The sequence below is a fragment of the Eschrichtius robustus genome, chromosome 17, assembly GCF_028021215.1.
Source record: "Eschrichtius robustus isolate mEscRob2 chromosome 17, mEscRob2.pri, whole genome shotgun sequence".
NCBI classification, from domain to species: Eukaryota; Metazoa; Chordata; class Mammalia; order Artiodactyla; family Eschrichtiidae; genus Eschrichtius; species Eschrichtius robustus.
The window spans coordinates 45,589,202-45,661,290 of NC_090840.1; the positions used below are offsets into that span (position 1 = coordinate 45,589,202).

General features: G+C 42.1%; 1 protein-coding gene and 1 non-coding gene across 2 annotated transcripts; both read right to left on the bottom strand.

Annotated features, from left to right (window-relative positions):
• Positions 1 to 23,343: 23,343 nt before the first annotated feature.
• CFAP418 (cilia and flagella associated protein 418) lies at positions 23,344 to 45,872 on the bottom strand. The gene is made up of 6 exons (XM_068525814.1): positions 45,652 to 45,872; positions 40,866 to 40,953; positions 37,424 to 37,488; positions 36,827 to 36,892; positions 29,032 to 29,127; positions 23,344 to 25,302 (listed from the first exon to the last, which is right to left on the bottom strand). Exons 1-6 carry the CDS (start codon positions 45,810 to 45,812, stop codon positions 25,149 to 25,151), a joined length of 630 nt encoding a protein of 209 aa, XP_068381915.1. The 5' UTR covers positions 45,813 to 45,872; the 3' UTR covers positions 23,344 to 25,148.
• A 425-nt stretch (positions 45,873 to 46,297) lies between these two features.
• Positions 46,298 to 46,379, bottom strand: TRNAS-AGA (transfer RNA serine (anticodon AGA)). The gene has a single exon. It is a non-coding gene; the product is annotated as a tRNA-Ser (tRNA).
• Between the last annotated feature and the right edge of the window lie 25,710 nt (positions 46,380 to 72,089).

The window sequence follows — 72,089 nt, forward strand, 5'->3', positions numbered from 1 at the left end:
ACGTTCAGGATTAGTTTCTCTGCTGACAGAAAGCCTAAAATAACAGTGTCTCAAACACAAGATTTTATTAAGTCAAAGAAGTCTCAGAGGTAGGTGGTCCAGGGCAGGTAAGTTGGCTTCATGGTCTCAGGACCCAGGCTTACTCTCTTCTACTGCTCTGCCTTTCTTAGGATGGGACCCTCGTCCTCATGGCCCAGTGTGCAGTGCAAGCTTCAGTCAACACGCCAGGTCGGCTTCCAGAAGTACCCCAGAGTGGTCACATGGCCACTCCAAGCTGCCAACCGGGCTGGGCAATGTGATTCTTAAAAGTCTGGGTGACGATGGTTCCAGCTAAAAAGCCCAACCCCTTTTGCTGAGGAGCAAGGGGCGAATGGATACTGGGAGGCAACTCTCGGTCGCTCCCCGGCCGTCCACTGCCAGGGTCTCCCCCACAAGCTCTGAGGACTTTGGTGCTGGTTTCCCTCTGACTTGACCATCATCGTGGGAGACCTGAGCATCCGTGTCAATGAGACCCTCTCCATGCCGACAATCCGTGCAGCCTCCCCTCCCTACGGCCACAGCACGGACCTCGTCGTCCTACCTCTAAAGTGTCGCCTGAGCCCAACCTCTCATCCTCCCCGGGCTCTCCTCCCTCCCACCCGTCTATTCTGGGCCCTCGCTAGGATCTTGAGTTCCTAGCCTCTTCACACTTACCGTGCTCAGTTTCCTGCCCTGGTGCCGCAGTTCTCTCCCCGCACTCCCAGCCCCGTCCCAGGCCTGGGACCCGGGCCCGCCTCTATCGCCTCTGTCGCAGAGCCGAGGAGCCCCGATGCAGCTGCTCTCAGCCTCTTACGTGGACTTGGTCCCTCCTTCTCCCACTTGCCTTCGCTGGTTCAACCCTAACACTTTCCTCAGGCTCTCCCCGCCCCCAGGAATGACTCCGCTTTCTAATTTTTTAGAAAAGGGGTCCTCAGGTGTGGCCTCCTCCACTTCCTGTCCCCACTCCCCAAGCTTCTGGGACCAGCCTTTTCCTTCTGCCCCATCTCCTCGCGGAGCTACAGGCTGCAGGCAGTTATGCTTCTCCTCTTCCCGCCTCCTCAGGACTGTCACGCCTTTGTGTGTCCCCTGGATTTCCTGTACCTTCAGCCTCATCTTCATTGCCTTCCTCCTCTCTGGACATAAACATGAGGATCTCGCCCTCGCGTACCTCTGCCCATTGGTCTATGGAGGTCCTCTCGCAGTCGAGCGTGCTGGAAAGTCTCCTTGCTCCCTCTCTCCACCTCCTCACTCCCACTGGTACTATTTCCCCGACACCCGCCCAGGTGCCCACTGACATGGTCTTTTCAGCTCTCACCTGGTGACTCTTGGGGGCAGGACTCGCTATCAGCCAGCCCCCTTTCTACCCTCTCACAATTTCTGTTCCCTTAGCTTTCCAGGCACCCCTCATTCTTCAGTCACTCCTTCTCTGCGCCGCCCCCCAACCCCCAGCTGCTTTCCTCTCCGTGTGGATAAAGGTAATTCGTATTTCCCACAAAATGGGGGCCACCCTGGTGGCCAGGCCCACATCACAGATCTAACAAACCCAAGTCAGCCAGCACTTGCAGGACACACCTCACTATCAAGGAAACCTAACGCACCAGTCATGATCCTCTAACTCCGCTTTAGCTTACCTTGCCCTAGAAAATAGGACCTGCTGGCCTTGCAAGGACATCCTGACTTCCTAGCCAACCATGCCTGTTTCCCGTCGTCACTTCTAAGCTCTATAAATTCGCTCTTGCCAAATCCCTGAGGAGGAGGGCTCCTCTGCTTGTGAAGCACTGTACTCCCCACACCCCTGGATTGTTTCCCCTTGAATAAGGATATCACACGTGGGCTTCCCTGGTGGCGCAGTGGTTGAGAATCCGCCTGCCAATGCAGGGGACACGGGTTTGAGCCGTGGCCCGGGAAGATCCCACATGCCGCGCGGAGCAACTAAGCCCGTGCACCACAACTACTAGCCTGAGCTCTAGAGCCTGCGAGCCACAACTACTGAAAGCCCACTTGCCTAGAGCCCGTGCTCTGCAACAAGAGGAGCCCCCGCAATGAGAAGCTGGTGCACCGCAACGAAGAGTAGCCCCCGCTCGCTGCAACTAGAGAAAGCCCGCGCACAGCAACAAAGACCCAATGCAGCTATAAATAAATAAATAAATTTATTTATTTATTTTTAAAAAAAGGACATCACACGTGTTACCAAATTGTTTTATTGTTGTCATTCCACAGTGTCTTGGGCATGCCGAGTTCTCCAGCCTTCCTCCCAGGCCCCCAGCTCTCTCAGGGGCCATATTCCCCAGCGAGCTCTCTCACACCTAGGGGTTCAGCCACTCCCTGCATCCCAGCAGGGCTTCCTGGTTTGAAGGAAGCTAAGGTTGCCCAGTTCTCAGGCATGTTTGGGCCTGTCTGGGAGCCCAGTGGACAAACTCGCCCAGGTCTATTTGTAAGGGAACTAGGGATCTCCTGGGAAGAACCCAGCTACTGTTTCATTCCCTCTATCACAATCAACCAACAGATTTACCTCAACACACATTTGTGAGCACTCTTCTAGGCACTGGGGGATCAGAGGGAACAAAACAGACAAGATTTTGGTCTTCATGGAAATACACATAAACAAGATCAATAAGTAAGCTATGCTGTGAGAAATGCTAAGAAGAAAAACCAAGCAGGTGAGGAGGTAAGAAGTGTGTGTGTGTGTGTGTGTGTGTGGACGGGTGCTGACATTTGAGATAGTGTAATCACTGAGAGGCAAGCAACGACTAAAGGGGGGTGTGTGGCCACATGCAGGGAGAATGTTCCAGTCTGAAGGAAGAGCAAGTGCAAAGGGCCTGAGAGGACAGCAAAGGTCCTTTGCCTGAGGACTGGAGGAGCAGCCCAGAGTCAAGGTCAGAGCATCATGGGGGGCGTGTGTGGGGTGGTGGTTGTGTTAAGGCTGAGACCACAGGGTTTGTAAGGATTTGGGTTTTACTCTGAAGTGGGAAGACAGGGAGGGTTTGAGCACAGCATGTTCTGATGGATGTTTTACTCAGGCTACTGTGTTAAGAATGGGCTGAAGGGGGACTTCCTGGTGGTCCAGTGGTTAAGACTCTGTGCTTCCAATGCAGGGGGTGTGGGTTCGATCCCTGGTCAGGGAACTAAGATCCCACATGCCTCGTGGCATGGCCAAAAATTTAAAAAAAAAAAAAGAATAAGCTGAAGGGCAGAAACAGGAAGACTAGTTGGGAGGCTGTTTCAATAATCCAGGCAAAGGATAGCAGTGGCTGGGTCTGGGCTGGGAACAATGGAGGTGATGAGAAGTGGCTAAAATGTGCATGGGTTTTGAGGGTAGCGCCAATAGAATGATAATGCTGGGCCCACAGACTGGATGATCCAGACTCTGGGTACTGATCCTTGTCTACTTGGACCATGCCTTCAGGTTGCACAGTCAGGGTGGGCTAGGGATTTTTTTCACCCTGAAGCAAATTGATATTCTCAGAGTCAGTCATTATGGAAAGATGCTAATCCTGGGGAAGGAATGGAGGCAGGCTCGGACTGGGGCTAGGGTGTCCATGGGGCTTGGATCCCCAGGTGTGGAGATGCTGGGGACATTCCTGATGATGGTGATGGTGGTGCTGTTGGTAGTGGTGGCTTTGGAGGGGGTGGCAGTGGCGGCTGCTTGAGTTAGCCCTGCCCTAGATGGGGCCTGGCCTGTTGAGGGACTAGGGTGCAGTGGGTTTTGTTAGTTTTCAGAGAAGCCACTTCTAATAGTGGTCAAACTTCACCTGCTTGTTGAACATCTGTTCTTTCAATGCAGACATCAGTGCCCTTGCTGGTGGGCCCTGGCGCCAGTGGGTCAGAGCTGGAGCCATGGCTCCTGGGTAGGCATCGGGACACAGGCATGGCTCTGAGTCTGGGGGGTCCACAGGGGGCAGGAGCAGGGAGGGGGGAACAATGGATGCCACATGGCCGCAGAGGTCTAGTTCAAGAAGTAAGTTCATGTAAGTAAGTAAGCTCAAGAGTTCCCTGGGATTGTGTTTGAGATGAGTCGGAGTTCCCTGGGAGCGGGGAGAGGCGGAGACAGAGAAAGCTGGTCCTGGTGACTCACTGTCACGTTCCTTTTCACTCCAAGCTCCTGTTGCCTGGGAAGCGTGCCTTCTCGTCAGCTGACTCCTGATCTCTCTCCAGGCCAGCCTTCTCTCCCAGTAACCGCACCTCTGCGCACCTTGGCTTCTGATAGCCAAGCTCTCAAACACAGCATGTCCCCTAACGAGCGCTTCCTCCCCTGACACCCTCTCTCCCTCCTGCTCTCAGTCTCCAGAGCGAGGCCCCCTTACCCTCCAGCCAGCTGCCCGGCCAGAGCCTGGAGTGCAGCTTGACCCCCTCTCTCTTCTTGTCTGTCACAGCCAATTAATCCTCTGACTCTGTGTGTCACCTCCTAAACATCTCTCCACTCCCTCAACTTTTTCCCACCCTCGCAGCTCTGGCCAGAGTTCTGAGGTGGCCCCGGACAGGTTAATCTCCCAATCATTCCGTCCTCCTCTCCCTGGCGTGCGTCCCGGGGTGCTGGCTCCATCCTGCTCTCCCTTCATCGCCCTGGGGCGCCCAGCTCTCCCACTGCAGGGCATACAGGGCTTGGCTACTTGTCCAGCCTTCGGCCCTGCAGCACTTCCCGGGCCGCCTCTCTGAACACGTGGTGGGTGGGAGGGTGGCGGCTCTGCCCAGTATCTTCTGTTTGCGTAGACCAGGAGGAATACTCGCCAAGGGAAGGCGTGGAACAAGCAGCCCTTCCCGCTGCCCTGTTCTCCTGGACTGCGGCTGGGCTCTCTGGGACTTGGGAGGAGGAACCCAGCCCCCTCGGCGGGGTTATCTCCCCGTTTGTCCCGCAGAAACGTTCATTGGGTGCCGGTGCGGTGCCGTTTGCCAGTGTTCATTGACTGGGCTGGGCTTTGCTTGGGGAAGGGGGAGGACTGAGGTTTTGGGTGGGAGGAATCCAGTTTAGAGGGCTATTTATTATTCTGCTAAAACCCCAGCCAAGCCAGGCTCTCTCAAACCTCCATGCTTCAGCCTCTGCTCTTCCCTCCCTGAAATGGCCCATCCTTCTTGTGGCAAATTCCTCTCTTGTCTCCAGCCTCCCTCAGGCTCTGCATCAGCCACGGTGTCTCCCCAACCCCTTCCGCGCTGCAGTGTTCCTTCCCCAGGCGTCCCCCCACACTTGGTGCCTTCTTCCATTCTCACCAGTACCTAATGCTACTGAAGTGTTTGTGTGTCTAAGGCAGATTGTCCCCCTACCCCCTTACTTCCTTCTCATTTTTGTATCCCTTGCTCCTAGCACAGGGTCCGGCACACAGTATTTGGCTTGATAAAAGTTTGCCGAATAATTCAGTTCAACATAGTCTATGCCACATATATTATGTTCTAGGCATTGTAAGGTAAGCATTGGGATACAAGATGAGTAGATGGGGACCCTTGGAATTGTACAGTCTACTGGAAAAGTGCACACACTTGCAATTAAGTCCTTATCAAGTAATATGATAAGTCCTACAATAAATCTATGAAGAATGCAGCTCTTGGGTAAAGAAGTATTGGATCTGGAGTTAAGACTGGGTTTAAATCTGCCAACTGAAAATTGGCAATTGCCATCGTCTGCCTCTACAAAGATTGTCACTAACCACTGCAGTCTCTGACCTTCAACACACCGTAAAAAGAGTTCAGGGTGGAGATCAGGAATGAGGCACTCTCTGCTCTGGGAAAAACTGGCAGAACAGGCCTTCAGATAGTTAGATATTTTCAGAAGATTTTATGAGCCCAAATTCTTGCATCTTCTCATATCTAGAAAAGCACTAAAATAATTAACAGAGGTGTCTGCTCCTCGCGACTAGCAGCAAGCTTCTGCCAAAATGTGTGCTTGATTGCATGTATCCCCCTTCACCAAAATCACATATATACTGACCTCACCCCTACCTCTTTGGAGCAGTTCCTCAGAGCTACCTGAGAAGCTGTCTCCAGGGCTATGGTCCTCATTTTGCCCCAAATAAAACTTAACTCACAAATCTCATGTCGTGCATTTTTTTTTCAGTCGACAAACCCTAGCTCCATAACCTACTAGCCTTTGTTTTCATAACTGTACAATGGGAACAATAGTACCTATCTCAATAGGTTAAAGATAAAATGAGATGTAGTATGTAAAAGCATCCTGCATAGTTACTGGGCACATAATATATGCCCAATCAACATTTGCAGAATTGTCCCTGCTGTTAGAGCCTTTGATTTTGCCTGGGGCAGTTGTACAGACTTCGCAGAGGAGTGATACTGGCACTAGATTTGGGGAGGGCAGCTGTAAATTGCATTTCTGGACAGAGGTCTCGGAGCTGTGGGCTGTAACCTGGGGAAGCTGAGGCAAATCATCTTCCAGAGGACAGGAGCAAGGGGATCTGTGGTAATGTGCCCGACCTGCCCCACAGCTGCTGAGTCAGGCCCAGGCCCAAAGGGCTCTGTTTTGTCTGAGGGAGCGGGAGCTTGCTGCTGCAGGACAGGCCTGGACAGGCCCTGGGTGTTGGGACTTGTGCCCAGCTGTTTCATGGGAGCAGCTCACAGCCCTGCCCGGCCCCTCCTGTTCCTCCCATCCCTGCAGGGGGGCCCCAGGGAACCTCAGCCCAGATTCCTAGAGTGACTGCCAGCTGGGATTTAGAGTGGGCATGCTTTTTCCTTGGGGCTTTAAAGTGCCGCCCCCAAAGCAAAGAATTCCTGCCCCAAGTGGCAGAGTTAAAGGTCAAGCGGCCCTGGATGAAATCCTAGCTCTTTGAGTTTATAACCTTGGGCGTGTAGTCTGATCTCTTTAAGACTAGTTCCTTCATCTGTAAAATGGGGATAACAATTCCAACCTCCCAGGGCTGCTACCAGAATTAAATAAGGAAAGCTGTGCTTTCTTACTTTGCACTATGAAGACCTTTGTACCTGGCATTTATTATTCACAGTAGCTGTAGGGGAAAGTTAAAGAAAGGACCTAGAGACTCACTCTGATCTAATCAATCATGGAGTCCACAGAGTCCAGTGCTTCTCAAACTTTCCAGTTCATATCACCCAGGGTTCTATGAAATGCAAATTCGGATCCAGTGGGCCTGGGGCAGGAGCTGTGAGTCTGCATTTCTAACAAGCTGCCCGCCGGGACCACGTGCGAGCAGCATGGCTGTAGGTGCATCTCCTCACCTCCGCAGGGCCCTGCCCCGTTCTCCTGACTGGCCTGGCTCCTCCAGCCTTCCCCAGCTCCATGCAGGCTGCTTACTCTTGTCAGATGAATCTTCCTAAAGTGGAGGAGAAAATTTCTGATGTACAGCCAAGAATGATTGCAGGAGCTGCTGCTTTTGTGGGAGAGGGGAGGGAGGGCATAGTTGTCTCAAGAGTGGATGGCCTTTAAGCTAGCAAAATGCCTCAGACTCTGTGGTGTGGGAGGTGAGTCACCCAGGGCTTGTTTTTAAGAAGACTTTAAGTGCCATGAGGCTTAGCAAGAAAGGTGGCTGTTTCAGGCATGACCTCCCTCTGGGTGGGGGATGCTTGCTGTTAGGCTCTTTGCTGGACTCAGTTTCTCTGTTGGGAAAGGGCTCAGCAGGTGCCTGGAAGCCCTGGCTGATGGCAGTGAGGAGCACCTGCTCGGGAAGGAGGCCAGATGAAGGACCCAGAGCCGTCCTCTGTGCCCCATCTCCGCGCAGCTCCAGTGTCTGCGGGGAGGAGGAGGGAGAAACAGTGGCCACACAGACATTCAGACAGATCAAGCCCTGCTTTGAAGAGCTGGCAGCCATCGCCATAATGTGCCTGGAGATGCTCTGGATAAAAGAGGAAAATGGGCAGAGGCACTGAGGCATAGGGCTGGTGAGGGGCTCACAGCATTGTGGGGGGCTGAATCCCGCAGGAGCCTTCCCTCAGGTGGGAGGACTTCTGATAGTCACAGTATCAGCCAACAAGAAGCTTTGAGCTGGCTTCACATAGTTCTAATGTCAAGAAATATAAAGTTGAGATTTACTATTAATTAATTGCATGAAACTGAAGAAGGAGCCGTGCGCTGGCAGGGTCTGGAGTTGCGGCAGAGATTCAGCCGCCAGGGGTTGCGCTGGTGGAGCCCTAAGCGCGGATGCTAAGAGTAGGTCTGGAGGAGTGTAATTTTCGAGCCGATGAATGAGAAAATGCAGATGGCAATTACTGCACATAAACCACATTCAAGAGGACATTGGGGCCCCTGTGAGGCTTCATCAACTTTTTTGTTTTTGCATAAAAGAGATGACTGGCATGAGCCTGGCTGCTCTGTTAGCTAAACACAGATGTGCATTTGCAGCTGTGGTTACACTTGTCGGGCTGTCAGGAGGAAACTGTATATTGAGTATTAATGAACAACTGATTGAATAGAGGAAGCTGACTGTCCACCAGTTGTGGCTCTGATTCCACTTTGACAGCATAGACGTGAGATAAGGAAATGCTTCAAAACACGGGAGGGCCTGGAGTAGATCTATAGCAAATCATTTTACACCTATGGTGGCTCCGTGGGATTAAAAAAAACAACCCACTCTCATAATATTCTTCTTTCATTTATTTATTAATCTACTTCCAGAAAGTGATGGAAGCGACTTACAATTAAAAACACCTATGTAACATGAAATATCTAAAAATCTTATATGTTCTGGTATAATGTTATAAGTCATAATTCTAGTTATTACTTTAAAATGTATATCTCAGAAATAACTAAATTTCCTTGTCAATTGCATTATTATGAACTTTCACCAAATCTTTAACCATGGTCATTTTTAAGTCTTTTGTCATTTACAGACAGTTCTGGGTGTACTCTGATGCTTTTGCAAAAATGTTCCTATAAAAGGGTTTCATCTTCAAGGAATTCATGGGAAAGACTCTGACAAGTACAGGTTTCTGGTAACTGACTATACTGCTGAACTGAATGAATAAGCATTTTCAGAAATCTAATGGAAAACTCATGAATTCATAAAAGTGCTAACAAAAGATCAAGATGAAAAAAAAAATTTACATGGGACTGAGTGAACTGATGAGGCTGATTATAATTTTTGTGACTTTCTGTTTGAATAATAAAAAAAAAAAATCCCACAAGGACTCAGAGGCAAAAAATATACAAATCAATTTTCACTGCAAAGTAAAGGAGCTGTTACAGTGGAGGATTACTTGACTGAATGTCAATATTATGACATAGTATGTGTGTGTTTCGTGTTTGGTAATTGCAATCATTGTTGCTTTTGTTGTGGTCATCCATTTACAATGCTTGGTGTCAGTCTATTTATCTCTTGTAAAAATAAAATACAGTGTGTGTGTGTGAAAAAAAAAAAAAAAAGAGCTAGGGCAGAGTTTCTCAAAAAAAACCAAAATCTACAAACAGTAAATGCTGGAGAAGGTGTGGAGAAAAGGGAGCCCTCTTGCACTGTTGGTGGGATTGTAAACTGATACAGCCACTATGGAGAACAGTATGGAGGTTCCTTAAAAAACTAAAAATAGAACTACCATATGGCCCAGCAATCCCACTACTGGGCATATACCCTGAGAAAACCATAAATCAAAAAGAGTCATGTACCACAATGTTCATTGCAGCACTATTTACAATAGCCAGGACATGGAAGCAACCCAAGTGTCCATCGACAGATGAATGGATAAAGAAGATGTGGCACATATATACAATGGAATGTTACTCAGCCATAAAAAGAAATGAAACTGAGTTATTTGTACTGAGGTGGATGGACCTAGAGTCTGTCATACAGAGTGAAGTCAGAAAGAGAAAAATAAATACCGTATGCTAACATATACATGGAATCTAAAAAAAATGGTTCTGATGAACCTAGGGGCAGGACAGGACTAAAGATGCAGACGTGGAGAATGGACTTGAGGACACAGGGAGGGGGAAAGGTAAGCTGGGACAAAGCGAGAGAGTGGCATGGACATATATACACTACCAAATGTAAAATAGATAGCTAGTGGGAAGCAGCCTCATAGCACAGGGAGATCAGCTCGGTGCTTTGTGACCACCTAGAGGGGTGGGATAGGGAGGGTAGGAGGGAGACGCAAGAGGGAGGGGATACGGGGATATATGTTTATGTATAGCTGATTCACTTTTTTATACAGCAGAAACAACACAACATTGTAAAGCAATTATACTCCAATAAAGATGTTAGAAAAAACAAAAAACAAGTGCGACAGGCAGAACGGGATGGGCTCAGTGGCAGAGGCTGGGCTTTCAGGCCAAGGAGAGCTGGTCCTCCTGCCCTACCAGACTGTCCATCACACCAGCACCTGCTCCATTGGAACCTGAGTCATGGACTCAGACAGCAGCTTCCTGCCTGGATTCTGGACACTTCTGTGTCCTCCTGGCACTGTGCACTGAATCCTGTCTCTCATCATTTTCTTCTTATCCACCATTTTAATTTGTTCTGTGGTCAAGTGGCCCTTTTTTTTTGTAGCTGATTTACTCCCTTTGATGTATATACTAAAGAATTTTTTATCTCTATACAAATACCATGATTAAGAATAAGAAAGTATTAGGAAAAGTATTGAAGGACTGTATAAATGAAAAGAATATAATTATTATTGCTTTTAAGTGGGGAATATTAAATAAAAGTGCTTTGAAGAAAAAAAAGATATGTAAACTGGGCAGCTTAAATATAAGTCAGAAAGAGCAGAAACTAGAGAGGAAGTGGAGAGAAAATTCTGCCCAGAACCCAAGGTAAGAGGTACTAGGCATTATAGGTCCGACGCTCTCTTGTCTTGCTTTCTTCACCTTCCTATACATAAGACTCCAAAGAAGTTGCATTTCCTGTGGCTTCCATCAAAGAAGTTATGAAACATTTCCCCAGGAGCTCAAAGCTGGATTCTGGATCAGCTTTCAGCAGCTTTCTGAGCCCAGAGAGCACTCAGGACCATCTTTTTGGTCCTGTGGCCCCCTACTCTGCTTCCCTCTCCGCACCCTGGAAGATTACTGCTAACTGCCCATGCTTGTTCCGGACCCCAGGCCCTGAGACAGCCGCTGTCTGGGCCTCAGTTTGCAGGGTGGGTGTCCAGTGGAAAGGCAGCCTCGGTGAGTACAGTGAGGCCAGGTCCTGAGGACAGGCTCTCAGCTGGTGTGCCCACCTGGCTGGATTCCCCTCCGAATAGCCTTCTGAATTGGGGCCGGGGGACCAACAGCGCAGGGAGAAGTCAAGAGTGGGAGAGACAGGAGGCTGGAGAGTGGGCGCGGCCTTGAAGGCGTGTTGAACCTGGAACTCTGTGTTTTAAAGCAGGGAAGTGACCTGCCCAGAGTTGATCATCACACTCACGCAGCACTGGGTCTCCAGCTACTGTGCTGGGCGCCAGGACTGAACACAGGGAATCTGTCAGGTGTGGAGCTTGGCAGTGGACCATGGCTTGGGTTAAAGGTGGCAGGTCCATCCTGTGGGCTCCTTTCCCATCTGGTGTCGGTCACTCCCCATTCCTGCTCTCTCGGATCCAGTCATATCGTAGATCTTTAAGTTCCGGGAAAGGGCTTCATCCTCTCCCGTATCTGGGCCTTTCCAAGATAGTTTTCTCTCCCATGAATATAAACCCACGACCTTCACTGGCTGATACCCTCTCCTTCTTTCGGGAGAATGTCCCTGACGCCTCACCTTCCACAGCACCCTGCAGTTCTCCTTTGAAATAGTCACTGTGCTTGTAATTACATGGATGGAGTGGACATTCCCTATTTTTGTGGACCAGCAACCTATTTTGTATGTATGGCTATAGTACCCTTGTCTTATTTGGGGGTACCACCCCTCCTTCACTCTGGACCTATGTGCTTTGGGTAAAGTTGACCCCCGCCCCTGGGCGCTGAGAGTAGAACATGTGACCTAGGCTAGACCAATCAGTATAGTCCATCCCTGTGGGCTTCAGTGATTGGTCCAGGAATGGGCAGGTGATCCAATTAAGCCAATCAGGGCTAAGGACACTCAGCCCCTGGATATTTGGGTTTGGGGGAATCACTGACTCCCACAGACCTGAGGCTGTGATGATGTGAACCTGAGTTTTCCTGGACCACCGTGACTGAGATTGAACCAACCCAGAGGAAACAGAGCCAAGAGATATCTCCTAGTGACATCGCTGAAGCTCTGAACCAAGCTGTACCTAAAGCCAGCTCTATCTTTGCACGTTTCAGTTATGGGAGCTAATCAATTCCCTTATAATACATAGACCTGTTTGAGGTGGATTTTCTGTCATTTGCAATTGAAATAATCTAAATGATAGCATTGGTCTATGTTGTCCTCCTTTTGCCGTGAGCACAGGGACTATATCTGTGTCTCCGGGCCTGGCTTAGTGCCTGGTCCATAGGAATGTTCAACAAATGAATCAACCAATGAAGAGAGGGGTCTCAGAGCTTCCCCAGTCTCACCCTTTCTTCCTTTCAGACCCGGAAATGAGGCAGTGGCTTGTGGTTCTTTCTGGGTGATGATTTTGTTACAGAGTCCCACTGGAACCAGTTTTCTTTAGAGCTGGGAACTTCAGCTACAAGAAAGCAGCCACTTACAAGTCGTGACAAAAGGGGCTCTGGGAAAGACCTGTTGCTCAATGAGATTTTCAGAGTGTCTAAAGTTCTACTGTTGGTAGGATTCCTTTGGTTTACAGTTCTGAGATCTTTTAGGAATTCTCTGTAAATACATATCTGTATTTGCTTATATGAGTATATAGAAACTCTGAAAAGATACATAAGAAACTAATGAAAATGGTTATCTGCAGAGAGTTGGGATGGGAATTGGCTCAATGGAAGACAGGTGGGTGTAGGAATGAGAATTTTTATACTGTTTAAGTTTTGAGCCCTATGAATGTATTACCTTTTCAAAAATTAAGAAAGAGAATATCCATGAGAGTGCAGAACCACTAGAAGCCATTATCAGCTCTTAACAACTGGGGTGGGGGGCATTTATTTATCAGCTTGTTTTTCAACTGGGGCAGCTGGTTTTATTGCGGGAGGCCATGATAGACTGGGCAGGAGTTGTTTGTCCTTGTTGAGGAAGGGGAGTCAGAAAGAGGGATGAAGGATTCAGGGGACCACTTGGAGAGATTTGGCCTGGGCAGATCACATACCTGACAAGGTGAGAGGGAGAAGAATTAGGCAGGTTGAAGGGAGGGGTAGGGCATCAAGGATCCTCTTTCCCAGGGGCCCACCTGTCCCTGGCTGGACTTGATAATTTCCAAGACTCCTCTTATCTAAAAAAGTTCCTGACACCCCCATCTGTGTATCTGTAGGCACATCCTTTCAACTTTCCAAGCCTGTTGACTCATCTATAAAACAAAGGGGCTGGATTAATGATCTAGTCCCAAGTCCTTTCCAGCTCTGATGATCTTATGCTAAGATGCTGTCTTCTCTCCCTGCGACCCCTGTGATAAAACCCCACCCCTGTTCAGAAAAGACACAAGTTATAATCAGGGAATAACACATGTACCTTCAGGACATGCCAAGCTTAAACCCTGAAGAGAGCTTGCCTGTCAGAGCACCTAGCAAGAACATTCACGGCTCCTTCCTATGTTTAAATGTTGCTCACTGAACTGAAGTTAAGTGAACGAGCAGGTGGTGAATCAGCTGACAGTGCAGTTGATGTGCTTCCTGCCCCGCTCGCCCTGCATCCTGGGGACTCCCTTGCAGGCCCTCTAACGCCCTCCTGCTGCAGCACGCTCCCCCACCGGCCAGTGGCCTTCTGCAGAGCTGAAAGCCTGTGCTGGTGACTGTGACCCTTGAAAGGCTGCTGCCCCTCACCTCTTGAGAGAACCCCCGTGAGAACGGGGAAGGCCCTCACCTTAGGAGCGCAGTGGTGGCAGTTGCTATGGTTGTCAGTGGTCAGAGTAGCAAGGTGGGTGATAGGCGGCATTTGGTGATGGCTGGAAGGACACTGACCTGGTGTGGGGTGATGGTGGAGCACCCAGGCTGGTCCGTGGGGCTGGAGGATGGGTGCCCCTCAGGCACAGGCTCTGTTGAGGGGCAGGAAGACAGGTGGTCCGGTGGGAACATTCACAAGGGCTCAGCTTTAGATTTCGGTATGACAGCAAATGAGACAATAAATTCAGGGACAGAGGTAGAGTGACAGGACTGAAAGTTGTTTGTCGCATCACTGAAAACGGGCAGCTCCTGGCATCCAGACCTTATGGCAGGGCAAGAACAATAGCATCTGCTCACAGAGGGGCGGAGAGAGTGGGGGGCAAAGGTACCACTCAAGCCCCATAGACCCTACTGCCTATAATGCACTGTAAAAGAAAAAGATATACAGTTTATATATTACATATATGTCATTAAATTCTGTAATTATTATATGGCTTGTGCTTTTGTGTTAATACAGTAATTTGCTCAATGTAATAATTTAAATGATATCAGTATTTCGGTGACTCTGCTCTGGGCCCTCATTTCCTAACTGACTGGGAGTCACAGTATGTGGAGGTGAACCAGGCTCTTCTTTCCCGGAGGCTCCGTGGGGACCCCTCCGCTGAGGGTGGTGGGCTCACGGTTGCCCAGGCAGCCCACAGGGAATTGGAACAGCAGCTGAAGAGCTGACACAGCTGTCTTCTGGCGTCCTGAGCACAGGGCTTTGCCCTCCGTCTCTTTACCTAGATCACCTGCCCCAGGTGAGGAGCATACCACTGGATGTCAGGTGCCTTCCTGTGCCAGGGGCTTCTGCACTGGGAGCTCCAAGTTCCTATCTCCAGGCGGCTGGGATGGATGGCCCGAACTCTCTGCCCAGGCGGTCATAAGTTACACGCCGATTGCTTTTAGGAATATGACTTTGGTTGGCGCCTCCTACTTGGCATTTCTCAAAGATTTTTCATTTCCCTATTTCTCCCTGACCTCCTCCCATTCTTAATCCTACCAACAGGAACCTCCTAACAACCTCATGTTCTCACTCCCTCCCAGCCTCATGTCCTGTCCCCCTTTCCCCATGAAGCCCTTTGCTGATTTTGAGATTATGGCTTACATCTTGTCAGCAGCCTCTGGTGGTGCCAAAGCAAAGGGAGTGGGGAGGAGAGGGCCAGAGGACCAGCCAAATGTTTGTTCTTTTCCTTTTTAGTTCTGTGGTCTCCAGAAGCTAAGGTGAGCTTGGGATGGGACGGGAATTGAGGGCTATGACAGTATGACCCAAAGTTTGAAACTTCCACTACTATTTATCTAAATACAATTTGAGTTACACTGTATGCGAAGGGAAGCCGGTAAATGAGATGAGTTTGGGCTTTGAAGTTAACCAAATTTGGGTTGAAATCTCAATTTAACAATTTAGCTGAAGTGGACAATTTTCTGGAGAAAAATAATTATTAAATTTGACGCAAGAAGTGATAAAAATATGTATGAACCACTAATTTATCCTATTCTCTGTACTTTCCGGTATGTTTGAAATATTTCATAATTCAATATATTTTAAAATGCTAATAATGATCAACAAATATAGACTCTTCATCCCATTCCTTTAGGGAAGAAACTAGTCACCCTCATCCATAGTTCATACTGACATACAAATTGAAGCCATCTTGTGAAAGAGTAATTTGACAATATCATCTAAACTAAAAATGTGCTAATTTGATCAAGCAATTTTTATTTTTTTATTTTTCTTAAAACCACCACCATTTAATCTCACAATTTTGTGGACCATGAATTCAGACGAGGCTTGCCTTGGCAATTCTTTTGCTCCACATTAACTGTGGTCACTTGCTAGTACTGTATTTAGATGGCAAAGGGGCTGATTTGGATGGTCTAAGACAACTTCACTGAGTAGGAAAGGCTGGGCTCCACTGGCACCATCAACCAGAGGGTCTATACATGGCCTCTTTGGCGTGTGGATATATCTCAGATTAGTTGGACTTGTTATTTGATGGACTACTTACATGACCCGGCTGCTCGAAATTTGGTCCATAGACCAGCACTATAGGCATCACCTGAAAGCTTGGAAATGCAGAATCTGACCAGAAATCCCATTTTTAATAATCTGTAGGAAATACTAGTAAGTGTACAGATATCTCTACAAAGATATTCCCTGAAGCATTGTTTTTTACAGAAAAATATTGAAACAGAAATCTCCATAAATAGAAAAATAGTTAAATAAATCTGGGAACATCCATCCCATGGAATACCATGAAGCCATTATAAATGAGATAAATCTATGTATACTGGTCTGGAAAGATGTCCATGATATACTATTTGGTAAAAAACAAACAAACAAATAGCAAGATAATATATCTGTATCTATCAGGACTCCATTTTTGTTCAGAAAAAGATTTCAGGAAATATCTCTATCATCCATCCATCCATCTATCCATCCATCCAAAAGTTCAGAAGGATGGGCATCAAATGAATAATATTTACCTTTTGGGATAGTGGAGAGATTTTCACATTTTTCTATATTGTATTTTAATGCACAAAAAAGTGAGAGTAGGAAATAATTTTTTATTTTCTGTTTTGCTTTATGTTTAAATGAAAAAACAAGCCTTAAAATAAAACCAAATCACTGTAGTTTGGGAACATTTGTGCTGAACAATCATGCTTAAAGGTCATGAGATATGGTTTCCCGGTCTCAGAAAGCCTGTCAGCACAAACTCGCTCACCCTTGCAGTTTCCTCAATTGCTTTTGACAAGCCCGTCACCTTGATTTCCCATCTTTTGTTGTGAGGAGTCATTTCATTGCTCCTCTTTAACTTTAGATCCTATTATATTCCTTGAAGTGCTCAAGGAGTTGATTTTCGAAGTGAATCCGTTAAAATGTTCCACTTTTCTTCCTCACCTGGGTTCACAGCTCAAGACGACAAGTGCTTCCATGTAGAAAGGGCTGTGAAATATTCTCGGTAAGACTGATCTAGTGTTTGGTGCCTACCCTTTTCTCCGAAGAACAAAGACAGGTGGTTTAGACTAGGGAGGATTTCTATTTTCAGCCTGAGAAAAACATTTAACTCCACCACTACAAGATATCTTTAACAAGAGCAGGCAGATTTTGATGAAAAACCGGAGCGCATGATATTTGGGAGTGTTCTTCTGGGTGCTTTTCCCAGAGACCAAAGCCCAACAAAGAAATGAGATCCGGTCCTCAGTGCAGGTCTGCCCCCTATGGGCTAGATTCTCAATTTATTAGTTTCACTAAGTCAGCCTTACTCAGAAGAAGGGTCTTTTTAAATCACCAAGTTAAGTCCCTGGAACAAAATTGGTCCCTTTCTTGTCCACTGTGTTGAGCTGCTGCCGTGAAGGCTTCTCCAGGACTTCCTTCCTTTTCTGGTCCTTCAGGCCTCAGGGATGGCTGGTGCTGGGCTCAGAATGTGGGTTGATGACTAGACAGCTGACCTGAAGTTGCAGCAGGAATTTTAGACTATGAAAGGGGAAGTTTAATGAAGTGCTTTCCTTTCTCCTTCCCTGGGGGCAGTGTATGTTTCTAGCACAAGCATTGACACATGGGTTATCAGTTTCCACTTTGGTTACATTAGAATCAATGATGAGCAAACAGGGGGATGTCCAGCCGTGAATTTCACTTGGTTGTGCAATCACCTCCCTGCACCAGCTCTGACTGTAGATGTCGACACTTTGATGTTTGGTACTGACCAGAGTCAAAGACACCTAACACAAAAGACCAGTTAGGAAATGACCCATGTGTTACCAACTCTACTCCTGTCTGAAAACGATCACCTCTGGGCCCCTGCTGCCACAAACCCGGCACAGTGCAGGCAGGCACTTTCGGTGAAACGTGCCTGTGCTTTGAAGCTCCCTTTAAATGGGTGGCTTTGGGTCTCCTGCTATAAGACAAAACTCGGTGGTACTAAAACATGCTTAAGGCGAAATGGAGAACGCTGAAGGAGAAGACCTATCTAGAACCATGGCAGAAAGTTATCTTTAAGGTGTGCATTTTTATATTGACAGAGATCTTAGCAAAGAATTCACACGTACTAAGCACTTACTAAGTGCCAGGTAACACATTAACTGTTTCACATGGGTTATCTCACTCACTTCCTCCCAGCAATTCTGTGAGGTCAGCATTCTTACCGTCTGTGTTGCACAGGTTGGGGAGAAGGGGCTCGGGATGGATAAGTGACCTGCAGAACACCATGTCCCCTGCATGCTGCACAGCCAGGATTCCAATCCAGGCCATCTGCTTCCAGGTCGGTCTGCGCTCCTCACCTCACCCACTCCAGCAGCTTATGTAGGGCACTAAATACTGATTAACTGGGTAAAGGCAAGGAGGCGCAAGGAGCCCCTTTGCTGAGGACACAGTGCTGAGCCACGTGTGTGCCTGCATAATCTATGCCTTTACAGGTGGAGCCATGTAAATCCTTTCCTTCTCATTTCCTGGGTTTATTATTGGACCGGGTATATTTCAGAATAAATGTGCTGGCAATTAAATTAAATATATAAACGTCTTCCATAGAAGCTGAGTGGAAAGAAGCCCGAGTGGTCTTTTGTGCATAGTCAGCTGTGGGGAGAAACCAAGAGAAGGGACTTGGAAGGCCCTTGCTGGGTCCTTCCGGGCTCCAGATGCTGAGGCTGAAGAGACATATAATAGGCTATACCTCAATCCACTGGGAAAAATCTTGTTTAATCCCCTATCCCTTAAGAAAAATGTAAAGGTAAAACATTATACTCTTTGAGAGCAAATCTTTCATAATCTCCCCAACACATCTTGTGGATGTCAATTTTAAAAGAAAAATCTTGAATACAAGATACAAGCCAATACATTGGCTTCTAAGTTTCTCTACTGACTTAAAATTGTCCTTCATCTATTTTCTAGAGTCCTGTTTTCTACCTAATATTATTAGTGAGTGCTGCTGTTTGCAGTGGAAGATGGTGCCAGTGACTCACTTTCTGGAGGGCACATCTCTGAGGTGCCTCTTCTAGTGGGCAAGGATTTGCACTGTCCACATTTGGAGGTTGCTATTCTTATCCACGTAAGGTGAATGAGTCATTATGGAACTCAAACCTCAAACTCAGCATTGACCCCACGCTGCTTCTAGGTACTAAGAGAAACACTGATGACAATGTACCCTGAACCCTATATGAAATAATTACTTTAAAATGCTTACATCATGAGAAGAGATTCATGAAAATTTAATCCTGGGACATTAAAAATCACTTAGTACAACCTCATATTTTTATATTGGCAGTAAGAGCTCTTAGCAAATAATTTTTTTTTTTTTAAAGCAGGTGAAGATACTAAAGCCCAAAGAGCAATGTGACATGCTCAAGATCTTATCACTGCTAGTAGATTATCAACCCTGGCTGCGCACTGAAATAAGTGGGCGAGTTTTTAAAAAATACTGATACTTGGGCCTCACTGAAGACAAGAGTTTCTGGGCCTAGGGTCTGGTTACTGACACTTTTTAAAGCTCTCCAGGCAACTCAACTTAAGCCAAAGTTGAGAACCGCTGAGGCTAGACAAGAACCCAGGCCCTAATATTCTCCCAGGGTTATCAAAATTGGGGCAGGCTCTCAGTCCTCATTCCTGAGCACATGGAAGACTTGACTAATGAATTCTGGAACTCCTTCCTGCTGCGTCTAACCTGGCCTCCTTCTCATTGGAAGCTACCACCTGTACTTCAGTGTTGGGAGACAACCTGAAGCCTAGCTCCACCTGGGCACTCTATATTGCTTCCTCTAAACAAAGTCATGGAAAATATCTGAAAGTATTATTCTGGAAAAGCTGGGATTGTGTATTCTCACAGTCCAGTGTATTCATCAGTTAGTCGACCAGGGCTCTGCTGGGGAATACCAGGGTGAAAGCCCTGGGTTACTCAGCTGAGGTTCTGCTGTAGCTCATCTTGCAGAAAGCAACTTCTCCTTTCCCTTTACACACAGATGTAGAGTCAAGTGGATCTAGGTTTGAATCCTACTCTGCTATTTACAACCTATGTGAATTTGGGCAAGTTCTTTGTGTCTCAGTTTCTTCATGTGTAAATAAGAATAATGATAAAACTATCTCCTGAGTCCAGCCTTCTTGCCTCTCCTCTGGTATTGATCTCTAGCAAAACTGAAGCCTGGGCCGGCCGGGTCTTCTTTATCTGTCTGAATCTCAATCCTCTCAGGCCCCTGATAACAACTTGTTTTGATGAACAAAACCTTGAGAAGAAAGGCCTTACTCACTAGTATTCAGAGTTCCTATAAATGGCCTTCTGAAGACAATGACTACATTACAAAACATCTTTTCTTGGGTACTTTGTACTCTTCTAGCCAGAGATGAGCTCTGTAGTCTCCTAACAATTTGGATTTTATCAGAATCAATTCTATTGAAACCTGAGAGTAAAGGGTAGACGGCTGACCGGATGCAAGACACAGCAGTCCAGCAGCCTGGGTCATCACTCAGGGACATGAGCCTATGTCATGCACAGAAACCATCTTGCTTCTAGTTGGAACCAGAGTTTGGTTACATCTGTGAGGCCAGCCAACCCCCCAGGTCTCTCTCCCTGTTGCTTTTTGGCTAAAATGTAAGTTCCTTCAGGCTCTCATCTCAACACTGCTCAACATCTCTAGCCATCCCCTGCTCCCTCACCTCCCCACAGTGTGGACCCTGGGCAACTTCATTCCCCACACCTTCCGGAATGCCCTTTTGTAGTGAACTCCACATGCCCTTACACTGCCTTAACAAGGCTTTCTGGGAATGGCTCCCTGAGGTCCTTTCATTCTCCAAGTTTGAGATGTCTTTCTTCTCCCCCCGAGTTCAGATGAGGACATGCAGTCCTCTTGGAAGGAAGGGGAAGATCAATTGTGAACAAAAGTTCCACACAAATAGTATGCGTCACTCGGAAAAAGTGTTCGTCATGTTTCTCCCTCGACTGCATCTTCCAATTAGTTCCGTTTCCATCTCATGGGACTACATGGGACAGGTTCTTAATCCAATCCTACCTCTCCAGTGCAGCCTCTTATCTAACCACACCACTCTGCCATATTTACGGTATAAATCAAGCCAAAGAAATTTACTTGCAGCTCTTTAAAAACAACTTAAGAATCATTACCTACAAGAAAGAAGAGCCTCCTTCCCTCCCACTTGGATTTCAATGCCTATGCTCTGTAAGGACCCTGTTTACTTCTCTCAGAGAGTATTCATGGTCTCAGCAGTCAGTGGTTCACTTCTTTCTGCCACTGACTGAAAGCTCCAAGAGGATGCAGATCATGTGTTTTGGAAACCCACACCTCTCTGACCCCAGAATCTGGGCTCTTCCTCACAACACGAATGCCGTCTCCCAACGTATGGCTAGCACAACAATGGACCCACAAGGTATTATAAGAGGAACAGTATTCAAGTATCTCAAGCTGGAAGGAAACTCATATGTCATTAAATTCAACTCCCATTTGGAATTTGAAGCCCAGGACACAGTGGCTTACCCACGGTGCCCCAGGAAGTTAGTGGCACACGGTCCCAGATAGTTTCCCCTGTACCACTAGGAGATCATTCAAGACTATAAAGAGATTGCAATCTAATCTCCGAGATGAATATACAATAAGCACACAGATAATTATAATACAAGGCATTATATGAGAAACAGAAAGTTTGAGAGCAGATGGGAGGGGGAGAAATCACACCTTTAGGCTGGGGTGAGGTAATCAAGAATGTGCAACAGTCCTCAACCTTTCTGGTCACAGGACCCTTTTACTGTCTTAAAAATTACTGCAAACCCCAAAGAGCTTGGTTTTCGTGATTATATCTATTGATATTTATCATATTAGAAATTAAAACTGAAAACATGAAAAACTATTTAATTAACTTAAACCCGCTGCATATCACTTGTTCGAATCACTACTAGACTCATCAGTAAAGTCTCATGCTCAGATTGGTAGATACGAGTTTTCCAAAATTCTAATTTTTGCTTGAAGACTTACATTTTATCATTGGCAACAAATACTAATCAGTAATTTTCCTGAAGGTGACTCACTTTGTTAATTTTTGAGAAAATGTATGCTAAGTAAGTCTGAATAACCAGTTTGTCAGTTGTTCTTTCAAGCAAAAGTGGATTCCATGAAAAAAGTGGTTTGTTCAGCTCACAGATTGCACAAGTGCTTTTTGTGTACTCCCCATTTAGTCACACAGAGTATTTAAAAGATATGCTTTATTAATCTTACTGCCTTTATGAAGGACATTCTTAAGTGAAACTGACTTTTTCTATTGCAAGTGCACGGTGCCACTGCTTTGAATCATAAGGTGCCAGCAGTTTTACCTATTATTTGCACCACGAGTATAAACGTCAACAAAGTGAAAACGTGAAAAAGCACTAACGTCTTAGTGTTATGAAAATAAGTTGACCATGTGCACCCCCTGAAAGACTCCTGGGGACTCCTCTGAGAGTGGACAACACTCTGAGAACCACTAGTGTACAAGACACAGGCTTTGAAAAAATGAGTCAGATTTTGATAGAATAAGATGAGGGAGGGCAGGAACATTCAGGCAGTAAAATGTGAAGTATATCTAAGGAACAGTGGGTGGGCTGTAGGTCTAGTTGGAAGAGGAGGGAAGAAGAGGCAGAAGAAGCCAAAAAGATACTGTGAAAAGCCTGGAAGGCCTTCATGAAGATCAACTAGGTTTAAACCAGACAGGAAGAAGAGGCTAGGGTGAGCAGGTGTTTTGTTTTTTGTTTTTGAAAGTTATTTCAACTTATGTAAAAATAAAGCTAGACATGTTTACATTTACTAGTTATAAAATAAAAGTGACAGCAGGGCTACCTTTCTCATATGGAATATTTAGGGAATGAATAAACAAAAAAATACACCTAAATACAGAGTAAAGCTACTTATTATTTATTCATTTCTAGGCAAGATAAGGGTCTGAGAGTACAATGCAGTTCAAATAAAGTAGCTACCTGGCTTGATAATAAAATAAATTCTCATTAAAGGTAGAAAATTATTATGAGTATTGAAAACAAATATGCAAGACATCTTGAAAGTTTTACAGACTTTGCACTTAAAAATTATAGTTGATTAGAAACTATACTGTTCTTCTACATTGAACTAAAATAGCTGCATTTTGGCTTAAATTACAACTGGTAATAATCTATCCATTTGTATATAAACATAATATTCTTTCTACATTTTCGATTAAAAATTATACAATATTAAAAAGCTTATAAATTGCCAACAAAAATGTGAACTCATTTATACATTTCTGACATTAGGGAACTAATTATTATAAATATTATGTTATGGAATGCCAAACATGGGCAACATATCTAAGTTATAGAATAGTTATGATGAAATAATAAAAGAGGAAAAAAATTTCAAATCCATAATTTAGTAAATTTGCTCATTTAAATTAAAAAAAAAATCACCATTATGATTAAATGCGCCAAATTCCATGAGGTTCTGAATGTGTGGATCTTGTTGCTCTGCTATTTTTTGAAATAAGTGACTTCAATCCAAATCCCCGTTTCCTTTTTTTTTCTTTAAAAGGATCAATTTTTTTAAAAAAAATGTATGTATGTATGTATTTATTTATTTGGCTGCATTGGGTCTTCGTTGCTGCACGTGGGCTTTTTCTAGTTGCGGGGAGCAGGGGCTACTCTTCATTGAGGTGTGCAGGCTTCTCATTGTGGTGGCTTCTCTTGTTGCAGAGCACAGGTTCTAGGCATGCGGGCTTCAGTAGTTGTGGCTCGCCGGCTCTAGAACGCAGGCTCAGTAGTTGTGGGACACAGGCTTAGTTGCTCCGTGGCATGTGGGATCTTCCCGGACCAGGGCTCAAACCCATGTCCCCTGCATTGGCAGGCGGATTCTTAACCACTGCGCCACCAGGGAAGTCCCCCACTATGTTTCCGATACAATTACACTGAGATAAAATTTTAGGGGGTAAAAAATTTTTATTGAAAGATAAGATTGGTAAACATATTCTTAATACAAAAATGTGAGCCTCTGCCACAATGAGATTTATCCTGTTGGAATACTAGACTTACTGGAACAACTGATACACATATGCAAATGTGTCACAGTTAGGAGAAGGGGTTTAATGACCAGATCTTTCTTTGCTTGAGTAAAATGGCTGGAACAGATTCAGTATAAGACTACGCAGATCATAACTTTGCTTCAGTTCCTCCCTTTCAGCAAGTCTTGTATCACGCATTTGAACAATATATTAGACACATGCGGTAAAGAGCTTCTGGCAAATTGGAATCTCTTGATGGGGCTGCGAGCTGGTAATTTTGAGGTAGCCGCTTTTCTGAATGTGCTGCTATTGTAGGGCTCCTCAAGTCTTAGTCATATTAAGAAGGAGCCCAACAGGTTACCTGTTGGTTCAGTTATGCTTTCTTTTTTCATGTACTCACCAATAAACAGCATGTCAACCTCATCCTACCAGAAAAATCAACAGGCTGTCTGAGAAAATATCTTGCTGTTCTCTTTACTTAATGGAGTTTTAGGGCATTAAAGGCAAGAAGGTACTTGGAAAATCCAAAAATGACCTGTCTGTATTAGGATTCTTCCTTGTACTTTTGGGTGCATCAAAAAAACCCACTTTTATATAGAAATGAATACTTGCTAAAAGAGCAAACTAAATAACTTCTGATATCTAAATGAACAAAAGGAGGAGAAATCAGCTAAAACTGGTAATATATACTTACTACTGTGCATAGTATTGCTTTGAATTGGTGAAGTTAGATCAGATACAGGCAGTGTTTTCACCTACAATATACCCATACTCCCGAAAACCCTTCAATTAGCCACTGATCACATGGTTTCTAACATGTCTAAGTTATGATCTTTGCTAACAACAGATCTGACTGGAAGAGGTGACGTGTACACCCCCCAATGACCTCTCTGCAGGGCCAGCTTTATCCCCTTTAACTGCTGTAACGAGGAATGTGTATGCTAAGTATATTAGCAGTCAGTAGCACTGCAGTTGCTACTGAATGGCTATATATTTGTATGAAACTCCACAATTCAATTTCTATTTAACAGGGGACAGGCTAGCAAAGAAGTATTTGGATAACTTGTTACCTTACGTACTAAGTGAAATGTCCATATATCAAAAAGGAATAATTCCAAAATGTTAAAGCACATTATCTTCCCAAGTCCGTTTGGTCTTTGAAAATTTGTACAGCCATTAAATGAAACTTCCTGTCTTTTCCAAAGGGCATGATACTATGTACCTTTACCTAAATACTGTGACAATTAATAGAGACTGTTCTCATGGATGCGTTTGTCTGAATGCGGACAGTCTGCATTCCTAGTGTTTACCACAAACCCAGCGAAGGCGATGATCAGTCTGAAGGTCAGTCAGCTCTCCGACAGTTCTCCAGCTGCACTGGCAGGCGTATGCCCGTGTTCCTTTCTTCTTTACCAACTTTGCTTTTAATTTGTGGAATTCTGGCATATTGTTCCTATTAGTAAAACAAGAAGGTTTTAGCATAGTTGCTTTGTTCAGTGCTTAATGACTTAAAAAAAAAAAAGAAATTCTAACTGCTTTCTTTTCCTATCTTCACAACATCCAAACACTAAACTACCTGGTGTTCTTACATGAAAAACAGAAGAGACACTTTGGTGTTCTGTTTCTGAGGATTTCAATGTTTTTAAATGGCAATCCTCTAGGTCTGTTTATTAAGGCTGTTGTAGAACACAGTGACCTAAAGAGCTGAAGAATTATTGATCTGTCTTATCAGAGACTACATGACGTAAGAATAGAGTGGAAAAGATGGTGGTTCATCTTCTACCTCAAATACTCACCTGTGCCATATTTTAAAAGCCTGCAATGTGGCAAATGGAGAGCATATAAGAGGCATAAAGATAACAGGCTTCTGATGGGTTAACTATAGAAATTTTTCATTAATAGAGAAAAAGTGCTTGTTATTTCTATGTGTTGAATTCATATTATATCTCATTTGTTTCAATGATCTGCTTATTTACGTATATTACCAGAAACAAAACAAATGCCTATCCTGAAATAAATGTCAGTAATTTTAACATAATTAAATCTATGCGCACATGAAAAACGATAACCATCTGACTTGATGCTATTATAAAAAAGACTGCAGAAGTTAAATTTAATTAATAGAAAATCAATTATGATTTTCATAATCCATCTACTGAATTTATGTAAATATTCCATGACAAAAGAAAATGAAAAAATTCAAAGTGAAATGATGAAAAAATACATAGTGAAATGATGAAATACGGTATAAGTAGTTTTTAAAAAAGAAATACACCGTTAACTGTTACTTGTTGATGTCACCGCAACAGAAAGCAGGAAACAAAGTGCCCTCTGGTGGCCAATGGGCACCACATTCAGTATTGCACAAAATTCAGGCACAATTGAGGTTAGACCCTAACAAAACCTAAGAGATTTTCCAGGCCAACTGTCTGACTTCAGGAAACTAAGACTTTGACCAGCTGAACAACTTAGCTAAGGTTACAGTGAGATAGGGGAAGAACTGAATGAATAAGTTTTACTGCAAAGAAAAAAGCCGAACAAAACTAAATGTGTTTAATGAAAACTAAATGGCTAAATGAAGGACTGTCCTTTATTCAATCTGCAATATATTTTGACAAACTTAACATGTGATACTTGATTGAATACTTAGAGATTTCAGGAATAGGAATCATGAAAGCCAAGGAACTATCAATAATTAATACATTTCAAGTAGTGCATATTTTAGAAGCTGAGAGAGAAAATTTCATTATTTCCCATAAAGCAAACACAGTTTAATAGAAAAATAAGAGCATTTTATTTAGCTATTATGGCAGAATGGTCAAGTATAGCTTATACTTCTTTTTGAAAATTCTAGAACTTGTCAAAGCTAGGATACACTTATTGCCCTCAAGTGTTTCATCTCCCCTCTACTTTCAAGCAGATCACATCTTCATCCACAAAATCAGGCAGTGAGATGTGAAAAGGCCTCCATTTCCTAGCTTTCCCCTTGAACACATCAGTATATGACCTCTTTCCACCCAGGCACAGAGGTGGCCTCTTCCTATCCAAGGCCCACTTTTCCATCAGACCCCAAAGCCTCCAGGACCTTGTTACTCACATAACCTTCCCTTCTCTTGTCTTCCCCACCCCCCCACAATATAAACATCAAAGCATCTCCTATCTTTTTTTTTTTTTTTTTTAATATTTATTTATTTATTTATTTATTTTTGGCTGTGTCAGGTCTTAGCTGCAGCACGTGGGATCTTTCATTGAGGCATGCAGGCTCTTCGTTGTGGTGAGCGGGCTTCTCTCTTGTTGTGGCACACGGGCCCCAGAGCGTGTGGGCTCTGTAGTTGCGGCATGCGGGCTCTCTAATTGCAGCACGTGGGCTTAGTTGCCCTGCGGCATGTGGGATCTTAGTTCCCTGACCAGAGATCGAACCGGCGTCCCCTGCATTGCAAGACTGATTCTTAACCACTGGACCAGCAGTTAAGGGAACCACTGGACCAGGGAAGTCCCAGCATCTCCTATCTTAAATAAATGATCCCTTAACTCTGCATTCACTGACAGGCCTCCAAGTCACCTTTCTGGGTAATATCATCCAGTTTCATGGTTTCATCTACCACTTTACATTCTACATTTCTTTTTTTTAAATTTATTTATTATTTATTTTTGGCTGTGTTGGGTCTTCATTTCTGTGCGAGGGCTTTCTCTAGTTGTGGCAAGCGGGGGCCACTCTTCATCGCGATTCGCGGGCCTCTCACTATCGCGGCCTCTCTTGTTGCAGAGCACAGGCTCCAGACGCGCAGGCTCAGTCGTTGTGGCTCACGGGCCTAGTTGCTCCGTGGCATGTGGGATCTTCCCAGACCATGGCTCGAACCCGTGTCCCCTGCATTGGCAGGCAGATTCTCAACCACTGCGTCACCAGGGAAGACCCAGTCTACATTTCTTATCTGAGCTTCAGAGCCCCAAAGAGTACGGGCTCTTGACCTGGGATTTTGGGACCGCGCTAGTCTTTATTTGGGTTGGGTACTATGAAATCTCTCAAATTGTTATTTTTCTATGTATTTGCATATTTGAATTTTTCTGTGGGTATGTTGAGAGGATTCAGATTTTCAGAACAGTTCTTGATGTGAAAAGTTTAAAAACTCTTACATTAACACTAGAGGAGACTCCTAGAGATTTACATGAGAATGGATGCCAGAGAGGTGTGAAGAAAGCCTCTCACAGTTTTCTTTATGCTACTGAAGAGTGCTGTAATAATTCTGATGACTTGTATCTGAAAATATAGTCTTTGCTTAGGCACAGGTTTGGGGGGGCCAAAAATGCATGATATATGTACTTTACTAATTTTTAGCCCTTAATTTTTATTTGAAAATGTGAATGTATAGTTCAAATACATTTTTATAACTTAAAAACATTAGGTATTCACTGAGGATTTAAGGATGTACAAATTACAAAAATATGAGTAAGACACTATCCCAACCACAAGGAGGGAGGCAGACATATACCAACCTAAGATAGTTTCAGTCTTTTATTACAGTAAGTGCTATAACAGGTACAACGTGCTGTGGACACACGGGAGAGGATGAGTTTACTTCCAAGTTGAGAGAGTGGTAAAGGAATCATAGAAGATGAGCAATGAACCGTACCCTGAGGGACAGGTAGGGTTTAGGTAGATAAAATGGTGGGAAGGTAGCCCAAGAGGTGGAGAGTTTATACTAAGTCATAGGGAATGGGAGCATTGTTTTGATGTAGCTAAAATCTTGCAAAGGTGAAAAGTATACGGTGGAAAGACAAACAAAGCTGGGTGATAGATAGATGGGGACTGGATTATGGAAGGTCTTGAATGCCATGCTAAGGAATTTGGACATTATTCTGTAAGCAGAAGGGTTTTGGGCAAGAGGATGGCGTACTCAGAGTTATGCTTTAATTCTCAGCAAGTGAAGGGTGGTCTGGAAGAAGAGACTGTACACAGGAAAATCAGTGAGGAGGCTACTTCTGAACTCCTGTCCAGAAGTAACATGTCCTTAACTAGGCTGACAGCAGACAGATGGAAAGGAGGAGATGATGCGAGAAGTATCAAAGAGGTGGAGGCCACACAATCTGGCCAAGGCCACCAAGAGGCATTACTGCACGATAAGAAATATAAAGTTGTATATTAAGTACATTTTTCACAGAGTAAAGTTCTTTAGAAACATACCTGAAAAACAGATAATCACATGATTTGTCCCACCCATAGTCATCGTAGCTTACTACCCAGAAATCACAGGCTATACAACGCAGATGGTCACATGCTCTGTTCAGAGAAAAAGAACTGTACGTTAGAAATTACTGGTAAGTTAAAATATGAAAATATGCTGATTTATTCATAGACTATACCACATATTACAGATTACTGAGTAAACAACAGAAAAGTAAAGATGAATCTGATTATAAATTTTTATACTATTGGTCTGATTACTTATTTGAACTTTCAGGTCAAATTTCTGCACAAACCTACCTATTTTACTAAGATCTTGCATACTGATACATACATGCACACATGTATATTTACATATATAAAAGAAAAAAAATGGATGTGTAGATCTTTTAGTTCAATGGTTTTCAAATTTATCTGAGGGAGATCTTCACTTAAGCTACCTTCTTTACGTGTTTCCCTTCCTAATGAAAATTTCAGGATGCCTCTATCACAGAATTTGCCACATTGTATTGAAATGCTGGGACAATATCTTACGTGTGCTGGGACAATATCTTATTTGTTTCTGTTTCCCCATTACTTGGCATTAATGTATTCATTCACTCACTTAAAAAATATTTACTGAAAGCCTACTATGTGCTGGTGAGATTCTGTCCTCAAACAGCCTAGATTCTAATTCGAGAAGAAATAAGCAATACTCATAAATTATGTAGCATGTTAGAAGGTAAAAAGTGCTTTAAATGAAATAAAAAGTAGAGTCGATAAAATTGGAAGTACTGGGAGGAAGTGTGTTATAATTTTAAATACAATAGTCTGCATAGGCTTCACTGGTAAGGGGTATCTAAGCAGTTTCTTTAAGTGGAGTGGTAGTTGGTAAAGGAAGTGGGGTTAAGAGAAGGTTATATTTAAGAAGGAAAAACAGCAGGTTTGTATACTGATGGCAAAGATGCAGTGAAGGGAAAAATGCTGCTGATGAGAGAGGGTAGAACTGCTAGAACGATACTCAGCACATAACAGGTACTCAGTGACAACCTGAGGAACCGAAATGCCAAGCAAATCTCAAAATTCATATAGTACATAGTAACTTCAGGAGTAAAATGATAATATATGGTAAGAATTATGAATTGCTGCTGCAAACCATTTGACTTGTATAATAATTGTGATTTAAAGATTCTCCATTGTTTGAAGTATTTTAAAACTAGAATCAATATAGATACGTTTGATCATCTAAAAATTAAAAGGAAATAACAAGAGCTTTTAAGATACCAAAAACAAAGTGAAAAGACCAATAATAGAGTGAAAGAAAACATTTTCAACACATAGTCAAATACTTATACTGATAAAGAGTGCTTACAAATGACAACAAAGAAAAAAAACCTAAAAATATACTCTATGTCACTAACATAAGTAGCATAGATTAGTAGTTAAAGAGTGTAGACAAGATTGCCTACGTTCAAATGCTGATTCCCTAGCTGTATAACTATAGTCAAGTAACTTAACTTCTCTGTGACTCAGTTTCCCTATCTGTAAAATGGGGATAATAATGCACACCTCATAAAAGAATTATGAGGAGCTAACCAAGTTAATATTTATAAAGTGCTCATGACAGTGCCTGGCATACAGCATTTATTAAAAAGTTAAAATACTACATAAAGAATTAAAATTTCAAGCAACCATGAAATATATATTTAAACCAATTAAGTGAGCAAAAATTAGCACTCTCAGACATTTCTGGTGGGTATGTGAACTGCTATAACCTTTTGGGAAAAATCTTGGCATTATTTTAAGATTAAAATTATACCTAGCTGCTGCACTAGCAATCCTATTTTGGGGAATATATTACATATAAATAAAAGCACCAGAGTATAGGCGTGTATCTCAAGAATAATTCCTACTGCAGTGCTGTTGAACTGGCAAAAAACAGGATACCACCTGGATAGCTATCAAAGAGGGAAAAGACTGAATAACATTTATACTATGGAATATTAGGCAGTTGACAAAAGAGTTAATTAGATTTAACTACTGACACAGAGGTGCACAAGGCAAGGTACACAATAACATATATAACATGATCCTGTTTTTGTAAAAACGACCCCCCAAATTTTCCTGTATAGGTGTTTATAATAAGTTTGTAAGAACATGGAGAAAAATGTGGAAGGTAATATACCATGCAGCTATCACTGGTTGACTCAGGAGGGGTGGGAGTGGAGAGGAAGGAAGGAGAGTACTATCTTTCTCCTTATACATTTTGACTTTTAATTTTTTTCAAAAAGCATATAATACTTCTGCAATTAAAAAATAAAATAAAATCCATCACTTTATTTTTTTTCACTTATTTCCCTCTAAAATTCAGATAACTTAACTTCAAAATTGCAAATATATTTTGGCCTGAAAGTTTCTTTGAGAATAAATGCTTTATATTTCTAAAAACATTAATCACAACGATAATTAAACACTTAAAACCTTAAGATTCATAAACAATTCCATATTTCCTTTTAAACTTTTAGCAATTTATGAAGTTGAATTTGTACATATGGAAATTCAACACAATTACATTTGTACACATTTGAACTTGGATTTTGAATGTACAAGTCAGGAAATGCAAAATGATGGTTCCCAAAGATGCTGTAACTTGCTTTCTTATGCATATGTATTTATTACATGATTGCACAGAGTGTTAACTTTAATGCCTTAATACATATGTGCAATTTGGCTGAATTACTGCTGTTGCGGGAACTATAATTTAGAATTTCCTGACATTTTGTATGTGTAAAATTTCAACCATAATGTTAAATACAGTTTTTTAATTTAAAATTTAGTAGTTTATTCAAATCTATTCACACTAACACATTTTCCTACAAACACTGTCCTTTGAGAAAAATAAAACTAACTTGCAGCTAAGAAATCATTCTGCTGCTACGACTCACTCTATTAGACCATTATTATACCAGTCTATGGAATAATCCAGGCTTGCAAGTAGTTTAAAAAATAATGAGGAGAGTAAAATTCAATTTGGCTTGAAAATAACACCTTGGTTTTATCTGTACCTTATTAATGCCACCACGCTTTGCTACTGCTCTTTCTCCTTTACACCAAGTGGGTAAAAGATTCAAATCTTTACACTCTAAAATCATTCGAGATTATTCTCAAACCAGAGCTTTATCCAAAAATCAAACAAACATAACACAAGAAAAATAGGCAGAACAGACTCGATTTCCTTTATGCCCTAGGCATATAAATCAGTGCTTATTTTCAGGGCTTAAATATATTTTTCTTTTATAACTATATATAAAAGAATATCTAACATAAAGTCATGGTTCCAATGAAAGATCAATTGTCAGGTCTTTCCTCTAAAATGTGAGTAAATACAAACATGGAAGTGTCACCAACAGCTTTGTCCTTTTATCAGGCTATTAAGTAAAATCTTTACTATTTTAAAGATGTTAGTGGTGGGAATGTCCCAAATGTAGCCCAATATAGTCTTCTGCACAGACTCTGGTTCTCAGTCAAATCCTGTCAGATCTACACAGTGGACTGGGGAGTCTTGCTGTTTGGGCAGCTGGAAAACAACAGCTGCAAGAGCAAAAGGCGGCTTCCCTCTTACATAAATTATACAAGCTTCTGCAAATTGGTATACTAGAAAGCAAAATGGACTAGGTAACAAGTTACACGTCTGAGTCCTTGCCTTGGGCAAGGCACAGGGCTTGGGAGTCACTCTTGACAACTTTCTCTGTTGCCTCCAACAGCCATTTAATCACTGAATTCTGTCAATTCTATGTTCTAAATATCTCAAGTGTGACCCGTTTTCCCTACAGCCACTGCCACCACTTAGGTCACAGCTGCCATCACTGTCTCTTTCCTGGACCACCGGTACCTACTGCCTGTTGACTGGTCTCCCTGTGTTCTCTCCTATCTTGTCCCTCCAACTTCCAATCCATTTTCCATTCTGGAACCAAAATGTCTTTCTTTAGAAACACAAATATGATTATGTCACCCCTATCTGCTTAAAACAAACCCCAAAACAACCCAATGGCTTCCACTGCTATAAGACATATTTTTCTAAAATCCTCCAGGCGACCCCAAACCAAATGTCCCCTGACTACCTCTCTCCAGCCCCACCAGGAGCCATTCTTTCCCCCACTCACTACACTCCAGCTCACCTGGCTGCTCTCTGTTCCTCCCACACCCCTGGCTCCTTCCAGCTCAGGGATCGTCTAACACGGTGGGTCCTCTGGCTCCAACGCTCCCCTGTCTTTGCTTAATTCCTACTTATTTATCATATCATAGTCTGATTAAATGTTATTTGCTTAGGAAAGCATTCCCTAACACTTCATATTAGTTAGGATGCCAATTATCTATGCTTATAGTATTCTGTACTTACCCTTCACATTACATATTATGTGGAAATTAAATAGTTATTTGTGGAATTAAAGTCTCTTTCCTCATGTAGACTGAAAGCTCATTGAGGGCAGGGAAGTGTCTATTTATTTGTTCACCACAATGTGTTCACTCAAAACCTAGGACTTAGCAAGGACATGATGAATTAATACGTGTTTAATGAATTTAACATCAGTGCCTCAATTTCCTCATTTATAAAATGGGCTTAAAAATTCTTGCTCTATCTGCATCTTGGTTTTTCCCTGTGAAGCAGGTGAACCAATACACATATATTTACAAAAAAGTGCTCTGGACAGTATAAAGTACTTCACACATATAATATTTTACATACACGTGAATATGTATGTACTTCACACATATAATATTTTACATGCACGTGAATATGGATGTGCTTATCTTTCTGTGTGTGCTGATCTATGTCATGAAGAAGGTGGTCAATGATTAGTATCTTTGTGATGGGTGAAGAAGAAAAGATCTGTGAATATAAACATTTACCTGTGCATATATATGCAAATTGTATGTGTTTTCCCTTCTTGTCACTGTGCAAAAGGTAGGAACGGGGTCGAAAGACTGTGGCATTCTCATGGATCAATGTTATATAATAGACATACATTGACATTCCATCTGGAACGAGATTCTTCTCTGCTAGACTAAATCAAAGTACATGTAAAAATATACTACATAAAAGAAAACCTTAATAAAAGATTTACTCTTGGAAGTAAACCAGAACACACAGAGATATTTCCTGAGATAAAATGGAAAAGTAGTAGAATATAGGATTCTTGCAGCTGAGGTGTAACACAATGAGAAGGCAGCACAAACAGATGAGAAAGACCCACAAATAACTACAAACTAGTGTACCTATAGTAGCTAGCTGACTTGCAACATGGGCGCAATTTTAATGTATTATTTCATTTAATCCTTACAATAACTCAGTTTCCTCACCCATAAAAACCAAAGTTTTTATGGGTGAGGAAACTGAGGTTTTGTAAGATTATATCCCTTCTCAAGGCTTCACAGCTTGTAAGAGGCAGAGTGAATATCTGAACTTAGGTATTCTGTCATCAGAGCCCTTTTTCTTCATGCCCTGGGTATAGTCATTTGTTTCTTTATCAGTTTCTCTACTGGCCAGTGTTTTATCTTTTTTGGTATCTAGTACCTAGGAAGTAGAGGACATTCAATGAATATTTAAAAAAAGAAAAGGAAAAGGAAGTTCAAACAGAATGACAAAATGAGTCTACAGTAAGTGAATTTAGCAGGTAAGACAGTGGGGACATGCATTAGAAAGGAGTGTCATTCTAGACAGGGAATAAGTGTAAAGATACTCAGAGGCAGAAAAATATAAGTGGAAAGTAGAAGGATAACAAGTGTTCTAGTGGAAGTAGAGTATCTAGCCCAGGCTTTAACTGGAAGTGAAAGAACTAAAAAGAGGAGAGGAAGAACAAGGACAACAATTTGGTAAAGCAAACTAAATGAGTTTAGAGTTAATATGAGACAGGCAGCTCTCATTTTCCTTCTGAACAAGGGAGAGGTGCTCAAAATGTTATGTTAGGTATATTTTCTTTAATGCTCTATGTGGGTGAGACTACAGAAGATGGAAGTGGATGGTAACTAGGAAACGTTTGCTGTATAGCTCAAGGATGACTTGAGGGAAGCCTGGATTTGAGGCAGAGTGGTCTGGCAATGACCGAGACAAATCCAACCGGGTAGACACAGTAAGTCAGGATCGATAAGCAACCAGACTGTATTCTTCTCTAAGGGCATTTTGTGTCTCTAATGCTTTGAATAGACAGTCCTCAACGCACGACGATTCAGTGCTATCAACACTTTATTTACAGCCCTCCCAGCAGGCATCACCCCTGTGGGCTGCTATAGCCTGTCTGCTGCCTGGTGTTCCTGGTCCAGGTTTCCCCAGATTCCCAGTTTCCCTCTGGTCCTATAGCCCTTTTTTTCCAGGCCTCCTAGCATCTAGGCCAGCTCTACCACAACCCTCCAACAACGTCCTTTTGGATCCCACTTCCATTATTCAATATAATGGTTATCTCTCCTGAAACGTGATCAGAATGCAATCATATAGCTCAGTCTTTTATTTCTTAAAAAATTATCAGAAAATGAAAAAGTGCTTTAGAAATAACTAGACAAAATATAATAATCTAGTTAAGTAGGCCTCTATAAAAATAGAACCAAACTTAACAGGACGGTAAAATGATTTGCTGAACTACTTACAATAGATAAGACATGGAAACAACCTAAATGTCCATCGACAGATGAATGGATAAAGAAGATGTGGTACATATATACAATGGAATACTACTCAGCCAAAATAAAGAATGAAATAATGCCATTTTCAGCAACATGGATGGGCCTAGAGATTATCATACCAAGTGAAGTAAGTCAGAAAGAGAAAAACAAATACCATATGATATCACTTATATGTGGAATCTAAAATACAACACAAATGAACTTATCTACGAAACAGAAATAGACTCACAGACATAGAGAACAGGCTTGTGGTTGCCAAGGGGGAGGCGGGTGGGGGAGGGATGGCTTGGGAGTTTGGGATTAGCAGACACAAACTATCATATATAAAATGGATAAACAATAAGGTCCTACTGTATAGCATACGGAACTATATTCAATATCCTGTGATAAACCATAATAGAAAAGAATATGAAAAAGAATGTATATATATGTATAACTGAATCACTTTGCTGTACAGTAGAAATTAACACAACATTGTAAATCACCTATACTTCAACAAAAAAAAATTTGCTGAAAATCGATCTGTCTCCCCACTTTACGACAATGACGATGGAATAGGCTAGGAGTCTGAGGCTGGTAGGGGCTTGCGGTAGGTAGCATCATGACCATAAGATTGCCCTGAAAGAGGTACTGAGTGAGATACTGGGTGAAAGGAGGGTTGGGGAAGAGACAACAAAAGGAGGGTTTCTCCTTTTGAAATATGTAAAATCAAGAGACTGTGCTTAAGAACTCCCACAGCTTCTCATGCTGACTGGCCAAGTCAGTGTGGGTGACACATCATATAGTTCACCTGTCCTACTCACTGGTTTTCACTGCCTGGAAGGAAAAATGGCAAGGCAGAAGCTCAACTCCTGGTGTCTTGTGGAAACCAAGCTGGGATGGAAGTGAACCAGGCACTTCAAGTGGATCTTAAAGAAGGGTGTCAACACAATGAACAACACATACCCAACACCATAGCTTTTAACAGCTATCACCCAAGAATAATAAACATTTCAGTAAAGTGTTCTTAGACTGGCTAACAAAATATACCTTTTATTATGAAACAGACTCATGCCAAGATGATAAGAACTATGTTTTAACAGGGTATCAATTTGGAAAAAACTAATTAAGAAAGTATAACATATTTCTGACATCTTACCTCTGTGAAGTATTTGTCCCAATCCCACATGGAACAGTGCTTCCACCAAGGTATACTGGGCTGCAGCTGGACATGTTCAACAGATGGGAGAAAAATAAAATTAAAACATAAAAGAAACATGAGAAGTTAATTTGGCCTCACTGACTCTATATTCTTGTAATCAAATTGTATATTTTCCTGAGCAAGACAACTATTTCAAGGAAGAGGTATTTATTCCAGGGTCAGTGTGTTATTGGATAAAACCTGTATATTCAGGAACACTCAGGGAGTTAAAATGAGTCACAGAAAAATGTGTTTGCCAAATAATGTAAGGGACAAAGTAAATACTGAAGAATATAACAGAACATTAATTTTGAGAAACCATTCATACTTTTTTTTTTTTAACACAGCAGAAAATTATTTACAATAGCAATAACCTCCCATTCAAGTTCCTTTACACTAAGGAGTCACAGACCATAAGAACACTGAAAATGCTGCTATTGGTCTGTCTCCTGAAAGCCGACCAGTGCTTTGTTGCTCAATGTTGTTAAATGGTAACAAAATCTACTAGACCATGCTCACCAGTGTGTATAATTCACCAAAGCAAACCCAACTTACCTCTTACCAAGGCCTTGAAAGGAAGCTCTGACAGATGTGTTACCTGAAGATTTAGATTTTAATTTCTGTTAAAAAAACAAAACAATAAAAGGCCAAGGGTAACTTAGAGAATTGTAACATGAAAACTAATATTCTTTACTTTATAACAAGAATATTTTTAAAATGGCTTAAAATTTCCTATGATCTTAAAGTTTCTGAAATGAAAACAATGATCAAAACCCTTTAAAGGCAAAAGGGAAGTAGACCTCCCTGAGGAATTTACGAATTACTATGCTAACGTTTAGTCTAGAAAATTGATATACTGCCATTATTAGCATGCTAAGATTCAGAGTCACTTTATAACTCTTCAGTTAATACTAGAGTTCAATGATTTAATATGAAGGAGCTGCTATTTAAAACTTCATCCTAGAAAAATTCAACTGAGGAGTAAAAAAACCTCAGACTCATTTTAAAGGCTGTGAATGGTACTCACCTGAACTAAAAATAAACTAACCAAACTCCTGGGTAACTTCAGGAATATTAATTATGATCAAATGGAATGGTATCAACCATTAGATGTTCAAGGAAAATGTACAGCTACCTAGTCACAACCATACAGTAGTTCCTATATGGTTACATAACATCATCATTAGCAAGCATTTATTAAGTGTTAACTGGTATAAGGTACCAAACAACATAGCCGACCACATACTAGGACCACCACCAAGGAAAGGAAGTAGGATGGAGAAAAGGCAATTTAAACTATGCAGAGACATGCCATCATTTTACCTAGTAGGTGAGGAAATTTAATGGAGGCAAAAATACTTTACTATTTCTCTTAACTCTTTTATTTGTTGAATAAAACTGATGTTAAACAGAACTGGAAACATTTTCGGTGCATAGCTGAAAAGTAATAATGTGCCTAAGTCTCTTTTTGTCTTTGGGGGCATGCTCCATGTGCCATCCAGGCTTGTGTTTACAACTCAAAGCTGGCACACTGGGACATCTACTGCTGTTTCTGGGCTTTCTTGTGGGAGTCTGAGAGTGGTTAACGAACGAAACAACCTGCAACTGATATAATATTGTAAATCAACTATACTTCAATTAAAAATAAAAGAAACACAACGAATGGGTGAGCAATGGGGGAGGGAGCAATACTCTGAAGAGCATGACCTGGCCTCCAAGGACAAGGTGGGCATGGACTGGCAATTCACAGACACTTCTTTTCCTCATCCAATCAGTGTTTTACATTGATCTGCTTTCCTCCAGGAGTTTACTTGGGTTGCTTTCTCCCCTGCAGGCTGGAAAACTGGATACAATAACTAACTTCAAAAAGGGAGCATACAGAAGAAGTGCATAAAAGCTTATTTCTTCATGATTATAAGAGCTATTTTTGTTTCAAATTAGTGTATCTTCTCTAACACTTCTTTAGAGAAGTATTTCCTTCTCTTTCTGAAATGCCTTGAACTGAAGAGACAGTGCCTCACACACAGATACATACCCTGTAGTGCTTAATAAATAATGAATTGCTCAGATGATCAATGAATAACATCATGTAGTTTTTTTCCTACCACTAATTAAATTAGTATTGCTATTCAGCATTTATGATGCATTCTGTTCGCAGAGTATTCAACACCATTGCTATTGTGTTGACATGTTATTCAACTAGGCCACCAGCTTATTAATTTACCACAGATGAATTGAAAATGTTAAATTTAGAGAAATTAAGATTTTTTAAACTTGGTTTTATTTTTTTTTTTAAATTGAAGTATAATTGACCTACACCACTATGTTAGTTTCAGGTGTACAACATACTGATTCAGTATTTCTATACATTACAAAATGATCGCCACAAAAAGTCTAGTCACCATCTGTCACCATACAGAGCTATTACAGTATTATTGACTATATTCCTCATGCTGTACATTTCATCTCTGTGACTCATGTATTTTGTAACTGGAAATTTGTACATCCCTCATGTATTTCACTCATCTCTCCCACTCCTCTCCCCTCTGGCATAGAGAAATACAAAGCTTAAGATCTATACCAGTCACTTGATTTTTAGTCTGACAAAAAAAGAAGTGGCCCATATCCATAATCTTAACACAATCATTGCCTAGTTATTTTTAGTCCACTGTCTTGCTTTAATCTTCCTTACCTTAAAAACAAACAAACAAACCCTCTTTGGTATTATATTTATTTCTTAGATTGTTTTCCTTGTGGTCCTTGTAATTTAGACTTCCATTTGGTCTCTTTCTAACAAATATATATATATATATATATATATATATGTATATATGTATATAAATAAATCTATAAATCTAACAAATATATTCTGTGCCCACCAAACTGGTAAAAATGAAAGTATATACATTCTCATCACTGCTGGTGAGAAGAATACAAATAAGACAGTCACTTCGGAAAACATTTTGGCAATGGGTAGAAAAGTTGAAGATGAGCACACCTTGTGACCTCCTAGGTTTATATATCCTAGAGAAACTCCTATACATGGGTTAAAAAAAAAAGACATACAAAGATATTTGATGAAGCATTGCTTGCAAGAGCAACAACTTGGCATAATCAAAATGTCTAATCACCAGGGATGTAGATAGATAAACTGTGGTGGAGTTACATAAGGGACTGCTATACATTAGTTAAAATTGTTTATGCTTACATACATATGTAATAAAAGTATAAAAGTATGGATGGAAAGGCTAATGGTTACCTTTGGGAAGGAAGGCAGTAGAGTAAGATTTGGAGAGTTCTTAAACTATAATTTTTATTTCTTTAAAAAAAGTCCAGGGAGTTCCTGGCGATCCAGTGGTTGGGACTCAGCGCTTTCACTGCTGTGGCCTGGGTTCAATCCCCGGTCAGGGAACGAAAATCCCGCAAATCACATGGTGTGGCCAAAAAAAAAAAAAAAAAAAAAAAAAAAAAATCCAGAGGAGCAAATCTGACAAAATGTTAAGATACGTTCAGTATGACTAGTAAATATATAGGTGGCTGTTATATTATTTTATGAGCTTTTATAAAGTTGATATAGAGATATAAGCATTTAAAAAATTAAAATACTACCAACTTAACTGATTAGTTCTTGGGAAGAGAGCAATGGCAAAGCATTTGAGATGCTAAGCACATTCCTATAATGAAAGCTGATTTTGGTCTTTTAGAAAAGTATTCTTAGAGTATACAAATAAATACAAGTAACCAACTTCATCTGCAAGTTGACTTTTGTTCAACAGCTTTTCTAATTTCTCATTCTTGCTGAGAAATAAAAAGCAAAACACACAGTTTCTAATTTTTTTTCCTATTTAAATCTAAGTGGAATAATTTCTTTAAATAATTGTATTTCTCAGAATTCAAAGGACTATAGATACTTGTGTATTCTATAAGTTTTCAGACTATTCTAAACATGTCTTGAACTAATGAAAGAATTACCGTACATTTAGAACATTTGACTTACAAAGCGTTTTTTGTCAAAGTTGGGCTCTTCAAATATTTCGTTAATAAGACTGTCAAGATCATGTTCTTTCTTAAATGTTTCTGTTGATCTGAAAAAACAAACAACAAACAAACAAGAAAACAGCTGAAGCTTAAGTGCAGATAAAGTCAGCCAGCATCAGAAGAGTTTTGTTTAAATAAAGTCCATTACTAGAGTTGATAACAGAAGGAGAAATGTGATGTTATTTTTTTCCTACTATGGACATAGCCTAGGTTTCTTGAGAAAAAAGATGTAGTTCATCAGGTACAAATTCACATGTGTACTTTTACATACTTAAAATATAACATTTAAAGCTGTATGTTATATATAAGAGAAAGGTGGGTATGCACTTTTCTAAATTACATCAACCATTTATTTAAGAACACAAAATATGTACAATTGTAAGTAGAACCTGAGAATTATAAACAAAGATAATTTTAATATGTCTAATTTTCCCCTAAGGGTTCCATTGTAAGTCAAATAATCATATCTCTTTACTACAGGAGCCAAAGGTTATATAACCAAATGATCAATTACACACATACACACAAAAAAGTGATATTCGCTTGACAGAGTATCTCAACTATCTCTTTACCTTCTGCAGGTAAAGCCATCACAGGATTACTGACAAACTGTTACTGCATGGAACTCCTATTTAATAGCTAACATTTACTGAATACTTTACATAGATGAAGATATAGGGACTGAGAGATTCAAAAACTCGACCAAGTTCATATAAACAGCGGGAGGAGAGGCTTGGAATTGAATCTAGGGCAGTCTAGACACCTAACACTAGATGAGATTAACTCTCTTTAGAGTTTACGTTACAGATGCTGTATATCATTATAACTTTATAACTTCATTGGATCATTATTTGTTTTAAAAGACAGGTTTTTTTAGACTAACTCTCTATTTCTAGAAACATATTTGCTCCGAAATTGTTAAGATCAGGATTATAGCCCTTCTTTGATACTGCTTAGAGTAAGATAATTAACCTGATGTAAGAAAACACAGAGGCTACTGCCTAACACTGAATGTCTGATTCCATCTATGTCCAGGCTTTGCCTCTTCAGTTTTTCCCTTTCTAACTTTTACCCTTAATATCTTCCACTGTATACTGGTTTCTTCCCAAGTATGCTAAGTACGCCTTCTTCTTCAAAGAAACGTTCTAAAACCCCTCTTGAAGCTGCCACCCTATTTTACTCACTACTGAAGAGTAGTCTATATCCATTGTTTCTACTTCCTTAAAGTACATTGGATTTAGCATCAGCTGGTGATCTGGATAAGGGTTTCCTAACCTTAGAAATACTGACATTTGGGACCAGATAATTCTTTGGTGTGTGTGTGTGTGTGTGTGTGTGTATGTGTGTGTGTGTCACAGTGAGAGGGGCAGCTATTGTGCACTGTAGGTTGTTTTACAGCATCCCTGCTTCTACCCACTAGATGCCAGTAGCACACCCTTCCCCAGTTGTGACAATCAAAAATGTCAAGACATTGCCAAATGCCCCTTGAGTGGTAAAGTCATCACCTGTTGAGAACTACCCACCTAGTTTAAATTATTTAACCTCTCTGAACGTCAGACATTTTATATGTAAAAAGGAAATGTAGACAACTATTTAAAACTTCTTCCAGGTGTAATATTCCATCTCTGGCCTCTATATCCCTCAACTATAGTGAAACTCTTTTTTTCAAAGTCACTACTGCCCAAATCACTATATTCAATGGCCTTTCTCAGTTCCTATTCTCTTCAATCTTTCAGAAGCACCTGACACTTGTGTACCAATTCCTTCAATTTCTTTTGTGACAGCAGGTTGCTAAGATGTCCTCTAGAAATTCTCTCCTCTGGTTTTCATGATGTACTCTCTGGGTTCCCCTCTCTCATGCAATTTCACAATTTCAAGGATCAGATGCATTCAAACTTTACCAGTCTACACAGCACTGTTAGGGATCCAAACTATCAGCTTACGTAAGATTCTGGTCTGTTATTAGATCACACAATTTCATGATGCCTACTCTTGCCTATGCTTTGCTACAGAAATGGGAAAAAAATGCCATCATTTCATTGAGAAAGCATATAAATTTTAAACGACAGTATACTTTTTGTCTTTTGATGCTGTAATACAATAATCTTAATCAAAGGTTAATAAACATTTATTGGTTCCCTACTTAACTTTGCTTCCTATATTGAATCTTGATTTAAGATATAGTTTCTGTCAAAAATAAAATATATAGTCTAAATAAAATAAATGTAAACACTTGAAACCCATAATTAAATGTGAAAGGTATACATAAAAGCTTAAATCTGGATGTACAATGTCCTGGTAGACTTGGAAATATGAACTTGGGCAAGCAACTATTTTTCTAGGTCTTGGTCAGTGAAATGAGGATAATAATAGTATTCACTATGTAGGGATGCAGAGATTAAATGAAATAACACAATAAGGCATATAAAAAGGACTCAATAAGTATGGGCTATTATTATAGCTATCATCTATGAGGTTATGATATTATCTCTAAATATTCCCATCCGTATAATCCTGAACCACTTTATTCTTATTGCAGTTCAACTCACATCAGTCTTTTTTTTTTTTTAAAAAAAAACTAATCATATATTTCTCTTTATCATTTTGAACTCTTCATCAAGTTGTATATGTTCTGACCATTTATATTAGCAGTAGTTCCTGGTATCCAGATGTGGCATGGTCATTTATTATCTGCAGAGCTATCGTTTTTAAGGGACAATTTCAGTATTTTAACTCTTTTAAGAAAAAGAGATACAGGCTATATCACTACACAATTGGCAGGTAGTCTCCTATTAATAAACTCATAATGTAAATCAGTTCCTAACTTTTAGGTATCAATTTTGGCTCAGGACAAAATTTTAATATTTGACATTATATACTACATTTGTTATTAAGTTTAGGGTCTTTGTTGCTGTTTTTTTGCAAAATTTACCTTTACAACTACAACGCCAAATGAAGTGAATGACAACACTTGAATTCAACACATGAATGACAACAGTGCTGGTTTGTTACAGCTTCTATAAATGTATTATTGAAAAATCTGAGGTAGTTAGGTGGGATGGGATGCTACAAGGATTATGCATGGATTTTAGCAGTATAACAACAGGCTACGGAGAGAGGTACAAAAGGACCTGTGCTTGGAGACGATCTGTCCACCTTAGTAACCCTTTCCATTTTCAGCAGCCTGCTCCAAGACATCCTATCCCTCCGTGCTAGTTCTCCTAAGATGAATAGGCTCTGGAAGGCTCTTTGATAAATTTTCTCCATGCCCCAAAGGAATAAACAAAAAGAACAAAAGAACTTGCAAGGTAACATTGTTGTAGGATAGGAATGGTAGATGTGCTGGGAATGAGTAAATAAGAATGTCCAGCATTCAAGATAATAATATACAAATTAGTGAGAGTGATATTTGCATAAACAGTCAAATGAGCGTTAGCCCATTCAAAGCGGTCATCTTTTTGGCCGAGTCCCCACTAGGGATGAACCCATGCCCCCTGCATTGGGAGCTCGGAGTCTTAACCACCGAACCGCCAGGGAAGTCCCCAAAGCAGTCATTTTAGTTGGCTCTACAGTTATTTTTTCGAATGCTGCCAAGTACTCGACTAACTTTTAGAACTTCTGTTTCTAAATTTTAGACTCTTTTCAATGTTTTTATCTTCTGAGGGTGAATTTTTATAAACAAATGTCATTAGAGGTAAGTCTTGTAAATTGGGTAGCAATGGTGTTGGGTTCTGGGAAATCACACACAGGTGCGCAAAAACAAAACAAAATCCACAGATGCAGCCATAAATGAACAAGATTGATTTTCTTGGGTTGTTCCAAAGCTGCCTCTGTGTAATTCCACAAGCGTCTCCAAGAGATTCAAGCAAGAGTTACTGCAGAGGCTCCCAAGCCAACACTTTGAAGGACAATACTCATTCTGGTAAAAATTTTGGTTTTTTGGAATTGAGGGGGTAAGTGAGATAAAGAAGAAAGTCCTATTATTGAATAATTACACAGAAGAAAAATGACTGACAAATTTGAAAGATACTTTTTTTGGATCAAAAACCAAGACTTAAGAAAATTCCCCAAATTTCAATTTGGATGCCTGAGATCCTCTGGGACCCTTAGCTGGGGCCGTGGGGAGAAGGAAGGTGGCTGGATTAATAAAGACAATGTTACCAATAATTAAACCTTTTAATCTTAAATCTAATCTCATTCAATTCTCTGAGCTTAAAAAAAAAAAATCAACTAATGATGGAGTAGAATGGAATCGTTTTCTCCAACAATTGGCCCAAGAATTGTTCTGCCTTGGGAATGGGGTCCCAAGAGGACCAGAGGCAATAAGATGAGGTTCTCTGTGCGGGCACCTCAAAAGCGGAAGAGAATCGCTCACGCAAACGGAGGCCCGGGTCACCATGACCCCCTCGGGGCTCAAGAGGGAGAGCCTAAACTGCACTCCCCCTCCCCCATCGGAACCCGAGTGAAGCCGCGGGCTCTCAGAGGCGGGGCATCAGCGGGGCCAGTCCTCTGGGGCTTGCTCGGGGGCGGAGTCTGGCCTTGGGAAGAGATGTTAGGATCCTCCAGGCTGGGGAGTTGAAGTGTGTGCGGCCCCGGAAGTGGGGAATTGAGAGTCTGGGCCCTAGCAGGGAGAGGAGCTGGAGGTTGCGGGCGGGGGTACGTTTCTTTGGGTCCGGCGGCGGAGGGGTGGCTTTAGGACCTGAAGCAGGCTTCACCAGAACAGCCCACCCCTCCCGCCTGTTAACCTGAGATTCTCTTTCGCCTCGGCTCGGTTCCGGTCGTTGCTGAGGATGCCGCCGCCACCGCCTCCGCCTCTGGGCCGTTCGACCATACCCAGTCTCAGTGGGTCTGGTCTGCAAAACTTGGACTCGACCTCATCCAAGAGCTCGTCCAGGTCCTTCGCCATCTTGAATCGTCATGTCCTTCCCCTGCTCTTGTAGCTACAGCACCGTGTGGTTTCCAGGGGCAACGCGAGGAGCCGCAGGGCGCGCTGGTCGCCCCCGCGCATGCGCGAGCCGTTCCGAGGCTGTGCTAGGCGCTCGCGATGCCTGGGCGCTGACGCGCTCGCGCGGAAGGATGCAGTGGGGTAGCGAGGCTCTGCAGCACAGGCTTTCCCGCGGGGCGAGAGGTCCGTCGGAACTGTCCTTTCCTGCGCTACCTCGCGACGCTTTGCTTTTCTTTGTTCCAGATTGTGTGGCGTGTTTTGTCCCATTTCCCTCTTCTGGACTCAAGTTGTAACCACAATCACACGACTGCCTAGCTCCCTCATCCGCTCTTCATCTTGCCCCATTGGGGTCCCAGTTGTATTCCAGCAGTTCATAAATTCTTTAAATAATCTGCGGAGAAGCCTGCAAAAGGAAAACAAGGATCTGTCCCAAAGTACAGCCTGCTCGTAGTCGGCAGGATTCGAACCTGCGCGGGGAGACCCCAATGGATTTCTAGTCCATCGCCTTAACCACTCGGCCACGACTACTGTTGATGTTAACTTTGGCAATGAGCTCTATGTAGTCTGCACACAAGTATCTACTCCAGTAACAGGTATGTTTAGATCGTGAGGAAAACATCACAAAGCTGCTCTGCCAGATAAGAGCATATTTGAATGTTATGGCTCTAATAATTTTAACTTCTTGAAGGGCTCTTAGAGCATATCCCGTCCAACCTTTTAATCCCCATCAGAAAAAAACTGGATTTTAGTAAAATCGCTAAAGTTAGCGTCAGACAACAAGAGGTAAGGAAGAAAGCCTGGTGCTGCTGTACACCTGCTTGCAGAGGTGTGCATTTCCAGGAGGGAACCGGCAACCTTGGGACCACCGACCAGCCTCCGAGCTTCCTTGCCGGGCTCCCAGCTCCACCCCTGCCCCTCTCTCTTGGACAGACAGCTCCCAAGGAATCTTTTTACCCACTAGGCACTAAAATGCTGTTGCCCACTGATTTAAATTCACTATGCAGGGCCAGACTGTCCCACAGTGCCGTAAAAACACTACTTTGAAAAGTGTGATGCGTGATAAAATGCAAGGTATTGTCATTTCATGGTACTACTGTAAATACTGTACATACCGAAACCTGAACTTTGAGTATTTCTAACGTGGGATAGCAAAGAGGTTGGCAGCCTTGGAAACTCTGGAGCTAGTTTAAACAAGTTGAATTAGTAGCTTCATTTATTTGGTTTGTTGTTTGTTCAAAATATCTTTAATGTCCCTGAAGAGTAACATGAAGTGGTGTGATGGAGCGAATGTAGAGCCTGCCTTTAAATATTCGACTTTTGGGAGCCAGCTGTTAAATGCAACCATTATTAAAAAATTAAATTAAATATATTAAAAAACAAAAGCAATACTCAAAATTCACTACAGTCTAGTTATTTCCCTACATTTTACTATAATTTATGCTGTTGAGGTTATTTACATCGATTGTATCTGAAATACTATACAGTGGGTTGTTATTGTGAATCTCTTCCTAACTTCCTGTTAGTGATGTCCCTTGGGTAGCTTGGAATCAGGCTTCCTGGGTGTATTTACGCCAGGGAAATTGCACATGCTACAAAATACTTTTCTCACTAGAGCTAGTTGTCAAGCACTTACCAGCACATCACTAATGTTTACCATCAGACCAACCTTGAATATTCCCAGCAAGGCAACATTCCCCTTACCTGTCCGGCTGCCCTGGTTATACTCCCTGAAGGTTTGTTTTAGCTATCAGAATCCTAGCATATTGTATGACTTCCCACTCAATATTTTAAAGCTGTGTTTTGTTTTTCCCTAACTTGCTTTGCTGGGTGATGGTACTTGGAACTGGCCTCCAAAAAAAGACAGGAATAAGCCACTTGATACTGAAATTGCCCTTGCAATATGGTTCTGGGGGAGTTATGCATAGTTGCGATACAGTTTAATAGGCTTAAATTAATAATTTGATTTTTCTCTAGAAAAGATGAAATCTGAGGTATACCACCAGTGGCTGAAAGAATCTTTTAGCATGTAGAAGATTTGCATGAAGGACTATGAAAAGATAAATGAGGAAATGTTTCTAGTTGTGTGTTTTGTTTACATGAATATTGGAAAAAATTGGAGCTTGTTTCCTTCTTCCACTCCCACTCCGGTTTTAATAGAATATCATGTGTAGATCATCCAGAGGTTTGGTGTTTTGAGAATTTCACTTACAGCTTGTTCAACTCTTCATTGCGTCTTCTGACCTCAGCTGTGTTGTCTTTCCGGTTTGCGTTAGAGTGAGAAAAGTCAAGTTCAGTGTCTGCAGTGAGAAATGCCACATATCGCATATGTGTATGGCTGTATGATAAGTGGGAAGATGATAGCATACTATTAAAAATCTGCAGGGAGTTCCCTGGTGGCCTAGTGGTTAGGATTTCAGACTTTACTGCTGTGGCCCAGGTTTAGTCTTTGGTGGGGTAACTGAGATCCCACAAGCCACAGCGGCAAAAAAAAAAAAAAAAAAAAATCTCCAGATGTCAGAAGTGATACCAGGTGAACTTCAGCGGCCACTAAGCAATGGAGGTGGATGTACATGATGAATGTATACTTGGCTTTGGAAGAGTCTGTGTTCGTGCAAATCATGTTAGAAGATAATTTTTAAAAATATTATATATTCCTTTGGTCTTTTTGTTTTCCAAAGTGAAGAATCTTATTTATTCTCTCTATAATTGTTAATATGTGTAGACAATGATGTGAATCCTTGTCCCTTAACTCTTTCCCGGTTTTGGAAAGCATGCCGAGCGTCAGATGTTTCATAAAGGAGTATAGCCAAGAGTCTTCAGACAATACAATTATTAAACATGGTAAAAGTGGTGTGCTGTGTATTGTTACATCTACTTAGCATTCCAAGGAGGTATTTTAGGGAAAAGGTGTCCATAATAAGAAAACAAAGCCCCGTTGACTTTCCCAAGTAACTGAAGTCTGCTCGGAACCTGCCTTCTTGCTAACACTGTTCTAAATGAGTTAGAGGCGGTGATACAGCTGGTCTGTTGTCACACACAGCTCCAGTGCAACCCCTTCAGTTACAAGGTGTTTTATAGTCCTCCTGGCTGTTCACGCAATGAATTGCAAGGCCTCTTTGGATTCCCATGTACTTGGGTTTAATTTTTCCCAGCCCTGCTTTTCTCTGCACACATCATAGACTTTCTAAATAGATACCCACCGCTGGGCAGTGACAGTGGGGTGGGTGTGAGGGGAGGCATCTTCACAGAACATTCGCCAGCTTCCCAGCAGCTAATGCTATAGAAGGAATGGAAATAGCATTGGGGGGCAGCTCTGATTCTTTTAAGTGGTCCTGAGTTAGGCCTTGATGCCGTGTAGGTAAATTCAGTCCATAACACGCAGAATCTTTATTGGAATTTGTACATTCATCTCTCACAGCTGTGGAGAGTTTAGACTAGTCACAACTCTCACTGGGATACTATCATCTTTGTAATTTGAAAAAGGATCAGGAGCCTGCAGGCTTGGAACATCTTGAGAAAGCTCTGGCCCTGAAATACATCATCACACGTGGGGGACACCACTTGCGGCATCATCGCAGAGAGCTTAAGAATGCCGAAATCAAGTACTTCTCTGGCGTGATTTCAAATGGCCTGAGAAGTCTGAGAACTGTTTTTTTTTTTCAACTGCAAAACAGATTCTTTCCTCTTCCGTCAACCCCGTTGCTGTCAATGTGTCCAGTGTTAGGTGCCAGAAATGAGCATAGCCTCATAACAATAACAATGCCAAGGTTAACACGGCCGCCGGGGGCTCTCTCAAGAATCTGTTAGGGTGTATTTGGATCCACAGACACGTTCTGAAGACGTGCACCTCTTTAGTCTTTCTAGCCTAAGTACATTTCTCTTTGGCAGCCTGGACAAAACCTGTCACTTTTTTGCCAGACCTTCTCATGCTTTCAGGCCCCTCGGCCATTATTTTTCATGGACCCCCATGTGTCCATATGGTAGGGCTAGGCTCAAAAGTTGGTATTTGGGAAGCAGCCTCTGACAGCACAGAGGCCTGGTGAACTATAGTCATTTGTTCAAAAGGCCAGTACTCACAGATGTGCTCTAAGAGGGTAATACAATTTTTTGATCCCACCCAAATGGATATTTTATCACCATGCACATAGCAACCAACAAACAGATCAGCCCGAAGAGGCAAGTGCTAATGTATGTGGCGCAAACCCATTATCCCTCTGAGGAGTCAGTAGTCGAGCCTTTGTTTGAGGCTTTGACATTAAAATAATTTTTTCACTTCTATTGTTCTGTGAGTCCAACTCCCTCTTCCTTCCTCCTTGTTTCATATCATTTTTTGCTTTATGATTTTCAGCCTTCAGAAAGTTAAACCTGATTCAAGCAAAAGAAAACAAGGATCAGTTGAGGAACCATGTGGGGCAGTAGGAATTTCAGCTAGGCATTATAACGAAAACAAAGTGAGAACCAAATGGATGGAGGCCATCAGAAAAGTCTCACAGGCCGGGGCTTAGCTTTAGTGCCTCGTAGTCTTCTGTGTCCCCGATTGGCCACAGTGCCTCTTAGGAAGGAGACCAGGGTTTTAAGCTGACCAGTTTGCTCTATTTCCTCAGTCACACTTCCACCTATCAATCAATCTTTATAGCTTTAAAAAAGATGCCCGTAGGTTTCTGAAAATCCAAAAGCTCTCTACCTACATGAAAAGCTCACAGAAATCCCTAAGGATAAAGCCGACAGAACTGTCTCCCTTACAGTGAACTGCCCAAGGAATATTATAGGGGGATGGAAAGGACTTTAGTGATTGTGTATAAAACTCTTTCATTTTACAGACGAAGCAGTTAAGGCCAGAGAAGTGAAGCAATTTAGAAATTATTTAATTAAGAGATTTTCATTGCAACCATTACATTGTCTTATTTCATTATCATACTGGTTATCCTGGATAATACTGTTTTTAGTGGCTATAAAATTAATGATTTAAATTTAATATCAGATTGCCACATTTTGGAATCCTTTCGTGCCTGGATTGACCGTATCAATAAAAGCTATTTTATTCCCTCTAGTTCTTTGTCTCTGATTGTCTGTGTCATTTGGAGGTACCCACTGCTCTGTAGTTTTAAGTGATTATGTCTAGACCTCATATTGCATATGAGGACACAAACTCCTGAAGGACAGGGGCTGGAACTGATGCATATTTGTTTCTCCTGTAGTGCCTAGGAAGGTGGGGGAGAAGTGTGGCTTTTGAGAACATTTAAATTGAAATCCTCTTATTATACTACTTTTGAGGACTAGGAAATCCCCACAGTATGCTAACAGTGAGGCTGGCTCAACGACCTGTGAATTAGAAGCCTGTAGAGATGCTAAGGTCTTCCTTTCCCCATTCCTGCTAATATGGGCGCAGAATGGTCTGTTCAAGCCACAGAAGCTCTTGGCTGAAGGAGAATGAGTCTTCTGAGCATTCAGGGAGGTCTCAGCTCCAGGAGAGGCTGTGGAAGCTACAGAGGAGGGCCAGAGCAGACCTTGAGCTCACCTCTGCGCCCCCAGTGCTGGCATGTGCCTGGCCTTTGAATGAAGGGGCAGATTCCTTCCATAGAAGGAGCAGCGTATTTTCTGGCCTTTTGTTTTTTTTCTTATGAAATGGACATCGTCTCAGACTGCACGCAGTCATATTCTGTGAGATATTTATCATTTATTGGCAGAACATCTCTGATTGCTCTGTCAGTTCCTGTTTGCCCTGCTTGGTTGTGGGTACTGAAATATCCCACCTGCAGGATGAACCCCACCAGCCCCTGAGCCGCCCCAGGACTTGCTCACTGTTCTTCATCATGGTTAGATCTGGAATTAGTCTGGGATGGCCTGAGTCTGATATCCAGTGAGCGAAATGCCACATTGATGTCTGTCCCATGAACCCCTGTGTGATGGACTTCTACTTTTAGATTGAAATCCATTTCTATTCTTGGGCTGAAACTTTGTCCAAACCCCAAACCCTTGTCCAGGGCTCTAGTAGTTTCCTAGGGCTTCCAAAGATAAATTGCTACAAACTTGGTGGATTAAAATAATAGAAATTTATTCTCTCAGTACTGAAGGCCAGAAGTCTGAAATCAAGATGTAGGCAGGACCATACTCCCTCTGAAGGTTCCAAGGGACAATCTGTTCCTTGCCTCTTCCAGCTTCTGGTGGCTCTTAGCATTCCTTGACTTCTGGCCTCATCACTCCAATCTCTGCATCCGTCTTGACATAGCCTTCCCTGTGTGTCTTCTCTATGTGTCTATTTTATGAGGATCCATCTGATTGCCTTTAGGACTCACCCAGATTATCCAGGATAAGCCCCTCCTTTCAAGATCCTAAAGTTAATCACGTCTGTAAAGACCCCTTTTCCAAATAACGTAACATTAATAGATTCCAGGGATTTGACATGGATATCTTTTGGGGGGGGGGTCATTACTTAGTTTACAAAGGCCCCGATATCTCCTGGCCCATGTTGGCCCCTCCTCCTGGGAGATGGGCCCCTTGTCTTTCTTGTTTCTGGCTAAGGTTAAGTTTCAACATGAATGAGTCTGTCTGGAATTCTGTCACCCGCTTGACAGTATCTCCACAGCTGTGGACACATCTTGCGAGTATCTCCACAGCTGCCATGTTCTTACTGCCTTTCCAGGCCTCCAGTTCTAGCCCCTTGGGTATAAGTGTCAGGCTGGATCAAATCCAAGCTTGCCTTTAAATAATGTGATTTTGCCTGGTGGACTCCTTTCCCACAAATAAGCCCAAGGGCAGGTCAGTTCTCTTAGCCTGAGTTGTACTGGAATGGTTTCCATCCTCTTGTCAGCCTGGCATTGAGGTCTCAGCATGCCTCATGGCAATGCCTGTGTCAGGTATAGTATTCTCATGTCTGTAGTATAATTTATTGCACACCTGCCATATTCTGAGCTCTTTGTATAACTTATTATATTTAATTGTCACATGTGAAGAAATAGGGACAGAGAGCTAAAGTTACTTGCCCAAGGTCAAACAACCTGGGTTTTGAAATTGGGTCTAACTGCAAAATTCATGTTCATTTTTTTGTGCCATACTATATTTTATGTGTTTTCATTATTTATCTTAAGGTTATCTTCTCTCCTCTCATGGCTAGTGATATCCTTAGCTTTCTATGGTATAATCAACTAAAATACAAATTTAAAAAGATAACTTTCTTAATCTAAAGGAAACATAATTTAATGAAAGGCAGTGTACTAATGGTGGTGAACGTGTGGCTTTAGAAGTCACATGGGCCTTGGTTTCAGTCTCAGTTCCCCAGTTTACTAGCTGAGGATGGGGGTACTTGAAGGCATTCTTTATCTTCTCTGTCAGTTTCTTCATATGTTAAAAAATGGGGTTAGTAATACAGTAATGGCCTGGCAAGGATGTTGAGAGGGTTGAATGGGAGCCCAAGGTGGAGGCGACAGAATTGCAGAGCTACTGAGAGAGCAGGACAGCCTCTAACAATGAGCCCAGTGGAAAAGACCATCTTTATGGCCTAGCACCTCTCTGGGCTTGCCTAATGTTTTCTGTCCAAAGTCAGGGCACTGCTTTGTAACAGACAGATTACTGGACTAAGTAGAGAGGAGTTAGTTTCATTCCTTTAAAACAAATCTACACATCAAAGACTACTTTGCTTGAGCCCTAGGGAGGGGCACAAGATGGAAGTTAAGCCTCCTGATAGTGAGGAAGTAGTCAGGCAAGTCAGAAGGGGCCTTCGAGGGATCCCTATTGAGGGCAGAGAGAACAGCTTAATGATGTTCCAGGGCAGATTAAGTCAGAGAAAATATATATCTGTTGCACAAAATCCTTTCTGTTGAATCCTGCTGCTACTACCCCAGTTCAAACTCTTGTCCATTACAAAAATCTGCAAATATCCTCTAACTGGTTTCCCTACCCCCAGGCACTCTTCCTCCAATCAGACCTGTATACTTACACTCCTGGCAATCTTCTTAGAACTGACTCACAGTAAGAAATTCATTTTAGATGACAGCACATTATACACATACATCTCTCTGCTGTCTATCTATCTAGTCATCTACTTCCTTACCTGTATGTTATCTATCTAAAGTGAGACAAAAGTTTTATGAAATTGTATTTTAATCTATGTGAGATGCATTCTGATATATTCTATTCTATTCCATTCCATTCCATTCTATCCTTTTATTTGGGAAAAAAAGTGCTAGTCAAAACCTACTTAAATTGATTCCTAATAAGTAGCGACCCACGGTTTGAAGTATTCTGTTCTTAGAGCATTACTCTGATTATGTCCTTAGTTTCTTACTAAAGCTCTGATGGTCTTACATTGCCTTCCATATGAAGTCCAAATCCTTAGCCTGGAAAGCTCCTAGTTCCCCCTCAGATCCATTACCCCTGGCAGGAGGCAGCAGACTGGGGGCTTTGGAGTCAGGTGGTCCCGAACCGAAGGCTGGTCTATGGCACTTAGAAGTACTGTGGCCTTGGACAAGTTAACTTAATTTTTTATATCCCTGAACCTTCACTTGTAAGAGGGAATAATGATACCTACCTCACTGGGCTGTTGTGAGGGTCAGATGAGAGTACACACAGTAAGCGCTCAGTAAAAATTAGTGGTGAGGTTTTCTGCCCAGTATGTGCTCTGGTTCCCAACATACTCCACTTCTGGCTGTTTTCCAGAAGAATTTGGTGCCCTCCTGTATCTGTGCATTTGCTCATTCTATTACTCCTTCCCTGACCTGACTGCCTTTTTTGGGGAAATCTAATCAATCTTTCTTGACTCAGCCAAAATGTCACCATTTTAGTTTTAACTGATTGGTGAATGAAGAGTGGTCCACTCCTCCTTTGAGTATCTGTAGCCCTATAACCATGTGTGGCACTTATTGTCTGTCGTAGTTATTTCTAGTATCCCTTACAAGAATGTGAGATCCATGAGGATGGGGAATGTATTCACCCCATGTGTACTCTCCCAATGTGCATCCCCTCAAAACACTTAGCACAAATAATATATTGAATAATTAAGTGTGTAAAATTGCCACTTGCTGTAGGAAGCTGGGATGAATATGGCTCTAAGTTTTCCAGTTAAAATAGAATGTTTGATAACTGTGTATATAACTGAGGATGTCTTGCCTATCCTATATTTTTAATTCCATCAGAAATAGAAATAAACCTTGGTTGATCTGAACCTTTCATATATACATAGATTGCTCATGTAAGTGACCAGCTTGGGCTGTTTTTTTTTTTTTTTTTGGCTGCGTTGGGTCTTTGTTGCTGTGCTTGGGCCTTCTCTAGTTGTGGCAAGGGGGGCTACTCTTTGTTGCGGTGGCTTCTCTTGTTGTGGAGCATGGGCTCTAGGCGCGTGTGCTTCAGTAGATGCAGCACGCGGGCTCAGTAGTTGCAGCACGCAGGCCCTAGATAGCGTGTGGGCTTCAGTAGTTGCAGCATGTGGGCTCCGTTGTTGTGGTGCATGGGCTCTAGGGAATGCAGGCTTCAGTAGTTGTGGCTCACGGTCTCAGTAGTTGTGGCTTGCGGGCTCTAGAGCCCAGGCTCAGCAGTTGTGGCACACGGGCTTAGTTGCTCCGTGGCATGTGGGATCCTCCTGGACCAGGGATCGAACCCATGTTCCCTGCATTGGCAGGCAGATTCTTAAACACTGTGCCACCAGGGAAGTCCCTCAGGCTGGTTTTTTATCAGTGATATCAATGTGGTTAATGATCATTCCCAGAATCATCTTGTATGCACGTGTCTGTGTGTGCTTTAATTCTTATATCAGTGCATGGTAGGGGAAAATTAGTTAGCAAAATAACAGAATGGTATAGTTCTAGAAGAAATCCTGGCTTAGGAGTACAGGATGGTGGTTATGAGTACAGGCTCTGGACTTAAACCTCCTGAATTTAAACCCTATTTAAATAGAATTCATCTATTTACTGGTTGTGCTATTTAATCTATTTAATCTCTCTATGTCTCTATGTCCTCATCTGTATAATTGGGGGCTAATAAGAGTACCTACATTTTGGGGACTATTATGAGGATTAAAAGAGTTAATACATGTGAAGTACTTAAATAGTATTTGGTCAGCATCTACCCGTTGAACACTATGCATACCCTATGTTCTAGAAATTCCGCTTCTAGGTATATACCCAATAGATATGAGTACATATATTTACCAAGAGACATTTACTGGAATGTTCACAGTAGCATGATTTATTGATATAATAGCCCCAAACTGGAAGCTACCCCAATGCCCATCAACAGTACAATGGATAAATAAATTCTATTGTATGTAAATAACAGGATGTTATATAGCAATGAAAATGAATAAACTTTATGTGCATGTGACATGGATGAATCTCACAAACATAATATAGAGTAAAAGTAGCCAGATATGAAAAAGTAAATACTGTTTATGATTCCTTTATATAAAGATCAAAAACAGGCAAAACTAGAAAATAGAATAATGACTGCCCTAGTTGTGGAGAATGACTAGGAAGTAGCATGAGGAGAGTATCTGGGGGTGCTGGATATGTTGACTTTTTGTTGTGGATACTGACTATGTGGGAGTGCTCAGTTTGTGAAAATTCACCAAGCTGTATACTTGTGATTTCTGTACTTTTCTGTATGTAAATTATTTTTTAAAAGTTTTTAAAAACACTGTTGACCTGAACTTAATAGACTGCCAGATATTTCTCCAGCAAAGATGGGTTTATTCAGGATTGGCAGAGAATTGCAATTTGGGCTCTGCAACCATGGCAAGCCATGTGCAAGTCCCCACACGGCAAGGGAAGAATGCTTTTATAGACGGAAGAAGTAAGTTGGGAGGGCTATTGTAAACAAAGTCCATGGCTTTTCATTGACTGAGTCCTTTCCAGGGAAGAAGAGGAGTCATTCTTGTTCCTTTTGGGCTCTGCTATCATTGTAGGGCATGGGAGATCCCTCTTCTGGTCTCCCAAATCTATTTAATTGAGGTTTCTGTTTATTAATTTTTTATATTTCCCCCTTTTGATCAAGATCTTTCTCTGAAAGCATCCCTGATCAAGAGTCAGATTTTCAAGTTTCAGCAGCTTTTTGTCTCTCAGTGTTAAGAAAGATGTAGTGTCTCAGGTTGGAGGGAAAGTGAACAGATTGGAAACTTATTAAGATCACATTCGAGTAACAAGGAGGGTTGGAGGGAGAACTCTCAGGCACTTTTAATCTAAAGTCTATATGTTATCAAGATTATAGACATTAGAGGTCATCTGAAGTGTTGTACAATCTCAAAGGTTTGGCAATAAACTTCCAAGAGGCCTGGTCTAGATATCTTGGGAAAGCTGTATTGTCATCAGTTGTCTTCTACTTCAATTCCAGGAAGTCTTAACTTTCAGGTCACCAGATGATGTGCAGGTCGAGTCACGTTTCATTGCTTTATTTAGGTGTTTCATGTGAATCCAAGAGTCTATTCCCTAGAATTTGGTGGCATGTGGGTTACTCAGCAATACCTGAAAGGGGCCTTTCCAGCAAGCTTGAAGAAGGTTCTTCTGGAGGTGTCTTTTCTAATAACCAAAATCTCCAGGTTGCAAGGTGTGGCACTTAAGGTCTTTATCTCCCGACATATTTTTAATAGAAGCAATTAGGCCTTTGCAATATTAGACTATCTCTACTTTTATCAGTTGTGGGTCAAAAGAAGCAGGAGCCAAGTACATTGGGCATCCTATGACTATCTCAAAAGCTGAGAGTTTATGAGTTCCAAAAGGTGTGGATCTGAGATTTAGGAGCATTAATGGCAGTGTTTTGGCCAAGGTATTTGAAAGACCTCTACAAATTTTGCCAATTGAGTCTTAATAATGCCATTAGTGTGTTTGAAAAACCAGAGGATTGAGGGTGATAAGCATAACAAAAGTGTTATAAAACCAGAAAACAGTGCAGACCTGTTGAAGTACTGGCCTGTAAAATGCATTCCTCAATCACTATGAAGTTTTAGAGGAGTTCCCCAGATAGGGATAATCTTTTCCAAAAGGACTTTAGCCACAGGAGAGGCAGTAGTCTGAAAGGGAAGGCTTCAGTCCAGTATGAAACATACAGACCATGACTAAAACAGATTTATATCCATTAGACAGAGAAAGTTGTCTGAAATCCATTTGCCAGACCTCTAGGCTGTTTACAGTGTTTGGGAGCAGTATGAACAGGCTTCCCTGGTTTGTATCAGACAAGTGGAATAGTAAGGTAGGCACTTTTTGTGGCCTGGTTAATATTTTCCCAGCAGTATTGGTTCAATAAGGCTATCATTTTGTCAGTAAACCAGTGGTTTAATGCATGTACTGGGGTGAGGAGTGGGAATTTTAGTCTCCAGTAGGACTAGGTTGATATTTGGTCTAAACCAGAGCTTTCCCTTTTTGTCAAACCAACAGTTGTTGAATTTCCAATCTTTTTTTTTTTTTTTTTTTCCTGAGGCCAATTGTTGGGCTTCTCTAAGTCAGTTTTTCTAAGTTATCATTTGGTGAACTATCCCTCTAGACCGTGACAGAGGTTTGGCTGTTGTTGGTCCCTTTAAAAAAGCAGCATTCCTTGTGGAAATATTAGCAAGGCAATTTGCCTTAGCTTCCAGAGAATCAAGTTTAGAATGCCTTGGGATCTTAAAAATAGCTAAAGCGGCAGGTAAAGGTATTGCATTCAATAATTTCTGAATGTAGGAGCCATTTTTAATTTTATTTCCACTGGAAGTAAGAAAGTTACATTGCTTCCACAACATTCCAAAATCATGAGCTACTCCAAAAGCATATCTACTATCAATAGAAATATTGACAGTTTGGTCCTTGGCTAAAGTACAAGCTTGTGTAAGAGCAGATAATGCAACCTGTTGGGCTGGAGTAGCCATAGGTAAAGATGCTGACTCAACAACATCAAAAGGAGTTGTAATAGCATACCCAGCACAGTATTTGCTATTTCATCTTTTAAATAAGGGACATGAGTGAACCATTAGAAGTCAGCATTACCCAAAAGATTTTCCTTCAGATTATCACAAGGAATCAGGAAATGGTCTGTCAACGTTAGGCAGTGGTGAGGGAGTTTGTCAGTGACAGAGGGGAGAAGGGTAGCTGGGTAAGGTTATTACATAAAAGAGTTATGTGAGGAGCAGTTTACAAAAGGACTTCATAGGAGGTGTGGCAACTAGCTGAGAAATACTGAATATGAAGAGCATTCAGGAGGACTTCTACAGCATGAGGCACAAAAATGGTTAAAGGGATCCCACAATGATTTTCTCAGTGCCCTTAACCAAAAGAGCAGTGGCAGTAATGGCTCTAAGGCAAGGGGTGTATCCCTATGTCACAGGGTACAGTTGCTGGTCCAGTTGGTGGCCCTTGTGTTTTTAGGTGAGTACCCAAAGGGCATTTCCTTCCTTTTCCTATATAAATAGGAAGAAGGGAATTTGATAATTGGGATGCCAAGGGCAGGTAGGTTCATCAAACTCTTCTTTTAGGCACTGAAGTCTGTGTCTCTAGTTCTTCCCATAAAATTGGGTCAGGGTTGGTATTTTTGAGTAAAACATGTAGAGGTTTGGCCATAAAAGAGAAATTTGAAATCTAATTTCAGTAATAACTAACTAGCCCAAGAAAACCTCCAAGTTTTCTAAGTTGGCACTTAGTTTTGGGTTTTGGGAAGCTTAGGACACCATGAAGTCTATCTGGATCTAGGTGTAGCCCTGTTCTGATATCAGATGCTCTAAATATTGAACCTGGGTTTGGACAAACTGCAATTTTTCCTTGGCGACCTTATATCCCTTTAACATGAAAAGCTTTATCAAGTGAATGCTGTCTTCCTGTGAGGAGGCTTGAGAAGGAGGGCAAAGAAGCAAATCATCTACATCAGCAGTCTCCAACCTTTTTGGCACCAGGGACTGCTTTCGTGGAAGACAATTTTTCCACAGACCAGGGTGGGGGGATGGTTTGGGGATGATTCAAGCGCATTACATTTATTGTGCATTTTATTTCTATTATTATTACACTGTAATGTATAATGAAATAATTATACAACTCACCATAATGCAGAATCAGTGGGAGCCCTGAGCTTGTTTTCCTGCAATTAGATGGTCCTATCTGGGGGTGATGGGAGACAGTGACACCCTAAGTGTGTTGCTATGTCCAGTCTACTCTGTAATCTTGTTTTGGTTGCTGTCACTGCAGAAAACCCTGCCTCACAAAGACAGGATGTTGGGAATGGAAGCAGGCTTTTCAGTGCTTTTGTGGCAATCTCAGGATACTCTGCCTTGACTTTTTTTTTTTCCCCCCCCATTTATTTATTTATTTATTTATTTTTGGCTGCGTTGGGTCTTCGTTTCTGTGCGAGGGCTTTCTCTAGTTGTAGCAAGCGGGGGCCACTCTTCATCACGGTGCACGGGCCTCTCACTATCGTGGCCTCTCTTGTTGTGGAGCACAGGCTCCAGACGCGCAGGCTCAGGAGTTGTGGCTCACAGGCCTAGTTGCTCCACGGCCTGTGGGATCTTCCCAGACCAGGGCTCGAACCTGTGTCCCCTGCATTAGCAGGCAGATTCTCAACCACTGCGCCACCAGGGAAGCCCTCTGCCTTGACTTTAATTCGAACATATGGAGATTTGAAGTTGTCTCAAACATGCTTTTAAGGGCACCATCATTTGCGATCTCAAGCAGTTGATCCTCTTCCAGCACGGGCAAAGTCAATTCACCTGGCTTATTCACAAATGGGTCGCGGATCCATTCCTTCCCAGTTTGGGGATCTTTTGTGGTTGGGAAGTAATGCTCAAACTCTTTTGAAAGCTGAGATAGGTGATAGCTGGGAGAAAGAAGGCCCTGGCTCAGTCTCTTTCCAAATCTCTGCTAATGTTTGAAACATGACAAAAATCCCAGTGTTCACTTGTCACCCTCATAATTCCAGTTTAGCTTTGAATGCAGCCACTTTATCTGCCGACTTGAACACAGTTGTCGTTCTCCCCTGCAGTGACAGATCGCGTTCGTTGAGCAGGTTGCATATGTCACACAAGTAAGCAAGTTTTGTGACCCATTCTGTGTCACTGAAATGTGTGACCAATGGTGACTGTTTTTCTAAAAGAAATCTCTGGAGCGGCTCTCATGACTCAAAAACTCTGGCCAGTGATCTACCTTTAGAAAGCCATCTCGCTTCTGTGTATAAGAGAAGACGTATGTGCTCTGCGTCCATCTCCTCACAGAGCTGTGAGAACAGACGTGAGTTAAGGGCATGTACTTTAATGTGGTTTTTTAATCACATTCTGCAAAACGTTGTTAAGTTCAGGTGATATTTTTTGGCTAGCAAGCATTTCTTTGTGGATGACACAGTGTGTAGACTCACATTCAGAAGTGACCTCTTTGACCCAGTAGTGAAACCAGAAAGCCGTCCAGTCATGGCAGCCACTCTGTCCGTGCATATCCCGACACAAAATGACCAATTCAGTTTTCCTGATATGTAATCATTTCCTGATATGTCATCATTCACAGTTCTGCAGCTGTGGTGTTGGTTGGCAACAAAAGTGCACATAACATATCCTCATTCACGTCCTCCTGAAAAATATATCGCACAAAAACAAGCATTGTTGCCTTGTTGTCAACATTGGTAGACTTGTCAACCTGGATTGCATACCATGGTGACTCATTAATTCTCTCTAACAATTGTGCGTCAATATCCTCTGCTATTTCATCAATTCATATAGTTATGGTGCTAGCCAAAAGAGGAACATGTGCCACCTTTTGAACTGCAGCCTCTCCTAAAATTTCATGACAAATGTCCTTAGCAGTAGGCAGGATCAACTCTTCACCAATAGTAAAGGGCTTCTTAGCTTTAGTAATGCAGTTAGCCACTAAGAATGATGCTCTTAGTGCAGACACATCTGATGAAGTGGTGGCCTTCAACAGTTGCTTCTGTTCTTCGTGTTCACGTTTTTTTCCTTTTGAAAAACTCCAAAGGCTTGTCTTTTAAGGTAGGGTACTTGGTCTCCACGTGGCAAAGCACTTTTGAGGCTTCATGGCTTTGTTGGATAGCGGGCTTGGAGAATGTGAATCACCTGTTGCAATGAACCTGTAATTTAAGTAGGACTCTTGGTATTTTCTTTTAAATGCAGCTTTCTTTTTGTTGGCAGTCTTAGAGTCTTCTGCTGTCTCATCATTGGGTCTTTCCCCCTTTTCAAAGAAGCTCTCCAGCGACATTTGTTTTTTACTCATTTTGGCTAGGGTTAACTTGTGGGCTTACCATAACTGTGACTGAGACAAGCGTGCAGGGCGCGAAAGAGGCACGGACAGAAGTGGTAAATAAAATAATGCGCGGGCCACGCACAGACTAAAATAAAGTGTCGGATTCTGACTTAAAGCCTGCCACCAGATGCAGCTGTACAACTGAAGTTCATCAACTCACTTGCCACCATAAAGCCTGCTACTAGCAGCCTTTTTTGTCTGCTTTTTTTTGTTAATGCAACTTAATTGTCACTTGCCACTCACTGATAGGGTTTTGATATGAATCTGCAAGCAACTGATTTATTATGGTCTCTGTGCCGTCAAACCTCTCTGCTAATGATAATCTGTATTTGCAGCTGTTCCCCAGTGCTAGCATCACTGCTCAGCTCCACCTCTGATCATCAGGCATTAGATTCTCATAAGGAGCATGAAACCTAGGTCCCTCATGTGCGCAGTTCACAGTAGGGTTCGCGTTCCTATGAGAATGTAATGCCGCCACTGATCTGACAGGAGGCGGAACTCAGGCGGTAACGCGAGTGATGGGGAGCGGCTGTAAATACAGATGAAGCTTTGCTTTCCCTCCGCTCACCTCCTGCTGTGTGGCCTGGTTCCTAACAGGCCACGGACTGGTACTGGTCTGTGGCCTGGGGGTTGGGGACCCCTGATCTACATATTGCAACAAAGTAGAATCTCTAGGGAACTTTATATCATCCAGATTAGCCTTCAGGATTTGCAAGAAATAATAAGGACTTAGTAAAACCCTGAGGCATTACTGTCCAGGTGAATTATTTTTCTTCCCAAGTGAAGGCAAAAAAAAAAAAAAAAATTGGCTAACTTCATCAACTGGAATACTAAAGAATGCACTGCATAAATCAATTATGGTAAAGAATTTGTCTCTGGTGTAGATGGATGTTAGTAGTGTTCGAGGGTTAGGAACAACAGGGTGTCGAGGGGTAACAATGTTGTTTATTGCTTGGAGGTCCTGGACAAACCTCCACTCTTGGCTCTTAGGTTTTCTCACTGGTAAAATGGGAGTGTTACAGGGATAACTACAAGGGATAATGAGGCCTTGAGCCTTGTAATCTTCTAGTATGGGTTTTATACCTTGAAGGTCTCTTATTACAGAGTATTGATTAATTCTGGGGAGAGATTTTGAGGGGTCTGTTTGAATCTTGGTGGGAGGTACTTCATGAATTTTGCCACCATCAGTTGGAGATTTTGCCCAATAGGAAACTGGTAACTGATTCAATAGGGACAGATGATCAGTGTTTCTAGAATCAGCTCTAATATCATCAGAGACCGAAAAAATAAAAGATGTCAAAAGTATCATTTAATTCACCTGGTTGGTTACTTCCATGACTACTTTAAAATTCTAGATTTATTTCCCCCTTTGGGAGAAAGAAATTCCAGCATGATACTTCTCTAAGAAGTCTCAGTCTAATAAATGTTTAGGGGCAGAAGAACTAAGGAGAAAAGGGTGTGTATCTCTCAAAGGGCTCAGAGGCAGGAACCTCTTGAGGTTTATTGGAGATCCCCACTATTTGAATTATTTGAGTACTCCGAGGCAAGGGCTGTTTTATAGTAGTGGAGTTGAGCACTGAGAGTGTGGCTCCAGTGTCAGTTAGGACTGGAAGAGATTCATCCCCAATCTGGAGAAATGTTTCTCTAAGCTGATTAAGAGGGAGAATTGGGAAGAGCCCCTGCACTTCCTTGGAGGCCCGTCTTTGAGAATTGGGAGGATGTTGGAAAGGCTGGTTAGAGGGCTGAAAGTACCTAAAGTGCTTAAATTTGTAAAGATCTCTTTTCCAATACCCTAGATCTTTGCAATAATAGCAGAAGCTAGGAGGGTTTGGTTTCATTTAGGAGGCTTCATTTGCTAGAGGTGAAGATTAAGAATTTTGGTGGCCTTCCTTTGAGGACATTCATCTAGGATGAGAGAGAGCTGCTTCGCCAGATTAACTAAATCTGGAGGGAGGTAGTTTCCCATTCCATTCTGGTCCTTTTTACTAGAAGGGAAAGGTCTCAGTTCAGTCCATAAATAAGAATAGAGCAAAAGCTAGCCATGTGGACTCAACATCTGAAGGAAGACCAGAATTTTCCTTAAAAATAATCTGAAGTTGAGTGTAATAATCATGAACACGTTCATCAGATTTTTGTGTGCCAGCCTGAATTTTATTCCAATCAACAGGCTTTGGAAAAGCCCTAGGAATTGCTCAATGAAGTCGCCTAGCAATTGCGCAAGCCTGACTGTATAATAAGCAGGCCAGTCTCCCAGTTGTTATTCTAGAGACCTTTCAGGATTCTCCCAATTAGCAGTTCCCATCCAATGTTGAGCCTGGCCTTTACCGACAAGCATATGAATTAGGTGATGTAAGTCAGAGAAACCAGGTTGATTAGTTTGAACGACTATGTTAACATTTCTCAGCGAATCTGTGAAGATCTTTGGTTACTTTGGGAAAATCTTTGACTATGGCTTGCAGTTAGGCTTCAGTCCAGAGAGTATAAGAAATTAAGGGCTTAGCCTCTCGATCCTCAGGATGCTTAATTTTTTTTTTTTAATGATTATTCTATGTTTATTTTATTTATTTTATTTATGGCTGTGTTGGGTCTTCGTTTCTGTGCCAGGGCTTTCCCTGGTTGTGGCAAGCGGGGGCCACTCCTCATCACGGTGCGCGGGCCTCCCACTATCGCGGCCTCTCTTGCAGCGGAGCACAGGCTCCAGGTGCACAGGCTCAGTAATTGTGGCTCACGGGCCCAGCCGCCCCGCGGCACGTGGGATCTTCCCAGACCAGGGCTCGAACCCGCGTCCCCTGCATTGGCAGGCAGACTCTCAACCACTGCGCCACCAGGGAAGCCCAGGATGCTTAATTTTAAAGGGACAGGTTCTGAAAAGTTCAGAGGAAGAGGGAGTGGGGAGAATTTCAGAGAAAAGGGGAAGTTGGGTGAGAGAATTAGTATGGCAGTATTGAAGTTGAAAAGGAGGTGTCGGCAGGGTAGAAAGGAAGGAGAAAAATGGCACTGGAGGCAGAGTCTGGACTTGAGGAGCAGGAGAAGAGAGACAAGGTGGCTCTGGAGGTGGAGCCTGAGACAGAGAAGCCTAGGAAGAAGAGACTGAGGCTTCAGGGACCACTTTATTTTTCTTAAATCGATTGTTTGCCTCAGTTAATCTTAAAATTTTATTTTGCAGAGAGGCAATTTTAGATTCCTGATAACACTGGGAAACTTCAAAATACCAACTGAAATAAGCATTCCACTAAATTCTGGAAAATTTTGAGCTATTGTAGTCCAATTTGGTTTTAAGGAAATTAAGTTTGAGGATTTCAGAAAGTTCCCCATAATGGCCATTGATACTTTAGATTGCCTTTGGTCAGGTTGGTCCTTTTAGTGAGAAATGTGCATGAGGAAGGACGTGAAATTGGCAGGAGTCATTGTGTGGGCACACCCTCAAAATATTTAGATAACTGGGATCCCATTTCTCAGAGGTTTTTCTCTAGTCTAAAAGAACAGTTTTCAAATGGTTCAAATAGCTTACAGTTCAAGTCAAACAGCTTGCAAACCTGAATACCAGCCAATTCAAAGGCAACAGCCTTGTCCTGGAGGAGTAGCCAGGCTGAAGTCTTTTCCAGCCAGTTTTTGGAAGATAGCCCCTTCCTGAGGAATAGGATGAAGGCTGAACGGCCACAGTTTCATTTGAAGCAACTTATTCCTGAAGGATGAGCCAAAGTTGGTTGATACAGTTTGACCTCAAGATCAGACCAAAGTGCTAAATGAGTACTCATATACAAAACAAGGCCTTAACCAGAAAGATGAAACCTTAAAATAGAGCCCAAGTAAAACCTGGAAATCTTCGAATGGAAGAGGGAGTGAGCTTGGATTGAGGATAAAGATGTACCTTCAAACTGCAGGGTTGGTGAGAAAAGTAGTGAGCGACAGTGGGCTCACTTGTGGGTATTGTCCCTGTTTGTTCATTCGACCCAGAGCTGTCAAGGGTCTTCTCTGGTTCCCATATGGGCCACTAAGATGTTGACCTGAAATTGACTGCTAGACGTTTCTCCAGCAAAGGTGGGTTTATTCAGGATCAGCAAAGAACTGTAATTTGCGTACTGCAACCATGGCGAGCCATATGCAGGTCCCTGCGTGGCAAGGGAAGGAGAACACTTTTATGGACGGGAAAAGGAAGTTGGGAGGGCTAGAGAAAATGAAGAGCCCATGGCTTTTCATTGTTTGAGTCCTTGCCAGGAAAGAAGAGGAGTTGTTCTTATTCTTGTTGGGCTCTGCTATAGTCACGTATGGGAATAGCCCCTTCTGGTCTTTCAAGTCTATTTAATTGAGGTTTCTGTTTATTATTTTTTTATTTTTTTAAAGATTTTTTTTTGATGTGGACCATTTTTAAAGTCTTTATTGAATTTGTTACAATATTACTTCTGTTTTATGTTTTTTTTTTTTTGGCTGTGAGGCATGTGGGATCTTAGCTCCCCGACCAGGGATCGAACCTGCACCCCCTGCACCAGAAGGCGAAGTCTTAACCACTGGACCACCAGGGAAGTCCCTGTTTATTAATTTTTTACAGTATACAGTGAATAAAAAGTGCTCAATAAAGGTTATTATTATTATTTATATTGTTAGCCAGAAAGACCAGGTTTTGAATCCTGGCTCTATGATCATTGAGGCTAGGGGGTTTCTTAAACTCTCCATTCTTTAAAACAATAAACAGAGATGATGATAATGATACTTGCCTTGAAGAGATGTTAGGTGTTATTGAAAATTGCTGAGATGAGATGTTTAAAATGGTGCCAGCCTCTTTAATAGCCAGCAACAGCCTTGGAGCAGAGTTTTTATTATAATAGGAAAATTTACTTGAATGCATCCCTTAGCTATAAAAATGTAAGGCCAGTAGATATCTCTTATCCCTGGGGTAATATTATCAAGGGATTTTTGTTTATGGTCTGACAGAGGTAGCCCCCTCACCATAGCCCTTGGTATATAGAACTGGTCTTGAGTAGGAGTTGGTAATTTTTCCAAGTAGCCAAGGAACCCCCTGGAAGCAAAGGGATAAAATCCTTGGTCCTTCTCTTTTGAGAGTTAATGTCATTAGACATTGATGTACTGGGCTAACATTTGTTGGAAAGAAAGAACACCAAGGGGCCTAGAGTGGAATTCACCATGGGCATATCTAGCTTGGATTCAGAATCTGGGTCAGGGCTTCATGGGGCCCTGGGACTGTGAGAAGGGGTGGTTCTACAGCACTTGCGTGAGGCAGGACCTTTCTACACCCAGCCAGCTGGGCATTGTTTCATGCTTAGAGATGATGACTGAGTGTATGCATTTGACTTGAAAGGATGAGTGGAGGCTTGACGGCGGCCTGAGCAAAGCAAAGACTTCTCTGTGGCAGAGATAATCAGCCATTGGACTGGGTGGGACCAGTGTCTGGTATGACCACGAGGTAGCCACCAAGCAGTGGTACTGGTGATCTAGTAGAACCTTTCTAGTTATTTCTCTCACCTGGCATTTGGAAGTACGACTGACTCTTTAGAACTGAGAAAGGCCCTGGGATGTTGTACTCTATAGGGATGAAAGAATGGAAAAGGCCTCAAGGAAGGAATTTCAGACTTCATGCTGGTAAGGTCTTTGGGCCTTAAGCAATTTACTAGAAGAATAGAATAAATGAAACAGTATTTGTATTCTAAGCTTGTGAAGCATACATCCTGGTTAATAATAATAGCTCTAATAATAGCTATCATTTATTGGGCACTTTATGTCTGGCATGGAGACTGATCTTTGTTCACCAAAATTTGTCCTCTCCTTCTTCCCAGACTTGATTAAACTAGCTATCCCAATATCCTTTGAGTCAGACGTGGTCCTGTGACTAAATTCAGAAAAAAATCATTGTGTAGCACTTCTGGTCTTAGGCCTCAGGACAATAGGTTTTCCTCCAGTGCTCTCCTTCCCTGCTACTGGTTGGAACCCAGAGTGGTCCAGCTTTGACCAGGTGGATGTTAGCAATGTCCTAGGGGATGACAGAGCAACAAAAAGGAAGGAACCGGGATCCTAAATGACTGTGTGGAGGAGGACTTCCCTGCTACCCTGGACTGTTAGCCCTGTAACTATTCTGTGAGGAAAAATAAGCTTTTTTTTGTCATCTAAGCTTACGTTTCTCAACCTTTAATGGGCACATGAATCACCTGGAGATCATGTTAAAATGCAAATCCTGATTCAGTAGGCCTTGAATGGGGGCTTGAGTGGGGCTTGAGATTCTGCATTTCTAACAAATTCCTAAGTGATGTTAATGATGCTGGTTCAGGATCTATAATTTAAGTCTCTCTCCCAGGAATTCTGATTTAATTGGTTGCAGTAGGGTTCTGGGACAACTAAAAAAAGAAAAACCCTACCCAGGTGATTCCAATCTACAGATAGGGTTGAGACCCACTACATGGGAGAACATTTTCTGGGGATGCAGGAATCCTCTCCTGGTGCCCTTCAGCGGAGGAGACAATTCCTTCTAGCTTTTCTAAACAGCCTTGTCATCCTATCTTCTTATTTATTAACCACTTATGGATAATGCTTCTGGTTGCTTGTGTGCACTGCTGGGAGTACTTGTTTTCCTGAACTTCATTTCAGCCAGAAACTTCTTTTTTTGACTTCTTGTTTGACATCTTGTTTTGGATGCTGAGCTTTGTCTTTGAACAAAATAATTCAAGATGATGATGTATAGAGAAGCTGATTGTTGGCTCTTCCCCAAATCTGCCTTTAGGGACCACATATTGAACATTTGATCTTCAACACTACAGCACTGGTTTAACTTGAGCTTTCAGCCCTAAGACAGATGGACGCTCACCATTACTGAGATGGATGATGTAATAATTAAACTACTATTTTGTGCAATCAGTTTCACTTAACGGTTTCAAAGCCTTAAGAACATCTGGTGGCAATTTGTAGTTAACACAACATTATTTTGCATTTATTAAGTGTTGATAATGCAATAGGTGTTGTACAGAATACAGTCCCTGCTCAGAGGTCAGGAGAGGGCAAATATGTCCCAAAGAAAGAATGTGAGGCTTATAATAGTTAAGGATTTTTCCTAAAAACCCCATGTTAGTTGAAACTTTATAATTTTGGAAAAAGCTGTCACTTGTATAACTTTTCTGCAGTTTATAAAATGCTTTTACATAGATTAGTTTAATCTTTACTTTAGCCTTGTTGCATTGTGACTTAGTCAGTAGCTTACAGTCACTGGTTTGGGTTCCTCGACCAAAGGAAGGGTGGGGTTACTGTGATTGGCATAGACCAGTCCGGATCCCCTCCTGGAGCTGGGCTGGGAGTCAGTTTCCCCTGGGCCACGTGGAGGGGGTGGATGAATGAACAAAGTCAGGTCTCTGTTAGGAAATAAGCAGAGGGGAACGGATGCTGGTAGCACTCAACAGGGTTTAGTGCCAGTATTTGGCGCTGATTTATAGAGGAAAAACCTGAGGGTTATGGAAGTTGAATGACTGCCCAAGATCTCACAGTTAAGTGGTGGCAGAACGGACACTTCTAATTGTAAATCTGTTGTCCACTTTAGCAGTAGAACCAACCCAAGACAATAGTCAAAGCAGAGGTTTGTCTGCAGTACTTCCCTCCCCCCTCCTCCTCCCCTCCTCTCTTATCCTCTTTCCCTTACAATTTAGAAAAAAGGACTCACTGGCCTTGTTGTGGGGTCCCAGCCCATTGATAGTGATGCTGTCCGCCAGGAATGCACGCGGCACTTGGCAGGCCTGACCAGCATTACTTGTAGGGAAACCCCCAAAGATATTGCCCCAACGCGGGCCAGTGTTGTGGGTGGACCAGCCCTTGTGGTTCTTATTGTAATCGCAGGACGCACTTCAGCCAAGCCATCAGGGAACTGTGCTGAACAAGATTTATTACTTGTGAGTCCCAGAGGGTACAGGGCACACCTGATGGCTACACAGCCAAGTGGAGGGGAGAGAGAGAGAGAGAGAATGAGAGAGAGGACCTGGGGCAGTGCGTATGTTAGGGCCCAAGGGCGAGATGTTGAGGGTTTTGTAAGTTCACTATTGGCTAATTTAAAGCATAACAAAGGGAATTAGGGCACAGGAAGGGAGAAGCGAAGTCACTCACATGGTAAGTTATCTAGGTTACCCAGGGCTTTCTGAAAGAGGGACCTTTATGGGTGAGGGCAGCCTAACTCCTTATCTGATTTTTTGCTGGTAGCGGTGTCAGACAGCTGGCAATGTAATTATTAAATGTGGACGTCTTTGAAATGGATGCCTTGACAATCAAAAGCTTAATGTCAGGCACTTACATTAGAGTAATGAAGATACCGTTTCTGCACTGTCCTGAACCCTAGAACCTTGGCCACACTTATTTTGTTTCTTTGGGCTTCTATTCTTCAAGGAAGGAATTAGAACTGTTGTGGCATTTGCTAAGAACTCTAATTTTCATGAATTTTACAACTCTTTTCTCCCTCTTCCCCTGTTTCCCCTGGAGCCTCTTCTTATCAGTGATTTCAGACTTTTTTGGTAAATACACACGGTAAGATGTGTATTTTATGTAGCGACGCACATACACTGTGAATTAAAAGTATCATTGAACAATGTTTACCCTCGGTACAGAATGCGATGCGCTCTTCTAGTATAATCTACTGTAGTCTATATCTTATCTCAACCTTCCTAGCTTATTTTATTTTTTAAAATTCTGCAGAAAAAGGACTACATTGATTTCATGACCCTTCCATGGATCTCAACCCTTAGTAAAGCTGTCAGGGTCAACCTTCAACTGACTCTTTGGGCCTTAGCTAGGCAAGTCTTCAATTCTCCCAATCTCCCCATCCACTACCTGACTCCCAGTAAAATTTCTCAACCTTACATCTCATCTCCTTGGGATCCTGACTCCTGCTTTCCCCTGTGACAGTCGTCACTTAGATATTCTGACATTTAGCTCAGCTGTGTGCTAACACTCTTTATTCTGCCTAACCCTCTCTGGCCCAAGCGATTATGAAATCGCTTAGATCTGGTGACCTCAGATTTCTGTACAATCAGATTCCCTTCTCTTTCTACCTCTCCCTCCTGTCTCTCTCCCTTCCTCCCTTCCATCTTTTCTTCTCCTCAGAGTGAGGTGCTCAAGTCTAAGACTTAGTAATGGTTCGTCCCACTTAAATACTAAACCTCTTTACCAAAAATGTTTGATGTTAGCTCTGCCTGTAGAACTGTAGCTCTGCCCAGAATCCCTGCAGAAATGCTGAATTTGTGCAGGTTCACCAGCAACTTTCACCCCCAGAAATCAAGTCCAGTCTAGCTCTTCATAAGTACATAAATCATTTTAGGGAAGGTGAAAGTTCATCTGGCCCAATATTTCTCCTCTGTTTTTGGTCTATCTTAATCCCATTTTGCTATTTTTTTTCACCACGCCCTCAATCTTCTCTGTCTCCAAAAGAAGCATAACTGCCCCTCCTCAACTTTTACAAATTCTGTTAGAGCCACTTTCTTCAATAACTTATTCCATATGTTGCAGACATAAGCTCCATCAGGATCCTCCCTCCCCCCGCCGCTTCCTCATTTTTGTCTGACATCCCTCAGTGTGTGAATCATTACAAGTAAAAGGAGAAAATACTCTCTAGTCCCATACCAGTGGGGCCTTTCTCCTTGGTGCATTCTGTGTGTTGCATCATTTCAAAGGTTTTGTGGGAGTTTAACCCAGTGAGAAAGAGCTGCTCTGCTTTTACTGTCCTTCTTCTTCCCCTGAAAGCCCCACGTGGCTTGGGTGATGCTGCCTTTCCCTGCTCAGGACACCGTGCTTCCTGGGATAAAGGACAAAAAAGGCCTTCATCTTCCTTGGTGGGGTCCCATAAGAACTCTGAGCAGAGGACACCTCTCCGGTTTTCCAGTCAATTTCCTCTGCAGACACGCTCTCAGATTTTAGCTGTTTTTAACTGCAGCTGAGCATAGGGCTTTTGATTTTTAAAACAGATTTTTTTCTTCCTGTAAATAACTCCACTTATCTCCATTCTAGTTCTTTTTCTGATCTGTGCCCAGATTTGACTGTTTCGTGAGAAATGTACTCTGTTCTTGGTTCTCTG

Excerpts from the sequence above, each read along its gene's own strand:
- CFAP418 (XM_068525814.1), bottom strand. The coding sequence starts at position 45,812 with ATGGCGAAGGACCTGGACGAGCTCTTGGATGAGGTCGAGTCCAAGTTT. Across the intron at positions 40,954-45,651 it reads GAGGCGAAAGAGAATCTCAG|ATCAACAGAAACATTTAAGA; the intron begins GTTAACAGGCGG and ends TTGTTTTTTCAG. Across the intron at positions 36,893-37,423 it reads TTTCAAGGCCTTGGTAAGAG|CTGCAGCCCAGTATACCTTG; the intron begins GTAAGTTGGGTT and ends GAACATGTCCAG.